Genomic DNA, 72,089 nt, shown 5'->3' with positions numbered 1-72,089 from the left:
GCGACGGCGAACTAAAACGGAGACGTCGACAGAAAATCTAAAAAGCCATGGCACTAAGGAAAACCAAGGAAAAATAATTAAAAACTAAAGACAGCGAACGAGATAAACGTAGAAAATTTTCAAAGCAAGGGGGATGAAGGAAATAAGGAAAAACTTTAAAAAATAGCGACGGCAAACTACAACGAAGACGCAGAAAGAAGCTCTAAAAAGCGATGGCACAGAAGGCAGAGAAGAAATAATGGGAAAAAAAAGACAGCAAAGGGAATAAAAGTAGGCACAGAAAGAACATTTCAAGAGCAGACAGAGACAGAAAATTCAAAAAGCGAGGGCACGAAGGAAAGACAAGAAATAATTAAAAAAGAAAGGCAGAGAAAAAAAAAGATTGCAAACCGGATGGAAGTAGACAGCAAATTTTAAAAGCAACGGTGACTAAGGAAATAGGGAAAAAGATTTAAAAATAGCAACGGCAAACTACAACAGAGACCTAGAAAGAAAACCTATACAGCGATGGCACAGAAGGCAGAGAAGAAATAGTAAAAAAGGACAGCAAAGGGAATAAAAGCAGGCATAGAAACCACTTGTCAAACACGGTAGGCATTAGGGAAATAAAGGAAAAAATTACGAAATCGGAACAGCAAAGTGAAACAGAGGTGCAGAAAGAAAATTTAAAAAGCGAGGGCACTAAGGAACGACAAGAAATAATTTTAAAAACCCAGCAAAGGGCATAAAAGTGGGCGTCGAAAGAACATTTAAAAAGCGTGGGGGATTTGGGAAAGGAAGAGAAAAATGAGGAAATAGGGACCGCGAACTCAAAGAGACGTAGAAAGAGAATTTAAAACACGACTGCGCTGAGGAAAGACGAGAAATAATTAAAAGAAGAGACAGCGAAATAAAGACAGCGAACGGGATAGACGTAGAAAATGTAAAAAGCAATGGGGATTAGGGAAAGAAACCAAAAGAATTTAAAAGCCGGGACAGCGAACTAAAAGAGATGTAGAAAGAAAATCTGAAAAGCCACGGCGCTAATAAAGACAAGAAATAACTAAAAAATAAAGACAGCGAACGGAATAAAAGCAGACGGAAAATTTTAGAAGCAAATAGGATTAGGGAAATAAGGAAGAAATTGAAGCGTAGCAACATTGACCTAAAACAGGTAGGTAGGGAAAAAATCTAAAAAGCGATGGCACTGAGGCAAACCAAGAAAAAATAACTGAAAAGACAGCAAACAGAGTAAAAGTAGACAGAAAAGTTAAAAAGCAACTAAGGGCACTAAGGAAAAACAAGAAAAAATACTTTAAAAGTAAAGAATGTGAATGAGACAGAGGTAGAACATTTAAAAAGCCAAGAGATTAATAGAGGAAAGAACTGGACGAGAGGGAAAGCAAACTGAAACTCAGACATGGACAGAAAATCTAAAAGGCAACGGCACTAAGGAAAGACAAGAAATAATTAGAAAGAAAGATATCGAAGGGAAAAAAAGTAGGCGTAGAAAACACATTTTAAAAGCGATGGGAATTGGGGGGGGGGAAGCGGAAAAAAACCCAAACCGGGAGAGCAAACTAAAACAGAGGTTGAGAGAAAAATTTAAAAGCGGCGGCACTAAGGAAAGAGAAGAAATCATTAAAGAATAAAGGCAGGGAACGGCATAAAAGTCAAACAGAAAGTGTTAAAAGCAGCGGGGATTAAAGAAATGAGGAAAAAATTTAAAAGTGGCGACGGCGAACTAAAACGGAGACGTCGACAGAAAATCTAAAAAGCCATGGCACTAAGGAAAACCAAGGAAAAATAATTAAAAACTAAAGACAGCGAACGAGATAAACGTAGAAAATTTTCAAAGCAAGGGGGATGAAGGAAATAAGGAAAAACTTTAAAAAATAGCGACGGCAAACTACAACGAAGACGCAGAAAGAAGCTCTAAAAAGCGATGGCACAGAAGGCAGAGAAGAAATAATGGGAAAAAAAAGACAGCAAAGGGAATAAAAGTAGGCACAGAAAGAACATTTCAAGAGCAGACAGAGACAGAAAATTCAAAAAGCGAGGGCACGAAGGAAAGACAAGAAATAATTAAAAAAGAAAGGCAGACAAAAAAAAGACTGCAAACGGGATGGAAGTAGACAGCAAATTTTAAAAGCAACGGTGATTAAGGAAATAGGGAAAAAGATTTAAAAATAGCAACGGCAAACTACAACAGAGACCTAGAAAGAAAACCTATACAGCGATGGCACAGAAGGCAGAGAAGAAATAGTAAAAAAGGACAGCAAAGGGAATAAAAGCAGGCATAGAAACAACTTGTCAAACACGGTAGGCATTAGGGAAATAAAGGAAAAAATTACGAAATCGGAACAGCAAAGTGAAACAGAGATGCAGAAAGAAAATTTAAAAAGCGAGGGCACTAAGGAACGACAGGAAATAATTTTAAAAACCCAGCAAAGGGCATAAAAGTGGGCGTCGAAAGAACATTTAAAAAGCGTGGGGGATTTGGGAAAGGAAGAGAAAAATGAGGAAATAGGGACCGCGAACTCAAAGAGACGTAGAAAGAGAATTTAAAACACGACTGCGCTGAGGAAAGACGAGAAATAATTAAAAGAAGAGACAGCGAAATAAAGACAGCGAACGGGATAGACGTAGAAAATGTAAAAAGCAATGGGGATTAGGGAAAGAAACCAAAAGAATTTAAAAGCCGGGACAGCGAACTAAAAGAGATGTAGAAAGAAAATCTGAAAAGCCACGGCGCTAATAAAGACAAGAAATAACTAAAAAATAAAGACAGCGAACGGAATAAAAGCAGACGGAAAATTTTAGAAGCAAATAGGATTAGGGAAATAAGGAAGAAATTGAAGCGTAGCAACATTGACCTAAAACAGGTAGGTAGGGAAAAAATCTAAAAAGCGATGGCACTGAGGCAAACCAAGAAAAAATAACTGAAAAGACAGCAAACAGAGTAAAAGTAGACAGAAAAGTTAAAAAGCAACTAAGGGCACTAAGGAAAAACAAGAAAAAATACTTTAAAAGTAAAGAATGTGAATGAGACAGAGGTAGAACATTTAAAAAGCCAAGAGATTAATAGAGGAAAGAACTGGACGAGAGGGAAAGCAAACTGAAACTCAGACATGGACAGAAAATCTAAAAGGCAACGGCACTAAGGAAAGACAAGAAATAATTAGAAAGAAAGATATCGAAGGGAAAAAAAGTAGGCGTAGAAAACACATTTTAAAAGCGATGGGAATTGGGGGGGGGAAAGCGGGAAAAAAACCCAAACCGGGAGAGCAAACTAAAACAGAGGTTGAGAGAAAAATTTAAAAGCGGCGGCACTAAGGAAAGAGAAGAAATCATTAAAGAATAAAGGCAGGGAACGGCATAAAAGTCAAACAGAAAGTGTTAAAAGCAGCGGGGATTAAAGAAATGAGGAAAAAATTTAAAAGTGGCGACGGTGAACTAAAACGGAGACGTCGACAGAAAATCTAAAAAGCCATGGCACTAAGGAAAACCAAGGAAAAATAATTAAAAACTAAAGACAGCGAACGAGATAAACGTAGAAAATTTTCAAAGCAAGGGGGATGAAGGAAATAAGGAAAAACTTTAAAAAATAGCGACGGCAAACTACAACGAAGACGCAGAAAGAAGCTCTAAAAAGCGATGGCACAGAAGGCAGAGAAGAAATAATGGGAAAAAAAAAGACAGCAAAGGGAATAAAAGTAGGCACAGAAAGAACATTTCAAGAGCAGACAGAGACAGAAAATTCAAAAAGCGAGGGCACGAAGGAAAGACAAGAAATAATTAAAAAAGAAAGGCAGAGAAAAAAAAGACTGCAAACGGGATGGAAGTAGACAGCAAATTTTAAAAGCAACGGTGATTAAGGAAATAGGGAAAAAGATTTAAAAATAGCAACGGCAAACTACAACAGAGACCTAGAAAGAAAACCTATACAGCGATGGCACAGAAGGCAGAGAAGAAATAGTAAAAAAGGACAGCAAAGGGAATAAAAGCAGGCATAGAAACAACTTGTCAAACACGGTAGGCATTAGGGAAATAAAGGAAAAAATTACGAAATCGGAACAGCAAAGTGAAACAGAGATGCAGAAAGAAAATTTAAAAAGCGAGGGCACTAAGGAACGACAGGAAATAATTTTAAAAACCCAGCAAAGGGCATAAAAGTGGGCGTCGAAAGAACATTTAAAAAGCGTGGGGGATTTGGGAAAGGAAGAGAAAAATGAGGAAATAGGGACCGCGAACTCAAAGAGACGTAGAAAGAGAATTTAAAACACGACTGCACTGAGGAAAGACGAGAAATAATTAAAAGAAGAGACAGCGAAATAAAGACAGCGAACGGGATAGACGTAGAAAATGTAAAAAGCAATGGGGATTAGGGAAAAAAACCAAAAGAATTTAAAAGCCGGGACAGCGAACTAAAAGAGATGTAGAAAGAAAATCTGAAAAGCCACGGCGCTAATAAAGACAAGAAATAACTAAAAAATAAAGACAGCGAACGGAATAAAAGCAGACGGAAAATTTTAGAAGCAAATAGGATTAGGGAAATAAGGAAGAAATTGAAGCGTAGCAACATTGACCTAAAACAGGTAGGTAGGGAAAAAATCTAAAAAGCAATGGCACTGAGGCAAACCAAGAAAAAATAACTGAAAAGACAGCAAACAGAGTAAAAGTAGACAGAAAAGTTAAAAAGCAACTAAGGGCACTAAGGAAAAACAAGAAAAAATACTTTAAAAGTAAAGAATGTGAATGAGACAGAGGTAGAACATTTAAAAAGCCAAGAGATTAATAGAGGAAAGAACTGGACGAGAGGGAAAGCAAACTGAAACTCAGACATGGACAGAAAATCTAAAAGGCAACGGCACTAAGGAAAGACAAGAAATAATTAGAAAGAAAGATATCGAAGGGAAAAAAAGTAGGCGTAGAAAACACATTTTAAAAGCGATGGGAATTGGGGGGGGGAAAGCGGAAAAAAACCCAAACCGGGAGAGCAAACTAAAACAGAGGTTGAGAGAAAAATTTAAAAGCGGCGGCACTAAGGAAAGAGAAGAAATCATTAAAGAATAAAGGCAGGGAACGGCATAAAAGTCAAACAGAAAGTGTTAAAAGCAGCGGGGATTAAAGAAATGAGGAAAAAATTTAAAAGTGGCGACGGCGAACTAAAACGGAGACGTCGACAGAAAATCTAAAAAGCCATGGCACTAAGGAAAACCAAGGAAAAATAATTAAAAACTAAAGACAGCGAACGAGATAAACGTAGAAAATTTTCAAAGCAAGGGGGATGAAGGAAATAAGGAAAAACTTTAAAAAATAGCGACGGCAAACTACAACGAAGACGCAGAAAGAAGCTCTAAAAAGCGATGGCACAGAAGGCAGAGAAGAAATAATGGGAAAAAAAAGACAGCAAAGGGAATAAAAGTAGGCACAGAAAGAACATTTCAAGAGCAGACAGAGACAGAAAATTCAAAAAGCGAGGGCACGAAGGAAAGACAAGAAATAATTAAAAAAGAAAGGCAGAGAAAAAAAAGACTGCAAACGGGATGGAAGTAGACAGCAAATTTTAAAAGCAACGGTGATTAAGGAAATAGGGAAAAAGATTTAAAAATAGCAACGGCAAACTACAACAGAGACCTAGAAAGAAAACCTATACAGCGATGGCACAGAAGGCAGAGAAGAAATAGTAAAAAAGGACAGCAAAGGGAATAAAAGCAGGCATAGAAACAACTTGTCAAACACGGTAGGCATTAGGGAAATAAAGGAAAAAATTACGAAATCGGAACAGCAAAGTGAAACAGAGATGCAGAAAGAAAATTTAAAAAGCGAGGGCACTAAGGAACGACAAGAAATAATTTTAAAAACCCAGCAAAGGGCATAAAAGTGGGCGTCGAAAGAACATTTTAAAAGCGTGGGGGATTTGGGAAAGGAAGAGAAAAATGAGGAAATAGGGACCGCGAACTCAAAGAGACGTAGAAAGAGAATTTAAAACACGACTGCGCTGAGGAAAGACGAGAAATAACTAAAAGAAGAGACAGCGAAATAAAGACAGCGAACGGGATAGACGTAGAAAATGTAAAAAGCAACGGGGATTAGGGAAAGAAACCAGAAGAATTTAAAAGCCGGGACAGCGAACTAAAAGAGATGTAGAAAGAAAATCTGAAAAGCCACGGCGCTAATAAAGACAAGAAATAACTAAAAAATAAAGACAGCGAACGGAATAAAAGCAGACGGAAAATTTTAGAAGCAAATAGGATTAGGGAAATAAGGAAGAAATTGAAGCGTAGCAACATTGACCTAAAACAGGTAGGTAGGGAAAAAATCTAAAAAGCGATGGCACTGAGGCAAACCAAGAAAAAATAACTGAAAAGACAGCAAACAGAGTAAAAGTAGACAGAAAAGTTAAAAAGCAACTAAGGGCACTAAGGAAAAACAAGAAAAAAATACTTTAAAAGTAAAGAATGTGAATGAGAGAGAGGTAGAACATTTAAAAAGCCAAGAGATTAATAGAGGAAAGAACTGGACGAGAGGGAAAGCAAACTGAAACTCAGACATGGACAGAAAATCTAAAAGGCAACGGCACTAAGGAAAGACAAGAAATAATTAGAAAGAAAGATATCGAAGGGAAAAAAAGTAGGCGTAGAAAACACATTTTAAAAGCGATGGGAATTGGGGGGGGGGGAAGGGAAAAATAAAACCAAACCGGGAGAGCAAACTAAAACAGAGGTTGAGAGAAAAATTTAAAAGCGGCGGCACTAAGGAAAGAGAAGAAATCATTAAAGAATAAAGGCAGGGAACGGCATAAAAGTCAAACAGAAAGTGTTAAAAGCAGCGGGGATTAAAGAAATGAGGAAAAAATTTAAAAGTGGCGACGGCGAACTAAAACGGAGACGTCGACAGAAAATCTAAAAAGCCATGGCACTAAGGAAAACCAAGGAAAAATAATTAAAAACTAAAGACAGCGAACGAGATAAACGTAGAAAATTTTCAAAGCAAGGGGGATGAAGGAAATAAGGAAAAACTTTAAAAAATAGCGACGGCAAACTACAACGAAGACGCAGAAAGAAGCTCTAAAAAGCGATGGCACAGAAGGCAGAGAAGAAATAATGGGAAAAAAAAAGACAGCAAAGGGAATAAAAGTAGGCACAGAAAGAACATTTCAAGAGCAGACAGAGACAGAAAATTCAAAAAGCGAGGGCACGAAGGAAAGACAAGAAATAATTAAAAAAGAAAGGCAGAGAAAAAAAAGACTGCAAACGGGATGGAAGTAGACAGCAAATTTTAAAAGCAACGGTGATTAAGGAAATAGGGAAAAAGATTTAAAAATAGCAACGGCAAACTACAACAGAGACCTAGAAAGAAAACCTATACAGCGATGGCACAGAAGGCAGAGAAGAAATAGTAAAAAAGGACAGCAAAGGGAATAAAAGCAGGCATAGAAACAACTTGTCAAACACGGTAGGCATTAGGGAAATAAAGGAAAAAATTACGAAATCGGAACAGCAAAGTGAAACAGAGATGCAGAAAGAAAATTTAAAAAGCGAGGGCACTAAGGAACGACAGGAAATAATTTTAAAAACCCAGCAAAGGGCATAAAAGTGGGCGTCGAAAGAACATTTAAAAAGCGTGGGGGATTTGGGAAAGGAAGAGAAAAATGAGGAAATAGGGACCGCGAACTCAAAGAGACGTAGAAAGAGAATTTAAAACACGACTGCGCTGAGGAAAGACGAGAAATAATTAAAAGAAGAGACAGCTAAATAAAGACAGCGAACGGGATAGACGTAGAAAATGTAAAAAGCAACGGGGATTAGGGAAAGAAACCAAAAGAATTTAAAAGCCGGGACAGCGAACTAAAAGAGATGTAGAAAGAAAATCTGAAAAGCCACGGCGCTAATAAAGACAAGAAATAACTAAAAAATAAAGACAGCGAACGGAATAAAAGCAGACGGAAAATTTTAGAAGCAAATAGGATTAGGGAAATAAGGAAGAAATTGAAGCGTAGCAACATTGACCTAAAACAGGTAGGTAGGGAAAAAATCTAAAAAGCAATGGCACTGAGGCAAACCAAGAAAAAATAACTGAAAAGACAGCAAACAGAGTAAAAGTAGACAGAAAAGTTAAAAAGCAACTAAGGGCACTAAGGAAAAACAAGAAAAAATACTTTAAAAGTAAAGAATGTGAATGAGACAGAGGTAGAACATTTAAAAAGCCAAGAGATTAATAGAGGAAAGAACTGGACGAGAGGGAAAGCAAACTGAAACTCAGACATGGACAGAAAATCTAAAAGGCAACGGCACTAAGGAAAGACAAGAAATAATTAGAAAGAAAGATATCGAAGGGAAAAAAAGTAGGCGTAGAAAACACATTTTAAAAGCGATGGGAATTGGGGGGGGGAAAGCGGAAAAAAACCCAAACCGGGAGAGCAAACTAAAACAGAGGTTGAGAGAAAAATTTAAAAGTGGCGGCACTAAGGAAAGAGAAGAAATCATTAAAGAATAAAGGCAGGGAACGGCATAAAAGTCAAACAGAAAGTGTTAAAAGCAGCGGGGATTAAAGAAATGAGGAAAAAATTTAAAAGTGGCGACGGCGAACTAAAACGGAGACGTCGACAGAAAATCTAAAAAGCCATGGCACTAAGGAAAACCAAGGAAAAATAATTAAAAACTAAAGACAGCGAACGAGATAAACGTAGAAAATTTTCAAAGCAAGGGGGATGAAGGAAATAAGGAAAAACTTTAAAAATAGCGACGGCAAACTACAACGAAGACGCAGAAAGAAGCTCTAAAAAGCGATGGCACAGAAGGCAGAGAAGAAATAATGGGAAAAAAAAAGACAGCAAAGGGAATAAAAGTAGGCACAGAAAGAACATTTCAAGAGCAGACAGAGACAGAAAATTCAAAAAGCGAGGGCACGAAGGAAAGACAAGAAATAATTAAAAAAGAAAGGCAGAGAAAAAAAAGACTGCAAACGGGATGGAAGTAGACAGCAAATTTTAAAAGCAACGGTGATTAAGGAAATAGGGAAAAAGATTTAAAAATAGCAACGGCAAACTACAACAGAGACCTAGAAAGAAAACCTATACAGCGATGGCACAGAAGGCAGAGAAGAAATAGTAAAAAAGGACAGCAAAGGGAATAAAAGCAGGCATAGAAACAACTTGTCAAACACGGTAGGCATTAGGGAAATAAAGGAAAAAATTACGAAATCGGAACAGCAAAGTGAAACAGAGATGCAGAAAGAAAATTTAAAAAGCGAGGGCACTAAGGAACGACAGGAAATAATTTTAAAAACCCAGCAAAGGGCATAAAAGTGGGCGTCGAAAGAACATTTAAAAAGCGTGGGGGATTTGGGAAAGGAAGAGAAAAATGAGGAAATAGGGACCGCGAACTCAAAGAGACGTAGAAAGAGAATTTAAAAAACTACTGCGCTGAGGAAAGACGAGAAATAATTAAAAGAAGAGACAGCGAAATAAAGACAGCGAACGGGATAGACGTAGAAAATGTAAAAAGCAATGGGGATTAGGGAAAGAAACCAAAAGAATTTAAAAGCCGGGACAGCGAACTAAAAGAGATGTAGAAAGAAAATCTGAAAAGCCACGGCGCTAATAAAGACAAGAAATAACTAAAAAATAAAGACAGCGAACGGAATAAAAGCAGACGGAAAATTTTAGAAGCAAATAGGATTAGGGAAATAAGGAAGAAATTGAAGCGTAGCAACATTGACCTAAAACAGGTAGGTAGGGAAAAAATCTAAAAAGCGATGGCACTGAGGCAAACCAAGAAAAAATAACTGAAAAGACAGCAAACAGAGTAAAAGTAGACAGAAAAGTTAAAAAGCAACTAAGGGCACTAAGGAAAAACAAGAAAAAATACTTTAAAAGTAAAGAATGTGAATGAGACAGAGGTAGAACATTTAAAAAGCCAAGAGATTAATAGAGGAAAGAACTGGACGAGAGGGAAAGCAAACTGAAACTCAGACATGGACAGAAAATCTAAAAGGCAACGGCACTAAGGAAAGACAAGAAATAATTAGAAAGAAAGATATCGAAGGGAAAAAAAGTAGGCGTAGAAAACACATTTTAAAAGCGATGGGAATTGGGGGGGGGGAAGCGGAAAAAAACCCAAACCGGGAGAGCAAACTAAAACAGAGGTTGAGAGAAAAATTTAAAAGCGGCGGCACTAAGGAAAGAGAAGAAATCATTAAAGAATAAAGGCAGGGAACGGCATAAAAGTCAAACAGAAAGTGTTAAAAGCAGCGGGGATTAAAGAAATGAGGAAAAAATTTAAAAGTGGCGACGGCGAACTAAAACGGAGACGTCGACAGAAAATCTAAAAAGCCATGGCACTAAGGAAAACCAAGGAAAAATAATTAAAAACTAAAGACAGCGAACGAGATAAACGTAGAAAATTTTCAAAGCAAGGGGGATGAAGGAAATAAGGAAAAACTTTAAAAATAGCGACGGCAAACTACAACGAAGACGCAGAAAGAAGCTCTAAAAAGCGATGGCACAGAAGGCAGAGAAGAAATAATGGGAAAAAAAAGACAGCAAAGGGAATAAAAGTAGGCACAGAAAGAACATTTCAAGAGCAGACAGAGACAGAAAATTCAAAAGCGAGGGCACGAAGGAAAGACAAGAAATAATTAAAAAAGAAAGGCAGACAAAAAAAAGACTGCAAACGGGATGGAAGTAGACAGCAAATTTTAAAAGCAACGGTGATTAAGGAAATAGGGAAAAAGATTTAAAAATAGCAACGGCAAACTACAACAGAGACCTAGAAAGAAAACCTATACAGCGATGGCACAGAAGGCAGAGAAGAAATAGTAAAAAAGGACAGCAAAGGGAATAAAAGCAGGCATAGAAACAACTTGTCAAACACGGTAGGCATTAGGGAAATAAAGGAAAAAATTACGAAATCGGAACAGCAAAGTGAAACAGAGATGCAGAAAGAAAATTTAAAAAGCGAGGGCACTAAGGAACGACAGGAAATAATTTTAAAAACCCAGCAAAGGGCATAAAAGTGGGCGTCGAAAGAACATTTAAAAAGCGCGTGGGGGATTTGGGAAAGGAAGAGAAAAATGAGGAAATAGGGACCGCGAACTCAAAGAGACGTAGAAAGAGAATTTAAAACACGACTGCGCTGAGGAAAGACGAGAAATAATTAAAAGAAGAGACAGCGAAATAAAGACAGCGAACGGGATAGACGTAGAAAACGTAAAAAGCAATGGGGATTAGGGAAAGAAACCAAAAGAATTTAAAAGCCGGGACAGCGAACTAAAAGAGATGTAGAAAGAAAATCTGAAAAGCCACGGCGCTAATAAAGACAAGAAATAACTAAAAAATAAAGACAGCGAACGGAATAAAAGCAGACGGAAAATTTTAGAAGCAAATAGGATTAGGGAAATAAGGAAGAAATTGAAGCGTAGCAACATTGACCTAAAACAGGTAGGTAGGGAAAAAATCTAAAAAGCGATGGCACTGAGGCAAACCAAGAAAAAATAACTGAAAAGACAGCAAACAGAGTAAAAGTAGACAGAAAAGTTAAAAAGCAACTAAGGGCACTAAGGAAAAACAAGAAAAAATACTTTAAAAGTAAAGAATGTGAATGAGAGAGAGGTAGAAAATTTAAAAAGCCAAGAGATTAATAGAGGAAAGAACTGGACGAGAGGGAAAGCAAACTGAAACTCAGACATGGACAGAAAATCTAAAAGGCAACGGCACTAAGGAAAGACAAGAAATAATTAGAAAGAAAGATATCGAAGGGAAAAAAAGTAGGCGTAGAAAACACATTTTAAAAGCGATGGGAATTGGGGGGGGGAAAGCGGAAAAAAACCCAAACCGGGAGAGCAAACTAAAACAGAGGTTGAGAGAAAAATTTAAAAGCGGCGGCACTAAGGAAAGAGAAGAAATCATTAAAGAATAAAGGCAGGGAACGGCATAAAAGTCAAACAGAAAGTGTTAAAAGCAGCGGGGATTAAAGAAATGAGGAAAAAATTTAAAAGTGGCGACGGCGAACTAAAACGGAGACGTCGACAGAAAATCTAAAAAGCCATGGCACTAAGGAAAACCAAGGAAAAATAATTAAAAACTAAAGACAGCGAACGAGATAAACGTAGAAAATTTTCAAAGCAAGGGGGATGAAGGAAATAAGGAAAAACTTTAAAAAATAGCGACGGCAAACTACAACGAAGACGCAGAAAGAAGCTCTAAAAAGCGATGGCACAGAAGGCAGAGAAGAAATAATGGGAAAAAAAAAGACAGCAAAGGGAATAAAAGTAGGCACAGAAAGAACATTTCAAGAGCAGACAGAGACAGAAAATTCAAAAAGCGAGGGCATGAAGGAAAGACAAGAAATAATTAAAAAAGAAAGGCAGACAAAAAAAAGACTGCAAACGGGATGGAAGTAGACAGCAAATTTTAAAAGCAACGGTGATTAAGGAAATAGGGAAAAAGATTTAAAAATAGCAACGGCAAACTACAACAGAGACCTAGAAAGAAAACCTATACAGCGATGGCACAGAAGGCAGAGAAGAAATAGTAAAAAAGGACAGCAAAGGGAATAAAAGCAGGCATAGAAACAACTTGTCAAACACGGTAGGCATTAGGGAAATAAAGGAAAAAATTACGAAATCGGAACAGCAAAGTGAAACAGAGATGCAGAAAGAAAATTTAAAAAGCGAGGGCACTAAGGAACGACAGGAAATAATTTTAAAAACCCAGCAAAGGGCATAAAAGTGGGCGTCGAAAGAACATTTAAAAAGCGTGGGGGATTTGGGAAAGGAAGAGAAAAATGAGGAAATAGGGACCGCGAACTCAAAGAGACGTAGAAAGAGAATTTAAAACACGACTGCGCTGAGGAAAGACGAGAAATAATTAAAAGAAGAGACAGCGAAATAAAGACAGCGAACGGGATAGACGTAGAAAATGTAAAAAGCAATGGGGATTAGGGAAAGAAACCAAAAGAATTTAAAAGCCGGGACAGCGAACTAAAAGAGATGTAGAAAGAAAATCTGAAAAGCCACGGCGCTAATAAAGACAAGAAATAACTAAAAAATAAAGACAGCGAACGGAATAAAAGCAGACGGAAAATTTTAGAAGCAAATAGGATTAGGGAAATAAGGAAGAAATTGAAGCGTAGCAACATTGACCTAAAACAGGTAGGTAGGGAAAAAATCTAAAAAGCAATGGCACTGAGGCAAACCAAGAAAAAATAACTGAAAAGACAGCAAACAGAGTAAAAGTAGACAGAAAAGTTAAAAAGCAACTAAGGGCACTAAGGAAAAACAAGAAAAAATACTTTAAAAGTAAAGAATGTGAATGAGACAGAGGTAGAACATTTAAAAAGCCAAGAGATTAATAGAGGAAAGAACTGGACGAGAGGGAAAGCAAACTGAAACTCAGACATGGACAGAAAATCTAAAAGGCAACGGCACTAAGGAAAGACAAGAAATAATTAGAAAGAAAGATATCGAAGGGAAAAAAAGTAGGCGTAGAAAACACATTTTAAAAGCGATGGGAATTGGGGGGGGGAAAGCGGAAAAAAACCCAAACCGGGAGAGCAAACTAAAACAGAGGTTGAGAGAAAAATTTAAAAGCGGCGGCACTAAGGAAAGAGAAGAAATCATTAAAGAATAAAGGCAGGGAACGGCATAAAAGTCAAACAGAAAGTGTTAAAAGCAGCGGGGATTAAAGAAATGAGGAAAAAATTTAAAAGTGGCGACGGCGAACTAAAACGGAGACGTCGACAGAAAATCTAAAAAGCCATGGCACTAAGGAAAACCAAGGAAAAATAATTAAAAACTAAAGACAGCGAACGAGATAAACGTAGAAAATTTTCAAAGCAAGGGGGATGAAGGAAATAAGGAAAAACTTTAAAAAATAGCGACGGCAAACTACAACGAAGACGCAGAAAGAAGCTCTAAAAAGCGATGGCACAGAAGGCAGAGAAGAAATAATGGGAAAAAAAAAGACAGCAAAGGGAATAAAAGTAGGCACAGAAAGAACATTTCAAGAGCAGACAGAGACAGAAAATTCAAAAAGCGAGGGCACGAAGGAAAGACAAGAAATAATTAAAAAAGAAAGGCAGACAAAAAAAAGACTGCAAACGGGATGGAAGTAGACAGCAAATTTTAAAAGCAACGGTGATTAAGGAAATAGGGAAAAAGATTTAAAAATAGCAACGGCAAACTACAACAGAGACCTAGAAAGAAAACCTATACAGCGATGGCACAGAAGGCAGAGAAGAAATAGTAAAAAAGGACAGCAAAGGGAATAAAAGCAGGCATAGAAACAACTTGTCAAACACGGTAGGCATTAGGGAAATAAAGGAAAAAATTACGAAATCGGAACAGCAAAGTGAAACAGAGATGCAGAAAGAAAATTTAAAAAGCGAGGGCACTAAGGAACGACAGGAAATAATTTTAAAAACCCAGCAAAGGGCATAAAAGTGGGCGTCGAAAGAACATTTAAAAAGCGTGGGGGATTTGGGAAAGGAAGAGAAAAATGAGGAAATAGGGACCGCGAACTCAAAGAGACGTAGAAAGAGAATTTAAAACACGACTGCGCTGAGGAAAGACGAGAAATAATTAAAAGAAGAGACAGCTAAATAAAGACAGCGAACGGGATAGACGTAGAAAATGTAAAAAGCAACGGGGATTAGGGAAAGAAACCAAAAGAATTTAAAAGCCGGGACAGCGAACTAAAAGAGATGTAGAAAGAAAATTTGAAAAGCCACGGCGCTAATAAAGACAAGAAATAACTAAAAAATAAAGACAGCGAACGGAATAAAAGCAGACGGAAAATTTTAGAAGCAAATAGGATTAGGGAAATAAGGAAGAAATTGAAGCGTAGCAACATTGACCTAAAACAGGTAGGTAGGGAAAAAATCTAAAAAGCAATGGCACTGAGGCAAACCAAGAAAAAATAACTGAAAAGACAGCAAACAGAGTAAAAGTAGACAGAAAAGTTAAAAAGCAACTAAGGGCACTAAGGAAAAACAAGAAAAAATACTTTAAAAGTAAAGAATGTGAATGAGACAGAGGTAGAACATTTAAAAAGCCAAGAGATTAATAGAGGAAAGAACTGGACGAGAGGGAAAGCAAACTGAAACTCAGACATGGACAGAAAATCTAAAAGGCAACGGCACTAAGGAAAGACAAGAAATAATTAGAAAGAAAGATATCGAAGGGAAAAAAAGTAGGCGTAGAAAACACATTTTAAAAGCGATGGGAATTGGGGGGGGGAAAGCGGAAAAAAACCCAAACCAGGAGAGCAAACTAAAACAGAGGTTGAGAGAAAAATTTAAAAGCGGCGGCACTAAGGAAAGAGAAGAAATCATTAAAGAATAAAGGCAGGGAACGGCATAAAAGTCAAACAGAAAGTGTTAAAAGCAGCGGGGATTAAAGAAATGAGGAAAAAATTTAAAAGTGGCGACGGCGAACTAAAACGGAGACGTCGACAGAAAATCTAAAAAGCCATGGCACTAAGGAAAACCAAGGAAAAATAATTAAAAACTAAAGACAGCGAACGAGATAAACGTAGAAAATTTTCAAAGCAAGGGGGATGAAGGAAATAAGGAAAAACTTTAAAAAATAGCGACGGCAAACTACAACGAAGACGCAGAAAGAAGCTCTAAAAAGCGATGGCACAGAAGGCAGAGAAGAAATAATGGGAAAAAAAAGACAGCAAAGGGAATAAAAGTAGGCACAGAAAGAACATTTCAAGAGCAGACAGAGACAGAAAATTCAAAAAGCGAGGGCACGAAGGAAAGACAAGAAATAATTAAAAAAGAAAGGCAGAGAAAAAAAAGACTGCAAATGGGATGGAAGTAGACAGCAAATTTTAAAAGCAACGGTGATTAAGGAAATAGGGAAAAAGATTTAAAAATAGCAACGGCAAACTACAACAGAGACCTAGAAAGAAAACCTATACAGCGATGGCACAGAAGGCAGAGAAGAAATAGTAAAAAAGGACAGCAAAGGGAATAAAAGCAGGCATAGAAACAACTTGTCAAACACGGTAGGCATTAGGGAAATAAAGGAAAAAATTACGAAATCGGAACAGCAAAGTGAAACAGAGATGCAGAAAGAAAATTTAAAAAGCGAGGGCACTAAGGAACGACAGGAAATAATTTTAAAAACCCAGCAAAGGGCATAAAAGTGGGCGTCGAAAGAACATTTAAAAAGCGTGGGGGATTTGGGAAAGGAAGAGAAAAATGAGGAAATAGGGACCGCGAACTCAAAGAGACGTAGAAAGAGAATTTAAAACACGACTGCGCTGAGGAAAGACGAGAAATAATTAAAAGAAGAGACAGCGAAATAAAGACAGCGAACGGGATAGACGTAGAAAATGTAAAAAGCAATGGGGATTAGGGAAAGAAACCAAAAGAATTTAAAAGCCGGGACAGCGAACTAAAAGAGATGTAGAAAGAAAATCTGAAAAGCCACGGCGCTAATAAAGACAAGAAATAACTAAAAAATAAAGACAGCGAACGGAATAAAAGCAGACGGAAAATTTTAGAAGCAAATAGGATTAGGGAAATAAGGAAGAAATTGAAGCGTAGCAACATTGACCTAAAACAGGTAGGTAGGGAAAAAATCTAAAAAGCGATGGCACTGAGGCAAACCAAGAAAAAATAACTGAAAAGACAGCAAACAGAGTAAAAGTAGACAGAAAAGTTAAAAAGCAACTAAGGGCACTAAGGAAAAACAAGAAAAAATACTTTAAAAGTAAAGAATGTGAATGAGACAGAGGTAGAACATTTAAAAAGCCAAGAGATTAATAGAGGAAAGAACTGGACGAGAGGGAAAGCAAACTGAAACTCAGACATGGACAGAAAATCTAAAAGGCAACGGCACTAAGGAAAGACAAGAAATAATTAGAAAGAAAGATATCGAAGGGAAAAAAAGTAGGCGTAGAAAACACATTTTAAAAGCGATGGGAATTGGGGGGGGGGAAGCGGAAAAAAACCCAAACCGGGAGAGCAAACTAAAACAGAGGTTGAGAGAAAAATTTAAAAGCGGCGGCACTAAGGAAAGAGAAGAAATCATTAAAGAATAAAGGCAGGGAACGGCATAAAAGTCAAACAGAAAGTGTTAAAAGCAGCGGGGATTAAAGAAATGAGGAAAAAATTTAAAAGTGGCGACGGCGAACTAAAACGGAGACGTCGACAGAAAATCTAAAAAGCCATGGCACTAAGGAAAACCAAGGAAAAATAATTAAAAACTAAAGACAGCGAACGAGATAAACGTAGAAAATTTTCAAAGCAAGGGGGATGAAGGAAATAAGGAAAAACTTTAAAAAATAGCGACGGCAAACTACAACGAAGACGCAGAAAGAAGCTCTAAAAAGCGATGGCACAGAAGGCAGAGAAGAAATAATGGGAAAAAAAAGACAGCAAAGGGAATAAAAGTAGGCACAGAAAGAACATTTCAAGAGCAGACAGAGACAGAAAATTCAAAAAGCGAGGGCACGAAGGAAAGACAAGAAATAATTAAAAAAGAAAGGCAGACAAAAAAAAGACTGCAAACGGGATGGAAGTAGACAGCAAATTTTAAAAGCAACGGTGATTAAGGAAATAGGGAAAAAGATTTAAAAATAGCAACGGCAAACTACAACAGAGACCTAGAAAGAAAACCTATACAGCGATGGCACAGAAGGCAGAGAAGAAATAGTAAAAAAGGACAGCAAAGGGAATAAAAGCAGGCATAGAAACAACTTGTCAAACACGGTAGGCATTAGGGAAATAAAGGAAAAAATTACGAAATCGGAACAGCAAAGTGAAACAGAGATGCAGAAAGAAAATTTAAAAAGCGAGGGCACTAAGGAACGACAGGAAATAATTTTAAAAACCCAGCAAAGGGCATAAAAGTGGGCGTCGAAAGAACATTTAAAAAGCGTGGGGGATTTGGGAAAGGAAGAGAAAAATGAGGAAATAGGGACCGCGAACTCAAAGAGACGTAGAAAGAGAATTTAAAACACGACTGCGCTGAGGAAAGACGAGAAATAATTAAAAGAAGAGACAGCGAAATAAAGACAGCGAACGGGATAGACGTAGAAAACGTAAAAAGCAATGGGGATTAGGGAAAGAAACCAAAAGAATTTAAAAGCCGGGACAGCGAACTAAAAGAGATGTAGAAAGAAAATCTGAAAAGCCACGGCGCTAATAAAGACAAGAAATAACTAAAAAATAAAGACAGCGAACGGAATAAAAGCAGACGGAAAATTTTAGAAGCAAATAGGATTAGGGAAATAAGGAAGAAATTGAAGCGTAGCAACATTGACCTAAAACAGGTAGGTAGGGAAAAAATCTAAAAAGCGATGGCACTGAGGCAAACCAAGAAAAAATAACTGAAAAGACAGCAAACAGAGTAAAAGTAGACAGAAAAGTTAAAAAGCAACTAAGGGCACTAAGGAAAAACAAGAAAAAATACTTTAAAAGTAAAGAATGTGAATGAGACAGAGGTAGAACATTTAAAAAGCCAAGAGATTAATAGAGGAAAGAACTGGACGAGAGGGAAAGCAAACTGAAACTCAGACATGGACAGAAAATCTAAAAGGCAACGGCACTAAGGAAAGACAAGAAATAATTAGAAAGAAAGATATCGAAGGGAAAAAAAGTAGGCGTAGAAAACACATTTTAAAAGCGATGGGAATTGGGGGGGGGAAAGGGGAAAAAAAAAAACCAAACCGGGAGAGCAAACTAAAACAGAGGTTGAGAGAAAAATTTAAAAGCGGCGGCACTAAGGAAAGAGAAGAAATCATTAAAGAATAAAGGCAGGGAACGGCATAAAAGTCAAACAGAAAGTGTTAAAAGCAGCGGGGATTAAAGAAATGAGGAAAAAATTTAAAAGTGGCGACGGCGAACTAAAACGGAGACGTCGACAGAAAATCTAAAAAGCCATGGCACTAAGGAAAACCAAGGAAAAATAATTAAAAACTAAAGACAGCGAACGAGATAAACGTAGAAAATTTTCAAAGCAAGGGGGATGAAGGAAATAAGGAAAAACTTTAAAAAATAGCGACGGCAAACTACAACGAAGACGCAGAAAGAAGCTCTAAAAAGCGATGGCACAGAAGGCAGAGAAGAAATAATGGGAAAAAAAAGACAGCAAAGGGAATAAAAGTAGGCACAGAAAGAACATTTCAAGAGCAGACAGAGACAGAAAATTCAAAAAGCGAGGGCACGAAGGAAAGACAAGAAATAATTAAAAAAGAAAGGCAGAGAAAAAAAAGACTGCAAACGGGATGGAAGTAGACAGCAAATTTTAAAAGCAACGGTGATTAAGGAAATAGGGAAAAAGATTTAAAAATAGCAACGGCAAACTACAACAGAGACCTAGAAAGAAAACCTATACAGCGATGGCACAGAAGGCAGAGAAGAAATAGTAAAAAAGGACAGCAAAGGGAATAAAAGCAGGCATAGAAACAACTTGTCAAACACGGTAGGCATTAGGGAAATAAAGGAAAAAATTACGAAATCGGAACAGCAAAGTGAAACAGAGATGCAGAAAGAAAATTTAAAAAGCGAGGGCACTAAGGAACGACAGGAAATAATTTTAAAAACCCAGCAAAGGGCATAAAAGTGGGCGTCGAAAGAACATTTAAAAAGCGTGGGGGATTTGGGAAAGGAAGAGAAAAATGAGGAAATAGGGACCGCGAACTCAAAGAGACGTAGAAAGAGAATTTAAAACACGACTGCGCTGAGGAAAGACGAGAAATAATTAAAAGAAGAGACAGCTAAATAAAGACAGCGAACGGGATAGACGTAGAAAATGTAAAAAGCAACGGGGATTAGGGAAAGAAACCAGAAGAATTTAAAAGCCGGGACAGCGAACTAAAAGAGATGTAGAAAGAAAATCTGAAAAGCCACGGCGCTAATAAAGACAAGAAATAACTAAAAAATAAAGACAGCGAACGGAATAAAAGCAGACGGAAAATTTTAGAAGCAAATAGGATTAGGGAAATAAGGAAGAAATTGAAGCGTAGCAACATTGACCTAAAACAGGTAGGTAGGGAAAAAATCTAAAAAGCGATGGCACTGAGGCAAACCAAGAAAAAATAACTGAAAAGACAGCAAACAGAGTAAAAGTAGACCGAAAAGTTAAAAAGCAACTAAGGGCACTAAGGAAAAACAAGAAAAAATACTTTAAAAATAAAGAATGTGAATGAGATAGAGGTAGAACATTTAAAAAGCCAAGAGATTAATAGAGGAAAGAACTGGACGAGAGGGAAAGCAAACTGAAACTCAGACATGGACAGAAAATCTAAAAGGCAACGGCACTAAGGAAAGACAAGAAATAATTAGAAAGAAAGATATCGAAGGGAAAAAAAGTAGGCGTAGAAAACACATTTTAAAAGCGATGGGAATTGGGGGGGGGGAAAGGGGAAAAAAAAAAACCAAACAGGGACAGCAAACTAAAACAGAGGTTGAGAGAAAAATTTAAAAGCGGCGGCACTAAGGAAAGAGAAGAAATCATTAAAGAATAAAGGCAGGGAACGGCATAAAAGTCAAACAGAAAGTGTTAAAAGCAGCGGGGATTAAAGAAATGAGGAAAAAATTTAAAAGTGGCGACGGCGAACTAAAACGGAGACGTCGACAGAAAATCTAAAAAGCCATGGCACTAAGGAAAACCAAGGAAAAATAATTAAAAACTAAAGACAGCGAACGAGATAAACGTAGAAAATTTTCAAAGCAAGGGGGATGAAGGAAATAAGGAAAAACTTTAAAAAATAGCGACGGCAAACTACAACGAAGACGCAGAAAGAAGCTCTAAAAAGCGATGGCACAGAAGGCAGAGAAGAAATAATGGAAAAAAAAAGACAGCAAAGGGAATAAAAGTAGGCACAGAAAGAACATTTCAAGAGCAGACAGAGACAGAAAATTCAAAAAGCGAGGGCACGAAGGAAAGACAAGAAATAATTAAAAAAGAAAGGCAGAGAAAAAAAAGACTGCAAACGGGATGGAAGTAGACAGCAAATTTTAAAAGCAACGGTGATTAAGGAAATAGGGAAAAAGATTTAAAAATAGCAACGGCAAACTACAACAGAGACCTAGAAAGAAAACCTATACAGCGATGGCACAGAAGGCAGAGAAGAAATAGTAAAAAAGGACAGCAAAGGGAATAAAAGCAGGCATAGAAACAACTTGTCAAACACGGTAGGCATTAGGGAAATAAAGGAAAAAATTACGAAATCGGAACAGCAAAGTGAAACAGAGATGCAGAAAGAAAATTTAAAAAGCGAGGGCACTAAGGAACGACAGGAAATAATTTTAAAAACCCAGCAAAGGGCATAAAAGTGGGCGTCGAAAGAACATTTAAAAAGCGTGGGGGATTTGGGAAAGGAAGAGAAAAATGAGGAAATAGGGACCGCGAACTCAAAGAGACGTAGAAAGAGAATTTAAAACACGACTGCGCTGAGGAAAGACGAGAAATAATTAAAAGAAGAGACAGCTAAATAAAGACAGCGAACGGGATAGACGTAGAAAATGTAAAAAGCAATGGGGATTAGGGAAAGAAACCAAAAGAATTTAAAAGCCGGGACAGCGAACTAAAAGAGATGTAGAAAGAAAATTTGAAAAGCCACGGCGCTAATAAAGACAAGAAATAACTAAAAAATAAAGACAGCGAACGGAATAAAAGCAGACGGAAAATTTTAGAAGCAAATAGGATTAGGGAAATAAGGAAGAAATTGAAGCGTAGCAACATTGACCTAAAACAGGTAGGTAGGGAAAAAATCTAAAAAGCGATGGCACTGAGGCAAACCAAGAAAAAATAACTGAAAAGACAGCAAACAGAGTAAAAGTAGACAGAAAAGTTAAAAAGCAACTAAGGGCACTAAGGAAAAACAAGAAAAAATACTTTAAAAGTAAAGAATGTGAATGAGACAGAGGTAGAACATTTAAAAAGCCAAGAGATTAATAGAGGAAAGAACTGGACGAGAGGGAAAGCAAACTGAAACTCAGACATGGACAGAAAATCTAAAAGGCAACGGCACTAAGGAAAGACAAGAAATAATTAGAAAGAAAGATATCGAAGGGAAAAAAAGTAGGCGTAGAAAACACATTTTAAAAGCGATGGGAATTGGGGGGGGGAAAGCGGAAAAAAACCCAAACCGGGAGAGCAAACTAAAACAGAGGTTGAGAGAAAAATTTAAAAGCGGCGGCACTAAGGAAAGAGAAGAAATCATTAAAGAATAAAGGCAGGGAACGGCATAAAAGTCAAACAGAAAGTGTTAAAAGCAGCGGGGATTAAAGAAATGAGGAAAAAATTTAAAAGTGGCGACGGCGAACTAAAACGGAGACGTCGACAGAAAATCTAAAAAGCCATGGCACTAAGGAAAACCAAGGAAAAATAATTAAAAACTAAAGACAGCGAACGAGATAAACGTAGAAAATTTTCAAAGCAAGGGGGATGAAGGAAATAAGGAAAAACTTTAAAAAATAGCGACGGCAAACTACAACGAAGACGCAGAAAGAAGCTCTAAAAAGCGATGGCACAGAAGGCAGAGAAGAAATAATGGGAAAAAAAAGACAGCAAAGGGAATAAAAGTAGGCACAGAAAGAACATTTCAAGAGCAGACAGAGACAGAAAATTCAAAAAGCGAGGGCACGAAGGAAAGACAAGAAATAATTAAAAAAGAAAGGCAGAGAAAAAAAAGACTGCAAACGGGATGGAAGTAGACAGCAAATTTTAAAAGCAACGGTGATTAAGGAAATAGGGAAAAAGATTTAAAAATAGCAACGGCAAACTACAACAGAGACCTAGAAAGAAAACCTATACAGCGATGGCACAGAAGGCAGAGAAGAAATAGTAAAAAAGGACAGCAAAGGGAATAAAAGCAGGCATAGAAACAACTTGTCAAACACGGTAGGCATTAGGGAAATAAAGGAAAAAATTACGAAATCGGAACAGCAAAGTGAAACAGAGATGCAGAAAGAAAATTTAAAAAGCGAGGGCACTAAGGAACGACAGGAAATAATTTTAAAAACCCAGCAAAGGGCATAAAAGTGGGCGTCGAAAGAACATTTAAAAAGCGTGGGGGATTTGGGAAAGGAAGAGAAAAATGAGGAAATAGGGACCGCGAACTCAAAGAGACGTAGAAAGAGAATTTAAAACACGACTGCGCTGAGGAAAGACGAGAAATAATTAAAAGAAGAGACAGCGAAATAAAGACAGCGAACGGGATAGACGTAGAAAATGTAAAAAGCAATGGGGATTAGGGAAAGAAACCAAAAGAATTTAAAAGCCGGGACAGCGAACTAAAAGAGATGTAGAAAGAAAATCTGAAAAGCCACGGCGCTAATAAAGACAAGAAATAACTAAAAAATAAAGACAGCGAACGGAATAAAAGCAGACGGAAAATTTTAGAAGCAAATAGGATTAGGGAAATAAGGAAGAAATTGAAGCGTAGCAACATTGACCTAAAACAGGTAGGTAGGGAAAAAATCTAAAAAGCGATGGCACTGAGGCAAACCAAGAAAAAATAACTGAAAAGACAGCAAACAGAGTAAAAGTAGACAGAAAAGTTAAAAAGCAACTAAGGGCACTAAGGAAAAACAAGAAAAAATACTTTAAAAGTAAAGAATGTGAATGAGACAGAGGTAGAACATTTAAAAAGCCAAGAGATTAATAGAGGAAAGAACTGGACGAGAGGGAAAGCAAACTGAAACTCAGACATGGACAGAAAATCTAAAAGGCAACGGCACTAAGGAAAGACAAGAAATAATTAGAAAGAAAGATATCGAAGGGAAAAAAAGTAGGCGTAGAAAACACATTTTAAAAGCGATGGGAATTGGGGGGGGGAAAGCGGAAAAAAACCCAAACCGGGAGAGCAAACTAAAACAGAGGTTGAGAGAAAAATTTAAAAGCGGCGGCACTAAGGAAAGAGAAGAAATCATTAAAGAATAAAGGCAGGGAACGGCATAAAAGTCAAACAGAAAGTGTTAAAAGCAGCGGGGATTAAAGAAATGAGGAAAAAATTTAAAAGTGGCGACGGCGAACTAAAACGGAGACGTCGACAGAAAATCTAAAAAGCCATGGCACTAAGGAAAACCAAGGAAAAATAATTAAAAACTAAAGACAGCGAACGAGATAAACGTAGAAAATTTTCAAAGCAAGGGGGATGAAGGAAATAAGGAAAAACTTTAAAAAATAGCGACGGCAAACTACAACGAAGACGCAGAAAGAAGCTCTAAAAAGCGATGGCACAGAAGGCAGAGAAGAAATAATGGGAAAAAAAAGACAGCAAAGGGAATAAAAGTAGGCACAGAAAGAACATTTCAAGAGCAGACAGAGACAGAAAATTCAAAAAGCGAGGGCACGAAGGAAAGACAAGAAATAATTAAAAAAGAAAGGCAGAGAAAAAAAAGACTGCAAACGGGATGGAAGTAGACAGCAAATTTTAAAAGCAACGGTGATTAAGGAAATAGGGAAAAAGATTTAAAAATAGCAACGGCAAACTACAACAGAGACCTAGAAAGAAAACCTATACAGCGATGGCACAGAAGGCAGAGAAGAAATAGTAAAAAAGGACAGCAAAGGGAATAAAAGCAGGCATAGAAACAACTTGTCAAACACGGTAGGCATTAGGGAAATAAAGGAAAAAATTACGAAATCGGAACAGCAAAGTGAAACAGAGATGCAGAAAGAAAATTTAAAAAGCGAGGGCACTAAGGAACGACAAGAAATAATTTTAAAAACCCAGCAAAGGGCATAAAAGTGGGCGTCGAAAGAACATTTAAAAAGCGTGGGGGATTTGGGAAAGGAAGAGAAAAATGAGGAAATAGGGACCGCGAACTCAAAGAGACGTAGAAAGAGAATTTAAAACACGACTGCGCTGAGGAAAGACGAGAAATAATTAAAAGAAGAGACAGCGAAATAAAGACAGCGAACGGGATAGACGTAGAAAATGTAAAAAGCAATGGGGATTAGGGAAAGAAACCAGAAGAATTTAAAAGCCGGGACAGCGAACTAAAAGAGATGTAGAAAGAAAATCTGAAAAGCCACGGCGCTAATAAAGACAAGAAATAACTAAAAAATAAAGACAGCGAACGGAATAAAAGCAGACGGAAAATTTTAGAAGCAAATAGGATTAGGGAAATAAGGAAGAAATTGAAGCGTAGCAACATTGACCTAAAACAGGTAGGTAGGGAAAAAATCTAAAAAGCGATGGCACTGAGGCAAACCAAGAAAAAATAACTGAAAAGACAGCAAACAGAGTAAAAGTAGACAGAAAAGTTAAAAAGCAACTAAGGGCACTAAGGAAAAACAAGAAAAAAATACTTTAAAAGTAAAGAATGTGAATGAGACAGAGGTAGGACATTTAAAAAGCCAAGAGATTAATAGAGGAAAGAACTGGACGAGAGGGAAAGCAAACTGAAACTCAGACATGGACAGAAAATCTAAAAGGCAACGGCACTAAGGAAAGACAAGAAATAATTAGAAAGAAAGATATCGAAGGGAAAAAAAGTAGGCGTAGAAAACACATTTTAAAAGCGATGGGAATTGGGGGGGGGAAAGCGGAAAAAAACCCAAACCGGGAGAGCAAACTAAAACAGAGGTTGAGAGAAAAATTTAAAAGCGGCGGCACTAAGGAAAGAGAAGAAATCATTAAAGAATAAAGGCAGGGAACGGCATAAAAGTCAAACAGAAAGTGTTAAAAGCAGCGGGGATTAAAGAAATGAGGAAAAAATTTAAAAGTGGCGACGGCGAACTAAAACGGAGACGTCGACAGAAAATCTAAAAAGCCATGGCACTAAGGAAAACCAAGGAAAAATAATTAAAAACTAAAGACAGCGAACGAGATAAACGTAGAAAATTTTCAAAGCAAGGGGGATGAAGGAAATAAGGAAAAACTTTAAAAAATAGCGACGGCAAACTACAACGAAGACGCAGAAAGAAGCTCTAAAAAGCGATGGCACAGAAGGCAGAGAAGAAATAATGGGAAAAAAAAGACAGCAAAGGGAATAAAAGTAGGCACAGAAAGAACATTTCAAGAGCAGACAGAGACAGAAAATTCAAAAAGCGAGGGCACGAAGGAAAGACAAGAAATAATTAAAAAAGAAAGGCAGAGAAAAAAAAGACTGCAAACGGGATGGAAGTAGACAGCAAATTTTAAAAGCAACGGTGATTAAGGAAATAGGGAAAAAGATTTAAAAATAGCAACGGCAAACTACAACAGAGACCTAGAAAGAAAACCTATACAGCGATGGCACAGAAGGCAGAGAAGAAATAGTAAAAAAGGACAGCAAAGGGAATAAAAGCAGGCATAGAAACAACTTGTCAAACACGGTAGGCATTAGGGAAATAAAGGAAAAAATTACGAAATCGGAACAGCAAAGTGAAACAGAGATGCAGAAAGAAAATTTAAAAAGCGAGGGCACTAAGGAACGACAGGAAATAATTTTAAAAACCCAGCAAAGGGCATAAAAGTGGGCGTCGAAAGAACATTTAAAAAGCGTGGGGGATTTGGGAAAGGAAGAGAAAAATGAGGAAATAGGGACCGCGAACTCAAAGAGACGTAGAAAGAGAATTTAAAACACGACTGCGCTGAGGAAAGACGAGAAATAATTAAAAGAAGAGACAGCGAAATAAAGACAGCGAACGGGATAGACGTAGAAAATGTAAAAAGCAATGGGGATTAGGGAAAGAAACCAAAAGAATTTAAAAGCCGGGACAGCGAACTAAAAGAGATGTAGAAAGAAAATCTGAAAAGCCACGGCGCTAATAAAGACAAGAAATAACTAAAAAATAAAGACAGCGAACGGAATAAAAGCAGACGGAAAATTTTAGAAGCAAATAGGATTAGGGAAATAAGGAAGAAATTGAAGCGTAGCAACATTGACCTAAAACAGGTAGGTAGGGAAAAAATCTAAAAAGCGATGGCACTGAGGCAAACCAAGAAAAAATAACTGAAAAGACAGCAAACAGAGTAAAAGTAGACAGAAAAGTTAAAAAGCAACTAAGGGCACTAAGGAAAAACAAGAAAAAATACTTTAAAAGTAAAGAATGTGAATGAGACAGAGGTAGAACATTTAAAAAGCCAAGAGATTAATAGAGGAAAGAACTGGACGAGAGGGAAAGCAAACTGAAACTCAGACATGGACAGAAAATCTAAAAGGCAACGGCACTAAGGAAAGACAAGAAATAATTAGAAAGAAAGATATCGAAGGGAAAAAAAGTAGGCGTAGAAAACACATTTTAAAAGCGATGGGAATTGGGGGGGGGGGAAGCGGAAAAAAACCCAAACCGGGAGAGCAAACTAAAACAGAGGTTGAGAGAAAAATTTAAAAGCGGCGGCACTAAGGAAAGAGAAGAAATCATTAAAGAATAAAGGCAGGGAACGGCATAAAAGTCAAACAGAAAGTGTTAAAAGCAGCGGGGATTAAAGAAATGAGGAAAAAATTTAAAAGTGGCGACGGCGAACTAAAACGGAGACGTCGACAGAAAATCTAAAAAGCCATGGCACTAAGGAAAACCAAGGAAAAATAATTAAAAACTAAAGACAGCGAACGAGATAAACGTAGAAAATTTTCAAAGCAAGGGGGATGAAGGAAATAAGGAAAAACTTTAAAAAATAGCGACGGCAAACTACAACGAAGACGCAGAAAGAAGCTCTAAAAAGCGATGGCACAGAAGGCAGAGAAGAAATAATGGGAAAAAAAAGACAGCAAAGGGAATAAAAGTAGGCACAGAAAGAACATTTCAAGAGCAGACAGAGACAGAAAATTCAAAAAGCGAGGGCACGAAGGAAAGACAAGAAATAATTAAAAAAGAAAGGCAGACAAAAAAAAGACTGCAAACGGGATGGAAGTAGACAGCAAATTTTAAAAGCAACGGTGATTAAGGAAATAGGGAAAAAGATTTAAAAATAGCAACGGCAAACTACAACAGAGACCTAGAAAGAAAACCTATACAGCGATGGCACAGAAGGCAGAGAAGAAATAGTAAAAAAGGACAGCAAAGGGAATAAAAGCAGGCATAGAAACAACTTGTCAAACACGGTAGGCATTAGGGAAATAAAGGAAAAAATTACGAAATCGGAACAGCAAAGTGAAACAGAGATGCAGAAAGAAAATTTAAAAAGCGAGGGCACTAAGGAACGACAGGAAATAATTTTAAAAACCCAGCAAAGGGCATAAAAGTGGGCGTCGAAAGAACATTTTAAAAGCGTGGGGGATTTGGGAAAGGAAGAGAAAAATGAGGAAATAGGGACCGCGAACTCAAAGAGACGTAGAAAGAGAATTTAAAACACGACTGCGCTGAGGAAAGACGAGAAATAATTAAAAGAAGAGACAGCGAAATAAAGACAGCGAACGGGATAGACGTAGAAAACGTAAAAAGCAATGGGGATTAGGGAAAGAAACCAAAAGAATTTAAAAGCCGGGACAGCGAACTAAAAGAGATGTAGAAAGAAAATCTGAAAAGCCACGGCGCTAATAAAGACAAGAAATAACTAAAAAATAAAGACAGCGAACGGAATAAAAGCAGACGGAAAATTTTAGAAGCAAATAGGATTAGGGAAATAAGGAAGAAATTGAAGCGTAGCAACATTGACCTAAAACAGGTAGGTAGGGAAAAAATCTAAAAAGCGATGGCACTGAGGCAAACCAAGAAAAAATAACTGAAAAGACAGCAAACAGAGTAAAAGTAGACAGAAAAGTTAAAAAGCAACTAAGGGCACTAAGGAAAAACAAGAAAAAATACTTTAAAAGTAAAGAATGTGAATGAGACAGAGGTAGAACATTTAAAAAGCCAAGAGATTAATAGAGGAAAGAACTGGACGAGAGGGAAAGCAAACTGAAACTCAGACATGGACAGAAAATCTAAAAGGCAACGGCACTAAGGAAAGACAAGAAATAATTAGAAAGAAAGATATCGAAGGGAAAAAAAGTAGGCGTAGAAAACACATTTTAAAAGCGATGGGAATTGGGGGGGGGAAAGGGGAAAAAAAAAAACCAAACCGGGAGAGCAAACTAAAACAGAGGTTGAGAGAAAAATTTAAAAGCGGCGGCACTAAGGAAAGAGAAGAAATCATTAAAGAATAAAGGCAGGGAACGGCATAAAAGTCAAACAGAAAGTGTTAAAAGCAGCGGGGATTAAAGAAATGAGGAAAAAATTTAAAAGTGGCGACGGCGAACTAAAACGGAGACGTCGACAGAAAATCTAAAAAGCCATGGCACTAAGGAAAACCAAGGAAAAATAATTAAAAACTAAAGACAGCGAACGAGATAAACGTAGAAAATTTTCAAAGCAAGGGGGATGAAGGAAATAAGGAAAAACTTTAAAAAATAGCGACGGCAAACTACAACGAAGACGCAGAAAGAAGCTCTAAAAAGCGATGGCACAGAAGGCAGAGAAGAAATAATGGGAAAAAAAAGACAGCAAAGGGAATAAAAGTAGGCACAGAAAGAACATTTCAAGAGCAGACAGAGACAGAAAATTCAAAAAGCGAGGGCACGAAGGAAAGACAAGAAATAATTAAAAAAGAAAGGCAGAGAAAAAAAAGACTGCAAACGGGATGGAAGTAGACAGCAAATTTTAAAAGCAACGGTGATTAAGGAAATAGGGAAAAAGATTTAAAAATAGCAACGGCAAACTACAACAGAGACCTAGAAAGAAAACCTATACAGCGATGGCACAGAAGGCAGAGAAGAAATAGTAAAAAAGGACAGCAAAGGGAATAAAAGCAGGCATAGAAACAACTTGTCAAACACGGTAGGCATTAGGGAAATAAAGGAAAAAATTACGAAATCGGAACAGCAAAGTGAAACAGAGATGCAGAAAGAAAATTTAAAAAGCGAGGGCACTAAGGAACGACAGGAAATAATTTTAAAAACCCAGCAAAGGGCATAAAAGTGGGCGTCGAAAGAACATTTAAAAAGCGTGGGGGATTTGGGAAAGGAAGAGAAAAATGAGGAAATAGGGACCGCGAACTCAAAGAGACGTAGAAAGAGAATTTAAAACACGACTGCGCTGAGGAAAGACGAGAAATAATTAAAAGAAGAGACAGCTAAATAAAGACAGCGAACGGGATAGACGTAGAAAATGTAAAAAGCAACGGGGATTAGGGAAAGAAACCAGAAGAATTTAAAAGCCGGGACAGCGAACTAAAAGAGATGTAGAAAGAAAATCTGAAAAGCCACGGCGCTAATAAAGACAAGAAATAACTAAAAAATAAAGACAGCGAACGGAATAAAAGCAGACGGAAAATTTTAGAAGCAAATAGGATTAGGGAAATAAGGAAGAAATTGAAGCGTAGCAACATTGACCTAAAACAGGTAGGTAGGGAAAAAATCTAAAAAGCGATGGCACTGAGGCAAACCAAGAAAAAATAACTGAAAAGACAGCAAACAGAGTAAAAGTAGACCGAAAAGTTAAAAAGCAACTAAGGGCACTAAGGAAAAACAAGAAAAAATACTTTAAAAATAAAGAATGTGAATGAGATAGAGGTAGAACATTTAAAAAGCCAAGAGATTAATAGAGGAAAGAACTGGACGAGAGGGAAAGCAAACTGAAACTCAGACATGGACAGAAAATCTAAAAGGCAACGGCACTAAGGAAAGACAAGAAATAATTAGAAAGAAAGATATCGAAGGGAAAAAAAGTAGGCGTAGAAAACACATTTTAAAAGCGATGGGAATTGGGGGGGGGGAAAGGGGAAAAAAAAAAACCAAACAGGGACAGCAAACTAAAACAGAGGTTGAGAGAAAAATTTAAAAGCGGCGGCACTAAGGAAAGAGAAGAAATCATTAAAGAATAAAGGCAGGGAACGGCATAAAAGTCAAACAGAAAGTGTTAAAAGCAGCGGGGATTAAAGAAATGAGGAAAAAATTTAAAAGTGGCGACGGCGAACTAAAACGGAGACGTCGACAGAAAATCTAAAAAGCCATGGCACTAAGGAAAACCAAGGAAAAATAATTAAAAACTAAAGACAGCGAACGAGATAAACGTAGAAAATTTTCAAAGCAAGGGGGATGAAGGAAATAAGGAAAAACTTTAAAAAATAGCGACGGCAATCTACAACGAAGACGCAGAAAGAAGCTCTAAAAAGCGATGGCACAGAAGGCAGAGAAGAAATAATGGAAAAAAAAAGACAGCAAAGGGAATAAAAGTAGGCACAGAAAGAACATTTCAAGAGCAGACAGAGACAGAAAATTCAAAAAGCGAGGGCACGAAGGAAAGACAAGAAATAATTAAAAAAGAAAGGCAGAGAAAAAAAAGACTGCAAACGGGATGGAAGTAGACAGCAAATTTTAAAAGCAACGGTGATTAAGGAAATAGGGAAAAAGATTTAAAAATAGCAACGGCAAACTACAACAGAGACCTAGAAAGAAAACCTATACAGCGATGGCACAGAAGGCAGAGAAGAAATAGTAAAAAAGGACAGCAAAGGGAATAAAAGCAGGCATAGAAACAACTTGTCAAACACGGTAGGCATTAGGGAAATAAAGGAAAAAATTACGAAATCGGAACAGCAAAGTGAAACAGAGATGCAGAAAGAAAATTTAAAAAGCGAGGGCACTAAGGAACGACAGGAAATAATTTTAAAAACCCAGCAAAGGGCATAAAAGTGGGCGTCGAAAGAACATTTAAAAAGCGTGGGGGATTTGGGAAAGGAAGAGAAAAATGAGGAAATAGGGACCGCGAACTCAAAGAGACGTAGAAAGAGAATTTAAAACACGACTGCGCTGAGGAAAGACGAGAAATAATTAAAAGAAGAGACAGCGAAATAAAGACAGCGAACGGGATAGACGTAGAAAATGTAAAAAGCAATGGGGATTAGGGAAAGAAACCAAAAGAATTTAAAAGCCGGGACAGCGAACTAAAAGAGATGTAGAAAGAAAATCTGAAAAGCCACGGCGCTAATAAAGACAAGAAATAACTAAAAAATAAAGACAGCGAACGGAATAAAAGCAGACGGAAAATTTTAGAAGCAAATAGGATTAGGGAAATAAGGAAGAAATTGAAGCGTAGCAACATTGACCTAAAACAGGTAGGTAGGGAAAAAATCTAAAAAGCGATGGCACTGAGGCAAACCAAGAAAAAATAACTGAAAAGACAGCAAACAGAGTAAAAGTAGACAGAAAAGTTAAAAAGCAACTAAGGGCACTAAGGAAAAACAAGAAAAAATACTTTAAAAGTAAAGAATGTGAATGAGACAGAGGTAGAACATTTAAAAAGCCAAGAGATTAATAGAGGAAAGAACTGGACGAGAGGGAAAGCAAACTGAAACTCAGACATGGACAGAAAATCTAAAAGGCAACGGCACTAAGGAAAGACAAGAAATAATTAGAAAGAAAGATATCGAAGGGAAAAAAAGTAGGCGTAGAAAACACATTTTAAAAGCGATGGGAATTGGGGGGGGGAAAGCGGAAAAAAACCCAAACCGGGAGAGCAAACTAAAACAGAGGTTGAGAGAAAAATTTAAAAGCGGCGGCACTAAGGAAAGAGAAGAAATCATTAAAGAATAAAGGCAGGGAACGGCATAAAAGTCAAACAGAAAGTGTTAAAAGCAGCGGGGATTAAAGAAATGAGGAAAAAATTTAAAAGTGGCGACGGCGAACTAAAACGGAGACGTCGACAGAAAATCTAAAAAGCCATGGCACTAAGGAAAACCAAGGAAAAATAATTAAAAACTAAAGACAGCGAACGAGATAAACGTAGAAAATTTTCAAAGCAAGGGGGATGAAGGAAATAAGGAAAAACTTTAAAAAATAGCGACGGCAAACTACAACGAAGACGCAGAAAGAAGCTCTAAAAAGCGATGGCACAGAAGGCAGAGAAGAAATAATGGGAAAAAAAAGACAGCAAAGGGAATAAAAGTAGGCACAGAAAGAACATTTCAAGAGCAGACAGAGACAGAAAATTCAAAAAGCGAGGGCACGAAGGAAAGACAAGAAATAATTAAAAAAGAAAGGCAGAGAAAAAAAAGACTGCAAACGGGATGGAAGTAGACAGCAAATTTTAAAAGCAACGGTGATTAAGGAAATAGGGAAAAAGATTTAAAAATAGCAACGGCAAACTACAACAGAGACCTAGAAAGAAAACCTATACAGCGATGGCACAGAAGGCAGAGAAGAAATAGTAAAAAAGGACAGCAAAGGGAATAAAAGCAGGCATAGAAACAACTTGTCAAACACGGTAGGCATTAGGGAAATAAAGGAAAAAATTACGAAATCGGAACAGCAAAGTGAAACAGAGATGCAGAAAGAAAATTTAAAAAGCGAGGGCACTAAGGAACGACAAGAAATAATTTTAAAAACCCAGCAAAGGGCATAAAAGTGGGCGTCGAAAGAACATTTTAAAAGCGTGGGGGATTTGGGAAAGGAAGAGAAAAATGAGGAAATAGGGACCGCGAACTCAAAGAGACGTAGAAAGAGAATTTAAAACACGACTGCGCTGAGGAAAGACGAGAAATAATTAAAAGAAGAGACAGCGAAATAAAGACAGCGAACGGGATAGACGTAGAAAATGTAAAAAGCAATGGGGATTAGGGAAAGAAACCAGAAGAATTTAAAAGCCGGGACAGCGAACTAAAAGAGATGTAGAAAGAAAATCTGAAAAGCCACGGCGCTAATAAAGACAAGAAATAACTAAAAAATAAAGACAGCGAACGGAATAAAAGCAGACGGAAAATTTTAGAAGCAAATAGGATTAGGGAAATAAGGAAGAAATTGAAGCGTAGCAACATTGACCTAAAACAGGTAGGTAGGGAAAAAATCTAAAAAGCGATGGCACTGAGGCAAACCAAGAAAAAATAACTGAAAAGACAGCAAACAGAGTAAAAGTAGACAGAAAAGTTAAAAAGCAACTAAGGGCACTAAGGAAAAACAAGAAAAAAATACTTTAAAAGTAAAGAATGTGAATGAGAGAGAGGTAGAAAATTTAAAAAGCCAAGAGATTAATAGAGGAAAGAACTGGACGAGAGGGAAAGCAAACTGAAACTCAGACATGGACAGAAAATCTAAAAGGCAACGGCACTAAGGAAAGACAAGAAATAATTAGAAAGAAAGATATCGAAGGGAAAAAAAGTAGGCGTAGAAAACACATTTTAAAAGCGATGGGAATTGGGGGGGGGGAAGGGAAAAATAAAACCAAACCGGGAGAGCAAACTAAAACAGAGGTTGAGAGAAAAATTTAAAAGCGGCGGCACTAAGGAAAGAGAAGAAATCATTAAAGAATAAAGGCAGGGAACGGCATAAAAGTCAAACAGAAAGTGTTAAAAGCAGCGGGGATTAAAGAAATGAGGAAAAAATTTAAAAGTGGCGACGGCGAACTAAAACGGAGACGTCGACAGAAAATCTAAAAAGCCATGGCACTAAGGAAAACCAAGGAAAAATAATTAAAAACTAAAGACAGCGAACGAGATAAACGTAGAAAATTTTCAAAGCAAGGGGGATGAAGGAAATAAGGAAAAACTTTAAAAAATAGCGACGGCAAACTACAACGAAGACGCAGAAAGAAGCTCTAAAAAGCGATGGCACAGAAGGCAGAGAAGAAATAATGGAAAAAGAAGACAGCAAAGGGAATAAAAGTAGGCACAGAAAGAACATTTCAAGAGCAGACAGAGACAGAAAATTCAAAAAGCGAGGGCACGAAGGAAAGACAAGAAATAATTAAAAAAGAAAGGCAGACAAAAAAAAGACTGCAAACGGGATGGAAGTAGACAGCAAATTTTAAAAGCAACGGTGATTAAGGAAATAGGGAAAAAGATTTAAAAATAGCAACGGCAAACTACAACAGAGACCTAGAAAGAAAACCTATACAGCGATGGCACAGAAGGCAGAGAAGAAATAGTAAAAAAGGACAGCAAAGGGAATAAAAGCAGGCATAGAAACAAGTTGTCAAACGCGGTAGGCGTAAAGGGAAAAAAAATATGCTTGCTGGCAGGGCAGGGTGAGGAGCAGAGCAGCCCTTGACGCTGGGCAAGCGCTGCTCAGCTGTAACTAACACATCTCCCTGTGCTATCAATGCTGTCTTCAGCACAACCCCAAAACATAGCCCCGTACCAGCTACTGTGAAGAAAACTAACTCTATCCCATCCAAAACCAGCACACACAGAAATAAAATTTAACAAGTTGTGCTACAGGGAACACAGCAAAAAAAAAAAAAAATTAAAAAGGGGGACAGAAAACTAGATAAACAGAGGCATAGAAAGAAAGTTTAAAAAGTGATGGGGTACCGGAGAGACGGGAACACAATGAAAAACAGGCACAGCAAACATAATAAATGTTGATATAGAAAGAAAATGTAATAAGCGATGGCGTTAAGAAAGACAAGAAAAAAACTTAAAAATAAGGATAGGGTAAAAAAAAAAAATTAGAGACTCACATGGAAAGAAAATTTTTTTGAAGTGACGTGGAACACGACAGACAGGAATAAATTCAAACATGTGGATAGGGAGCTTGATAAAGGTAGACATAGAATGGAAACTGAAAAAGCAATGGGGTTCCGGACAGACAGGAAAAAAATTAAAACTAAAAAGACAGTGAATTGGTTAAAGTAGGCACAGAAAGAAAATTTTAAAAGCCACTGGGTAAAGGACAACCAGGGGGAAAAAAAAAAAAAATTGAAACAAAAAATTGGGTCAAAGTTGACATGGCAAGAAAGTTTCAAAAGCAAAGGCAATAAAGACAGACCAGAAAAAAAATTGTAAAATAGGGGTAGGGTGATGAGAGGGAGACACAGGAAGAAAATTATAAAAGCAAAGGCATTAAGGAAAGACAAGAACAAGTTACAAAATAGAAAAGGGAGAAATACACAGAGAGACATAGAAAACTTCAAAAGCAATGGGGTACACGACAGACAGGAAACAAATAAAAAAGACAGACAGTGAATTGGTTAAAGTAGACATGGAAAGAAAATTTCAAAAGCGACGAGGTACAGGATAAACAGGACGACGTAAAAAATAGGGAGAGCAAAGTGGATAAACTTTGACATAGAAAGAAAACTTAGAATGCGACGGCTTTAAGGAAAGACAAGAATAAATAGAAAATAAGAACACGGGAAAAAAAGAGACATGCATAAAAGTAAATTTGAAAAGCAACGGGATACATGACACAGGAAAGGATTAAAAAATATGGATGGGGAGCTTGACAAAAGTAGACATAGAAAGAAAATTGAAGCAGCAACAGAGTACAGGACAGACAGGAGAGAATTAGAAAATAAAGATGGTGGTCTGGACAAAAGTGGCCACAGAAACAAAACTTAAAATTGACAGAGTATAGTATAGATGGCAAAAAATTAAAAGAGAAGGACAGGAAACTAAATAAATGGAGACCTAGAAAGAAAATATTTAAAGCAACCAGGTACGGGACCAAGAGGGAGGAATTAAAAAATAGGGACAGGGAATCAGATAGAGGGAGGCAGAAAGAAATTTTAAAAAAGTGACGGGCTACAAGAAACACAGGAAATATAAGAACAGGGGGCAGAAGAGAAGGAAGTGTTGAAAGAAGATTTTAAAAGTGACAGGGTATATGGAAAAATGGGAGGAATTAAAATTTAGGGAAAGGGAACCCGATAAAGGCAATTGTTGAAAGAGAAATTAATGGAGGCACCAGAGGATGATAAGAGCACTCTGAGGCACTAACAAACCCGAGGAAGGGTTTCCGAGGGAACGAGAGAGGATCAAAGTCCGTGACGGAGCTAAAACAGGGCTGCAGTACACAAAGGTGGTCTCGGGAGGCATGGTGACTGGGAGTGTTACCGTAAGTCGGCAAGATACAAACTTTCTAAGACTCAATTTGAAGTGTAGAAAGCAGGCACTTCTTTATTGCAGCACTGGACGCACAGGGGATCGCTCCACCTAGTGTGCGTGCTTACTTTCTCCACTGTAGTAATTATACACAATCAAAATAGACATATTCACTGTATTTCCAAGAAATGATTATCATATTCATATGATTTCCAGAAACTCATTAACATACGTAAATACTCATAACACATGCGCCTTCAGGTACACAGGTGGTCGTCTGAGGTCCTCTGGTAGTCTTCCTCATGGTGTCCGCTAGTTGAATCCGATGTTTGCGCATGCTCAGCTCAGTTGCAAAGGCCCATTCTTGGAATCTTGTAAAGTTTTTCTCAGTTTACTGACCAGGCCTACAACCTACCACCCTCTTGACAAGCGAATCCTGCTCCTTCACAATGCCACATTGTTCAACAGTTAGTTTATAATTAAACCAGATATATAAATCATACCTAGTTACCGTTACACAAAATACATGGTTTTATTTTCCTTAATTGCTCTCTTACACAATTCTATCAATATCTACACTTAAATGAATCATTTATCATGTCTATTAATATCTACTGATTGGCATCCTTGATTCTTTAATCAAGATGGGAAGGGTGAAAGGATTTCCAAGCAGCATCACTGGTGCATAACAGGTTCCTATAATTACAGAACTCAACAAAACTTTCTCTATTCAATTCTTCATTGTTTCATCCTTGACCCGAAACAGAGACTACTTGGTAAGGGTCCTATGGTTGCAAGTTTCAGAACAAACAACATTCTAACATTCTACTTCTATCCTAACTAAATTTAGTGATTTTACAACAGGAGCAGAGAGGTCATGAAAGGCTCGGAGACATAAGAGAGATTAAAAGGGAGGCAGAGTGCTACCACAATGCTGTGGAGCACAAGGAAGGTCTCGGGAGGCATCCTAGATGGCAGAGAGAAGAAAAAGAATGCTCTCTTTTGAGAGCAGAATTCTTAGGAGAGGTGCGATTGCAACAGAACGGGTCCAAAGGGGGCTTAGAGAGCTAAAAGCGTGCTGCAGAGAACATCAGGAGGCATCGTGACAGTAGCAGAGGGGTTCTGAGAGGGACAGACAAAAGAAGGCTTGAGGACATGATGAAGAAGTCCAGAGGGGATTTGAACAGACTACAGATATCCTCAGGGGACCAGGGACTGAACAGAGATATCCTAGCAAGCACAGAAGACAACATGAGTGTTCTGGAGATGAAAGACGGCATCGGGAAAGGTTCCCAGGGAGCGAGAAGGGCACCAAGTGTGCTACAGAGCCAAAAGAGAGCTGTGGGGCACGAGGCTGTGCTCGGGAGACACGATGACGGCAGGAGAAGGGTGCCGAGAGTGAAAGAGAAAGTGACTCTGGGACCCAATGCCAAACTCGGGAAGGTGTCCCAGCAACGTACAGATGTGCTCAGGGGATGAGCGACGGAATGGAGACAACCTAGATGGCGTTGAATAAGGTAAAAGAGCCGTGGGGCACAGAGACAGCCTGAGGAAGGGTTCTGTCTGAATAGGAGAGCTACAAAGAGGGCTGCAGAGCTCCAGGGGTGCCGTGGGGCACGAGGACAGTCTCGGGAGGCGTCGCGACAGGAACGAGAGGGCTGGGGGCGCGGCTGAGCATGGACAGAGAGACAAGCAAAGGATTGCTGACACAATGAGGTACTCCAGAGGGGATCTGAACAGACATACTCAGGGGACCAGGGACCAAACGGAGGCATCGGACATGGCAGAGGGGAAGGTGAGAAAGTGCTCTGGGGCAAAATGAAAGCCTGAGGAGGAGTTGTCTCTGGATAAGAAAGACACAACGCCTGCTGCAGAACTGAAGGATGGCCATGGAGTGCAAGGACGCTCACAGGAAGCATTGGGACAGAGATAGAGGGGTGCTGAGGTGGCCAGAGAGAAGGCTCGAGGGCACAAAGGGACTCGGGAGGGGATTTGAACAGAGTACAGATGTTGTGAGGGAGACACTGACCCATTGGAGGCCGTCGAGATGGAGGAGAGGACAAAAACACTACTCTGAGGAAGAAGGATAACCTGAGATGTTCTAACAAACCAAGGGGGTACGAATTACACTCCAGAAATAAAAGCGTGCCGAGGAGACCGTCTAAAGCCTCGGGATGAACTGAGAGAAGAGAAAAAAAATAAGACACAAAGAAGATTTAAAAGGCGACAAGGTATGTGACAAACAAAAACGAATGAAAAGCCAGGGATGTACAGTTTGTTAAAGGTAGACATAGAAAGAAAATTTTAAAAGCAAAATGGGACAAGGCAGAGGAGAAAAAAATGTAAAAATAGGGACAGAAAGCTAGATAAAAGTAGGCATAGAAAAAAAATTGAAAAATGAAGGCATTAAAGGAGGAAAAAGTTAAAAAATAGGGACAACAAACTAAATAAACAGCGACATAGAAAGAAAATCGAAAAATTGAGAGAGTACCCAAAAGACAAGAGAGAATTTAAAAATAGGGACAGGAACTGTATGAAAGCAAACGTAGAAAAAAATTTAAAAAGCAAAAAGATTGAGGAAATAAAGGAAAAGACTAAATCATGGTGACATATAGACATAGAGAGAAAATACAAAAAGCGAGGGCACGAAGGAAAGACAAGAAATGATTAAAAAAGAAAGGCAGACAAAAAAAAGACTGCGAATGGGATGAAAGTAGACAGCGTATTTTAAAAGCAACAGTGATTAAGGAAATAGGGAAAAAGATTTTAAAATAGCGACGGCAAACTACAACAGAGGCCTAGAAAGAAAACCTATACAGCGATGGCACAGAAGGCAGAGAAGAAATAGTAAAAAAGGACAGCAAAGGGAATAAAAGCAGGCATAGAAACAACTTGTCAAACGCGGTAGGCATTAGGGAAATAAAGGAAAATATTACAAAATCGGAACAGCACACTAAAACAGACGTAGAAAGAAAATTTAAAAAGCGACAGCACTAAGGAAAGACTAAGGAATTAAAATTTAGGGAAAGGGAACCCAATAAAGGGAATTGTTGAAAGAGAAATTAAATCGCGATGGGGTACACGAAATACAGGGAAGAATTAAAAAAAAAAATTCAAGAAAAGGAGCCAGGTAGAGGGAGACGTAGAAGGAATTTTAAAAAGCAACTGAGTACAAGAAACATAGACAAGAATAAAAACATAGGGACAGGGAGATGGATGGAGGGCAAAGCAGACAGAATATTTTAACAGTGATCGGGTACAAGAAACACAGGAGTGTTAAAAAACCAGGGACTGGGAGGTGGATAGAAGGAAACATAGAAAGAAAATTTAAAAAGCGATGGGGACCAGGAGAGTGAAAGAAATTAAAAAATAGGGACAGGGTGTTGGAGAGAGGTAAACATAGAAAGATAACTTAAAATGCAACGGGGTACAAGGAACACAGGAAAGCATTAAAAAGTACGACGAGGGAGCTGCCGAGAGGAAAACAGAGAACAAAAAATCGATAGGTGAAGTGGTACAGGGCAGAGTTGGCAGAAGAGTGACAAGTTTTGGGGAGGCAGACCGGCAGGTGGGCTGGCAGAGAGGGAGACAGAAGCAGGGACAGGCAGGGAGGCAGGCAGAGATCCGGGGAAGGGCGGCAGAGGTGGGCCGGGACGCACACGAGGGAACATGTGACTCACCACAGCTCCTGGCACTGGCAGGAGACCTTCACCACCCCAAGGCTTTTCAGTCTGCCTCAGCAGCAGGCGCCTCGATGCTCCTCCGCTCTGAGGCTTCCCAGTGGCTCACACATGCAGCCAATGGAGGCGCCGAGCTCCCAGCACTGTGTGCTGGTGGTGCCTTCTGTCAGGGACGGCTCGGTGAGAGCCTTCATTGCTGCAGGGACTGGCCATGCCTGGCCAGAGGCACCTGCCTGCGGGGCCCCCTCAGATTCCCTCCTCAGCCAGCTCCCCTTTGGCAGCTCCCTCAGGAAGGCATGCCCTGGTGGCAGCCCCCTTTACAGCTAGAGCCCCTTCACACAGCAGGGCCAGCCCCACCCTCAGCCTCACTGGCCACACCTGGGACTGCCCCAGCTCCAGGCCCAGCTGGAGCCCATTGGCAACAGGGGCCCCTGCCAAAGCCCCCAGCACATCCCCCCCTCCCTGCACCTGTCCACAGCCACGAGCTCTGCACCCAGGGGCTGCAAACACATCGAGGGGCACAGAGGAGGCAGGAAAAGTGTATTCATTAAAGCACATCATAGGGAATCCCGGCAGTGAGCTGGCTCCAAGGCTCAGCGCCCCAAGGCAGCAGGACAGAGGGAAACAAGGGAAGCGGAAAGCGGAAGGAAGGTAGAGAAGAGGTGTGGGACAGGGAGCCAGAAAATGGGATGCTGGGAACAAAAAAAGAGGGACAGGGAGCCGCACGAGGGTGGAGAGAGAGAGAAATGGAGGGCAACGAGGAGGAGGAGGATGGAGAGATGGAGCACGAGAACCAGAGGAACAGGGAGATGGAGCCATAAACAAGAAGGGGGCGGAGCAGGGGTGAGAGATGGAAGGGTCCGAGCAGGACCACAGGACAGCAGAGAGGGACAGAGAGGAGGAGACACCCACAGGCAGGAGACAGAGAGGCGGAGGAGGGGGATTTTTCCACGGTAGGGAACTGGATAAGCCAAGGGATTAAGAGAGGAAAAAAATCAAAGAAGAGAGACAGTGATCAAAATAAACAGAGGCATACGAAGAAAATGTCTTAAGTGAAGCGCAGGCTGCAGGACAGACAGGAAAGAATTAACAAATCAACACATTGGATACAATAAAATTAGATATCGAAAAAACTAAAAAGCCACCTCTATTAGGAAAGACGAGAAAAAACTAAAAAATAAAGAAAGAGGGAGAGACACATACAAAGTACATTGAAAAAGCAACGGGGTACACAACATACTGAAAACTGCTGAAAAATACGGATAGGAAGCTTGACACAGAAAGACAATTATTTCAAAAGCAACTAGGTAGAGGACTAGCAGGAAACAATTGGGGGGAAAAAAAAAAAAGACAGCAAACTAGATAAAAGTAGATAAAAGAAGCAAAACTTTCAAAGCCAAGGGACTAAGAGAGAAAAGCATTAAAAAAATAGCAATTGCAAACTAAACAAAGAGAGACCAAAATTGTAAAGAGCAACTGCACTAAGGAAAGACAAGAAACAATTAAAGAATAAAGACAGTGAATGGGATAAAGGTAGACAGAAAATTTTAAAAGCAACAGGGTTTAGGGAAATAGAGAAAAGAATTAAAAATAGGGACAGCAAACTAAGATGGTGACGTACGACGAAAATTTAAAAAGCGACGGCACTAATCAAAGGCAAGCAACAATTAAAACAGTAGACGGGATGAAAGTAGACTGAAAATCTTAAAAGCAATGGGGACTGAAGAAATGACGAAAAAATTTTAAAAAAGGGACGGTGAACTAAACCGGAGGTGTAGAAAGAAAATCTAAAAAGCAACGGCACTGAGGAAAGTAAAGAAATAATGAGAAATGAAGATAACGAAGGGAATAAAAGGAGGCCTAGAACTAACATTAAAAAAGCGAGGGGGATTAGGGAAATAAAGGCAAAAAATAAAAGATAGGGACAGTAAACTAAGAGAGATGTAGAAAAAAACTTTAAAAAGCAAGGGCACTAGGGAAAGAGAAGAAAAAATTAACAGAAAACGCAGCAAAATAAAGACAGCAAACATGATAAAAGTAGAAAATTTAAAAGCGACGGGGATTAAGGAAATAAATGGAAAAAAATTTAAAAACAGGAACAGCAAACTGAAACAGATGTAGCAAGAAAATTTATAAAGGGCCGGCACACAGGAAAGCTAAGTAACAATTAAAAAATAAAGATGGCAAACAGGATAAAATTAGACAGAAAATTGTCAAAGCAACAGGGATTAAGGAAATAAGGGAAAAATTAAAACACAGCAACATTGAACTAAAATGGAGAAGTAGAAAGCAATTTTAAAAGCCTACAGCACAAAGGACAGACAAGACAATTAAAAATAAAGACATCGAAGGGAAAAAAAGTAGGCGTAGAAAACACATTTTAAAAGCGATGGGAATTAGGGGGGGAAAGGGAAAAAATCAAACAGCGACAGGAAACTAAAACAGGTTGAAAGAAAAATTTAAAAGCGACAGCACTAAGGAAAGAGAAGAAATCATTAAAGAATAAAGACGACGAAATAAAGACAGTAAACAGGATAGAAGTAGATAAAAGTAGATAAAAGCAGCGGGGATTAAAGAAATGAGGAAAAAATTTAAAAGTGGCAACGGCGAACTAAAACGGAGACGTCGAAAGAAAATCTAAAAAGCCATGGCACTAAGGAAAACCAAGGAAAAATAATTAAAAACTAAAGACAGCGAACGAGATAAACGTAGAAAATTTTCAAAGCAAGGGGGATTAAGGAAATAAGGAAAAACTGTAAAAATAGCGACAGCCAACTAAAACGAAGACGCAGAAAGAATATCTAAAAAGCAATGGCACAGAAGAAATAATGGAAAAAAAAGACAGCAAAGGGAATAAAAGTAGGCACAAAAAGAGCATTTAAAAAGTGAGGGGGATTAGGGCAATAAATGAAGTATTAAAAAAAGAGTAACAGTTGACTAAAACAGGTAGAAAAAAAAATGTAAAAGCGACGGCATTAAGGAAAGACAGGAAATAGTTTTAAAAATGGAAGACAGTGAAATAAGGACCGCAGATGGGATAAGAGTAGACAGAAATTTTTAAAAGCAATGGTGATCAAGGAAATAAAGTAATAATAAAGACAGTGAATAGGTTAAAGTAGTATTAGAAAGAAAATGTAAAAAGCGTCAGGCTACACAGTAGCCGGGAAAGAATTAATAAACAGTGATACCCAGCTTGATAAAAGTAGACATAGAAGGACAATTTTAAAAGTGATTGGGTACAGGACAGACAGGAAAAATTAAGAAAATAGTGACAGTGAACTGAGAAATAGAAAGGAAACTTAGAAGCGATGGGGCACAGGACATAGAGGAACAAATTAAAAAATAAAGACAGTGGACTAGATGAAAATAGACATAGAAAGAAAATTTTTAAAGTGACCGGGTACATGGGAGACTTTTTAAATATTTAAAATATTTTAAAATATAAAAAAATATGTAGGTGTTTTAAAAATAACAATAGGCAGCTTCATAAAAGTAGACACAGCATCGTGGTTTCACCCTGGCTGGCAACTAAGCACCATACAGCTGGGATGGGGGGAGAACTGGAAGGGTAAACATGAGACAGACACTCCTGGGTTGATACAAAAACAGTGTAACAATTAAAAAAAAAATAATTAAAAAAACCCCAAGCAACAGAGAGGAAAATAAAACCCAAGAAGAACAAGTGATGCAAATTATAATTGCTCACCACCAACCGACCGATGCCCAGCCAGTCCCAAGCAGGGGCCCCCCACCCACCTCCACCCCCAGTTTTGTTGCTCGGTGGGATCCTTCATTGCTGCAGGGACTGGACATTCATTGCTGGAGCCACCTGCCTGCAGGACCCCCTCGGATTCCCTCCTCAGCCAGTTTTCCTACATCAGCTCCCTCAGGTATGCATGCCTGGGCAGACCCTTCCCCAGCTAAAGGGAAGAATTGAAAAATGGGGACAGTAAGCCGGATAGAGGGAGACATAGAAGTAAAAGTTAAAAAGCGACAGGGTACAGGACAGGTAGGAAAACATTAAGAAGTAAAGACAGGGAGACAGGTACAGGGATACATAGAAAGGGACACTAGAAAGCAGTGAGGTAGAGGAAACACAGGGAAGAATTTTAAAACAGGGACAGGGAAGAAGATAGAAATAGAAAGAATATTCAAAAGGTGTCAGGGTACAATTCACACAGGCAAGAATTAAAAAATAAGACCAGGGAGCTGGAGAGAGAAATACATATAAAGAAAATTGTAAAACCAATGGGTAAAGGAAAGAAATAAGAAATAGGAAAAAGGAGCCCAATAGAGGGAGGCATAGAAAGGAAGTTTGAAAAGTGATGGGGTGCAGACCAGAGGGAGGTATATATAAAATAGGGTCAGGGAGACATAGAAATGAAATTTAAAAAGTAATGGGGTACAAGGCAGTGCAGAAAAACTGAAAAATAGGGAGAGAGACGGTTAAAGAGAGACATAGAAAAAATTTAAGAGGCAGTGGGGTACTGGGCAGAGTTAGCAGAACAACAACAAGGTTTTGGGAGCCATACAGGTAGGTGAGTGAGCAGAGATGGAGACAGAGAAAGGGAGGCAGGCAGACATTTGGAGAAGGGTGGCAGAGATGGGCCAGCACTCAGAGGATAGGATGCATGACTCACAGCATTTGCTTGTGCTGGCAGGAGACCTTCACCACCCTGAAGCTTCTCTCTCCGCCTCTGCCCCTTCCTCCTCCACAGTACCACCTGCCCGACCTTCACCCACTCAGCAGCTCACAGCAGATGCCTTGATGGTCCTCACCACATGGCAGCTCATACACGTAGCTGATGGAGGCACCAGGCTCCCAGCACCACATGCTGGGGTCAGCTTTGTCAGGGACAGCTTGGAGGGATCCTTCATTGCTGCAGGGACTGGCCATGCCTGGCCAGAGGCACCTGTCTGCAGAGCCCCCTTAGATTCCCTCCTCAGCCAGTTCCCCTTTGTCAGCTCCCTCAGGCAGGTGTGCTCAGGCAGCCCCATTTACAGCTGAAGTCCCTTTACACAGCAGGGCCAGCCCTATCCTCAGCCTCACTGGCCACACCTGGGGCTGCCCCAGCTGGAGCCCATCAGGAATAGGGGCCATTAACAAAGCCCCGCAGAACATCACCCCCTCTCCTGCACCTGTCCACAGCCACAAGCTCTGTACCCAGGGGCTGCAAACACATCCAGGGGCACAGAGGAGGCAGGAAAAGTTTAATCATCAATGCGTGTAAGAAATCCCAGCAGTGAGTTGACTACAAGGCTCAGTGCCCAAAGGCAGCAAGACAGAGAGAAAAAAAGGCAAGAGAAAAGCAGGAGGAAGGACAGAGGGACATAGAGAAGAGGTGTGGAACAGGGAGACAGAAAATAGGATACTGGGAACAAGAGAGGGACGGGGAGCAGTACAACAGTGTAGAGAGAGGAGAAACTGAGCAAAAAAAAAAAAAAAAGGAGGAATAAGCAAGAGAGACAGGGAGCAGGAGACAGAGGCAGAAGGGACCAGCAGGGCAACAAGATAGAGACAAGACAAGGGATGGGGGAAAACTCTAAAGTGATGGGGGAAAGAAACATAGGCAAGAAATTAGAAACAGGGAGCAAGATATAGATGTATGTAGAAAGAAAATTTCAAAGCACGACAGGGTACAAGAAACATAGTCAAGAACTAAAAAAAAAAATAGAGACGGGGCATAGAAAGAGGGAGATGTAGAAAGAAAAATGTAAGAAGTGATGGAGTACAGGACAGAGCGGGAATAATTCAGAATGAGAGACAGGGAGATGGATAGACAGAGACATAGAAAGAAAATTTTGAAAGCAACACGATACAAGAATTGTAGACAAGAATTAAATAGGTACACGGAGCTGCATAGAGGGAGACATAAAAAGAAAATTTGAAAAGCGATAGGGTCAAGAAACACAGGCAATAAGTTAAAATTAGGTCAGGGTGACATAAAGAGGGAAAGGTATCAAGAAAATTTAAAAGCCTACTGGGTTCAAGAAACATATGCAAGAATTAAAAAAATAGGGATGGAGAGATAGAAAGAAAGTTTCAGAAGTGATGGGGTTCAAGAAACATAGGCAAGAATTAAAGAATAGGGCCAGGGAGGCTGATAAAAGGAAACTGTGGGGGGCTGACTTTGGCTGGCCACCGGATGCCCACCAATCCGCTCTATCACTCCCTCTCCTCAACAAGACAGGGGGACAAAATATAACAAAAAAGCTTGTAGGTCAAGATAAGGACAAAGAGATCACTCGCCAATCACTGTCACAAGCAAAACAGACTTGACTTTGGGAAATTAATTTATTGTCAATCAAAATCATAACAGGATAATGAGAAATAAGAATAAATCTGAAAAACACCTTCCCCCTGTGCCTCTCTTGTTTCCTGGGCTCATCTTCACTCCTGACTTCTCTTCCTCCTCCCCGCAAGAAACAGCGGGGAACAGGAAGCAGGGCTATCAGTCAGTTCATCAGATCTTGTCTCTGTTGCTCCTTCTTGCTCATGCTCCTCTTCTCCTCCAGTATGGGGTCCCTCCCACAGGGCCATGGGGCCACAGGTCCTGCCAGAAAACCTGCTCCAGCACGGGCTCCTCTCCACTGGGTCACAGGTTCATTCAGGCACATGCACCTGCTCCGGCATGGGGTCCTCCATGTACTGCAGGTCCATGTCTGCTCCACCGTGGACCTCCATGGGCTGCATGGAGACAACCTGCATCACCATGCTCTTCACCATGGGCTGCAGTGGAAGTTCTGCTCCGGCACCTGGAGCACCTCCTCCCCTTCCTTCTTCATTGACCTTGGCGTGCCTAGCATGTCTCAGAGCGAGAGGCTGAAGGCCCTTGAGCACCCCATCCCTCTAGCCTTGGCGTGTTGTCCCACAGCTTGTCACAAGCAAGCCTGACATTATGCCCTTCAAGTCTAGTTTAAAGCTCTGTCAACGAGCCCTGCTAGCCCATGAGCAAAGACCCTCTTTCCCTGTTGACAAAGGTGAATCCCATCCGACGCAAGCAGGCCTGGTGCCGTGTCGACCGTGCTGTTTTTGAAGGTGCTCTGATGGACTGCAAAATGAGAACAAAGGCCTGGGAGCAGGATAGAGGGAATAACAGGACAGCGAACTGGACAGGGAGACACTGTGAGGAACGATGGGATAGGCAGCGGTATGGAGATATACAGGCAAAAAGTTAGGGAGAGGACAGAGGACAGAGAATAAGAGAAAAGAGACAGGGAGCAGGGCAGAGATGGAGAAAGAAACATTAGAGACATAGGGAGAAGGAGAGTGACAGGACTAAGGCAGAGAGATGGAGAAACAAAAAAAAAACCAACCCACAAAAAACCCAACAGCAATGGGTAGCAGGCCAGAGGAACAAGGAAAGACAGGAAGATGGACAGAGGGATATAGAAAACAGGTGAGGGACCGGGAGCAGGACACTGGGATAGAGAGCCAACGAGAGCAACAGAGAGAATGGCAGAGAAATGGAACGAGAGAAAAAACAGGGACAGCGAGCAGGACAGAGAGGTGAAGCAATAAAGAAGAGGACCAGGCAGCAGCCCAAAGGGTCAGAGAGTAAGAGATGAACAGGAAGGAGGACAGGGACAGTGAGATGCAGAATGAGAAAAAAAACAGTGACAGTGAGCAAGACAAAGGCAGGGGGGAGAGAGAGAGAAAGAAAAGGAAACAGGGCAAACGATAGGAGGGCAGGGACATGGAACGGCACATACGGGCGCAGAGACAAAAAGAATGCCAGGCAGCAAGCCAGAGAAATTCTGGGGAAAAAGAGAGAAAGACAGAGATCAGGACACAGAGATGGAAAAGCAAACAACAGCGCTGGGCTGCAGGACAGAGACAGAGGATGATAAAAAAAAAAAAGAGGGAGAGGGAGCAGGACAAAAGCGCAGAGAGAAATATAAAAGGGAGCAGCAGAACAAGAGAGAGGAAGAAGGAGCAGGACAGAAGAATGGAGAGAAGAGGTACAGGGAATTGGGGGGGGGATATCATCACAGCAGCATGGGAAAGAGAGGGACCAGGACACAGAAGAAGGGTGACGGGGCCCCAAGGGCCTGGGACTCACCACAGCTCTCACTCGAGACTGTGACAGTTTCAGACGCTTCTTTCTCCTTCCCTCCTCCTGTTATAGAGCATCTTGAAACACAAGGTCAAAAATAGGTTAAAAGAATGGAAAGAATGTAAACAACATACTTTGTAATGAATGCACCTGGTATTTAGACATCCTAAAGATAAAAACCTCTCTCCACTAACTAAAAACAAGGATTAACACAAGGATGAATTCTAGGAAAATAGAATAGAGTGCCAAAATAGTGTCCTGAGGCTGACCTGCTTCATTATAACATGAAAACCACACCTCCTAGCTAGAAGACGCCTCCAACCCAAATAAGCCCCCTACTTTCTGGGCATGCGTAGTGAATTAAAAGAGAACTGTATCTTTAAGCTGAAGTGAGAAAGGTACTGACCACTAGTTAGTTAAGGGGTGCGACCAGTAGGTGTAACAAACTTTGTTAAGTGTTTTAAATACTTGTCATTACTTCAACCCGGTGTGCATGCTAGGAGGAGAAATCCCCCATGCACCCAGCACTGCAATAAACCAATGTCGGCTTTCTAAACTATCATTTGGTTTGGAGAGTTTTCTTGTCTACGATTTTCGGCAGCAGAAATTTGGCAACCCAGAAGGGACAAGTTCTCTGGAGTCTCGACAGACCGCAGGAATCGTGAGGACTCCAATGCGCCAGGAGTATTTTCAGGGAGGCCCTCCGATTCCCTGGTCAGGTGAGTTTCTACGATGGCTACCTGGGAGATTAATGACATTGGTTATAAGTATTGGTAGTGGCTGCTTACAAGGAAGTCGTATCTGAACTAAGTGCACGTTGTTGAACTATTGGTAGTGGAAGTGCACTATTGTGTAACCTGTACGCTGCCACGGGGACACCCGGAGTCCGGATTTTGGTTTGGGTACGCGTACGTGGTAACTTTTTATAATCCTGGGAAATATTTACCTTGTGTAAGGTGGCATTGGGAAAGTTGCGCAACAAAGAATATTTCACCCTATATAAGGCGCTAACGGGTAGCACATTAGGGATAATTTTGTTCCCACACTCTGGTCTGGTTTCTGGTGTATTGAGCGTACGCAATATTAAAAATTAGTGTGGAAACACTGGTTTGATTTTCAGTACCAAAATGGGTTTAACTGCTTCTCAGGAAACACCCACTTGTTCCCCTGTAGGATGCATCCTGAAATTTTGGAATAAATTTGGGGGGGGGGGGGGGGGGGGGTGTCCCACGACTAAGGATAAATTGAAAAGATATTGTAATCAATGGTGGCCACAATTTCAATTACAAGATGGCAAAGAATGTCCTGAAAATGGATCTTTAACCTAAAATACTATTCTGCAACTGATGTTGTTTTGTAGAACTGATAAATGGGATGAGATTCCATATGTAGATTTGGGGTTTTTTGCTTTAAGTAATGGTTGGGAAAACAAAGAAATGCGGTTTAGTGGATTTTAAATATCAGAATGGGATATAATTAGTGGAATTCTTAAGTGCCCTTGGGTTGTATATTAAAATATTGGAGCAAGTTTGGGGGTGACCCCCTCACTCAGAAGAAGCTGGTAGACTATTGCAATTATTGGTGGCCCTTGTATACTCTGGATGATCAGGAGAAATAGCCTAAGAACAGAAGTATAAACTACAATACTGTGTTGCAATTAACATTGTTTTGTAGACACAAAGGAAAATAGGATGACATGCCGTACATGAATTTGTTCTTTGCGTTACGGGATAATTATGATACACGTAATGAGCGTGGTTTGATTGCAAGTGAATGAAAGTGGCATATTAGCACTAGAGGCAGAAAATAAGAAAGCACCTAAGCATTCTTGTTCAGCACGTAGCATCAGCAGGCGATGCAACAAATATAAAGAGAAATGGGAAGAAGAGGAGGATGTTGAGATTTTGGTTGGACCGCGAAGGGATAACGGAGCAAGGAGAAATGAGCAGGATATGGCAGAGCAGGTTGAAAGGGGGGCGAGCCAAAGGAAAAGGGAACAAAGAAATAGCGATTCAGATAATTTGGATGAGGAAGGAGGATTCCCAGTGGAGCACAAAGGGCCAGAATACCATTGGAGAAAGATCAGTGTGCTTTCTGCAAGCACAAAGGACACTGGAAAAGGGAGTGTCCACAGTTAAGTCGGCAGGGCCTTAAGGAAATGCCGAGGCAGGCTGATAACATGATGACGTTAGATTAAGGTTGAGGGGGGACTGGGGGAAGAATCGGAACCCTCCTCAACAGAACCCCTGGTTATAGTAAAGTTGGGGAATGAGAAAGTAAAATTTTTTAGTAGATACGGGGGCTACTTATTCAGTGTTGAATACATGCAAGAATAACTTGAGTAGTCAAAGCACGTCAATTGTTGGTGCCACAGGGCGGATAGAAAATGGGCCGGTTTTCCAGCCTTTGAGGTTTGGAATTGGGAAAAGGGTGCTAACCCATCAATTCCTCTATATTCCAGATTGCCCTATGATGTTGCCAATAGGACAAGATATAATAAGTGAAAGCACAAATTACTTTTTAAAAAAGAAAAATCCAAATCCATATTCCTGAAAATAAAGCTTTGGATGCCCATGTTTTTATGTTACAGAAGGAAGCCGAGTTATAGGAGATACCAGAAGAAGCTGAAAAGGCTGTTAACACCTCTACTATGGGCTTCAGGAACACCAGGACAATCCAAGAGGCAGAATCGGTAATCATCCAGTTGAAACCAGATGCCAGACCGGTGAGCTGGAAACAATATCCAATTAAATTAGAGGCAAGAAAAGGATAAATTTGGGGGTATTAAAAGAATGCCAATCAGAATACAACACCCCGATCTTAACAAATAAAAAATGGCATTCGGAAGAGGATAACACAAGTGCTCAGAATATGAATGACTGTCCACAGCCAGTAAGCGCTCCGCCTGTCCCTTTTCGCCCCGACACCACAAGGAGAGCAAGGCCGGGCAGAGACAACCCACGCAAGCCTGAGGCGGGTGTAGTCAACAGCATCCCCGAGGGAGGAATGGACAACCATGTCCTCAGCACAGCCTCTGAAAGAGGGAAAGAACAAGTAGCAACCATTATTACTGTAGCTCCCCTCCAGACAGATTACCTGAAAAGGGGTTGTGGTGAGGTGGGTGTTGGTCTCTTCTCCCATGTAACTAGCGAACGAGAAGAAATGGCATCAGGGGAGATTTAGACTGGATATTAGGAAAAATTTCTTTAATGAGAGAGTGGTCAAACATTGGAAAAGGCTGCTCAGGGAGATGGTTGAGTCACCATCCCTGGATATATTAAAAAAAAAAAGTAGACATGGCAACCTTAATGATTCTGTGACTCCTAGAGATGCTGACCCTTCCCAGCACAGCTGCTAACGGCACCTGCGTTAAGGGAGAATCAAGCACATTCGAGGGCCACCTTGCCACCATTGTAACAGGGCTTGGGGGGGGCCTGGGGCTACAGGACAGGCTTCAGGGGAAGTGCTGGTGCCGGGCGTGATACCAGTACCAATTCAGGCAGTCCGGCAGTTAGAGCTATTGCTCAATAGATGTAACCAAAACAGAAGGGAAATCTTTGTAACTTAGAAATAGTTAGAATAGTTGTAAGATAGGGAGCTCGAGAGTAATCTCACTTTAGACAGCTTGGCCTTAGAAGAACAGATGCACAGAACCATAAAAATAAGCAAGCTGCAAGATGAGTACAAAACCAGCCTTGAAAGACATGGTATACATGACTCCAGGACTAAGCTCGCACAGAAATAGAGATCAGTTGGCGAACACAGTAAAGAAGAGTATGAGCCTTCATCTGAAGACCCCCGACACACACCCGGATGCACCAACAAGCATGCACGAAGGACACGAGCATACGTTAGTAAGTTCTCAAAAATAAGATGAATACGTATAACAATACCAGGAAACCAAACGCATACGTATGTAATAGGCCAATATAAGCTACAAACTAACACTATTCAGGTATGCATGCTAGATAGAATTATCCCCTGTGCATCCAGCGCCACAATAAAGACGACCTGCTTTCTAACATACAAAGAAGTGTCAGGGAGTTCTTTTAGGACCGACTTTTCTGATAACAGGGGCAGCTGCACAAGGTGCAGCTACGGGGCAGGGGGAGGTCTGGCGAGTTGGGGGGGCAGCTGGTGGCTGCGCCTGGGCCGGTGTCCGCCTCCTTCCCCTCTTCCCTTCTGCCAGCTCTCGGCTGGCTCCCGGGGGCCGCCCGGACCCGGCCCGCCTCCAGCTGAGCGGCAGCCTGCCGCAGCGGGCGGTTCGCAGCCTCCCGCCCCGCCACCCCCGGGCGCCGGCGGGCAGTAGATACCCCGGCACACGCCCAAGGCCTCGCTCCTCACCGTTGGCCTCGGCCCTCGCCCACCGCCGGGAGGCAGCGGCGGCGGCACTGCTGCACGCCTGCCTGGCACCGGCGCCGCGCCCAGCACCCGCCGACAGCGCGCACGTCGGGCGGCAGCGGCGTTTCCTTACCGGGGGGCAGCACCCGCGGCTCCCCGCCTGCAGTACCCGCTTGTGTACGCCAGACGGCAGCAGTGAGCATGGGCGAGCGCCCCACCGCGCATGCGCAAAGTCGGACTGAGCAGGACCGACTTGCGGTCGCCAGGCAACAGCAACGCACGGGGCTCTGCACCAGCGCGCATGCGCGGCGCGCGGGCCCGGACGCCGGACGACACCCCACCGCGCATGCGCTACCGCGGCACCTCTTATCGAGAAGCAGGCAGAGCTTGAAACCTGCCGAAAACCACACGAAACCGACAACAAAAACGACACCTTGCGCCGCGCAGCGGGGGCCGCGGCGGTAGCAAGGACTACGCCTCCCTGCACGCGCCCGAGAGCAATGCGGCTGCCCGGCAACCGAGTCCGCAAAAACTACACCTCCCGGCATGCACTGGCAAGCACAGCATGGCCGCCCGGCAGCCCCCTGCCAGAAGACTACGCCTCCCAGCGTGCTCCGCGAAGCAACCCCGCCGACACGCAGCTCCCGGCATGCCGCCGGAGGCAGCCCGCCATGCTCTCTGACCCTGCGGGGACACCGTACCCACCCTCCGCCGCACCCGGAAGCCCCACCGTGGCGCGAGCGCAGCCCTGCGCTCGCCAGCGCTGCTCCGGGCAGTCCCCGCCGCCGCCTCCGACAAGGCGCGGCCCCCCGCCAGGCTCCGGACAGCCGCCGCCGCCTCCGACCCGGCCCGCCGCATCCCCGCCGCCGCTGCCCCATGCATCCGACACGGCCCCTGCCGACCCCGCACCTTCTTCGGGGCTTTCCCCAGGACCCGCCGGTCCACTGCGCAGCCCCGCCACCAGACCCAGTGCCCCTCCCTCCGCAGGGGCTCCCTGGCCCCCAGCGAACCCCCCGCACCCGACCCCAGCACTCGGCAGAGGCGCCCCCCCCACCCACGGGGCCACCACCGCCTGGGACGTTCGCTGTCCAAAAGGGACGCCCTGCCCCGCTCACCTTTTCTCCCGCGCTGCAGCCGCAGCCTAGCCACGCTCAGCGACCGCTCCGCTCCTCCTGCGGCTCACACCGACCCTGCCACGGCCACCCGGGGCAGGGCAGCACTGGCAGCAGCCCCTCCCCAGCAGCCCCTTTACAGGGAGGGGCCATCACCAGCAGCCTCACTGGCCCCACCTGGGGCACCAGTAGCCTCACTGGCCCCACCTGGGGCACCAGCAGCCCCAGTCCCCAGCTGGAAGGAGCCCAGCAGGAACAGGGGCCATGGCCCCACCCTCACAGCATGTCACCTCGTCCCCGGGGCTCTGTCGCAGGCCCTCAGCCAGTGCAAAGGGAGTGCAAAGGCGGCCGGGAGTGCAAAGGAGATGGCGAGTGTTTATCCGGTCACACACATACCCAGTCCCGGGAGCCAGTCTGCTCCAGGCCCCCACCACTCCCCCTGCCCGGGGACACCTCGGCAGTCGTTTTGGGAGCCACACTCATCACCCGGCAGGGAAGAGACCGTCAGTCGGTCTACCGGCTCCTGGGCAGAGGTGAAGGCCGCCGAAGAGGAGGAGCGGGGTGCGGGACGCTAGAAGCCGGGGGAGGGTGGCGTGAGAAAAGCGGCAGCCGGCTGGGCAGCGGGGGTGTAGCGAGAAAGCGTGAGGCAGGGACTGGGTCAGCGACAGAAAGACAGGGAGCCCAACAGAGATGGAGAAAGAAGCGGCAGGCAGACAGGAAGAGAGGCAGCAGAAAGAGGGAGAGGGAGTGGGACAGGGACCGACAAAGAAGGACGGGGAGCAGGACGGAGATGCAGAAAAAAAACCCGGGACGGGCAGCATGACAGAGAGGGAGGAAAAAAGAAGAGGGACAGGGAGCTGGACAGAGAGAGAGAGAAAAAGAACAAAAAAGCAACAAAGAACAGGGCAGGGAGGGAGGAATGAAACAACAGGGACAGGGAGCCAGGACAACGAACGATGGGGCGGGGGTGCACAGGGACACATAGCTACACACCATCTCCAGGGCTGTTTCACACTCACGTTTTCTCTATCGCAGCTTCTGCGCAGCATTTTTTAGCCCTTCTTAAATAGGTCATCCCAGAGGGGCTACCGGCGTCGCTGATGCAACTCGAGGCCGTTTCCTCTCGTCCTACCGCTTGTCGCTTGGGAGAAGAGACCACCACCCACCTCACCACAACCCCCTTTTCAGGCAGTTGTAGAGAGCGATAAGGTCTCCCCTCAGCCTCCTCTTCTCCAGACTGAACAACCCCAGCTCCCTCAGCCGCTCCTCGTGAGGCTCGTGCTCCAGACCCCTCACCAGCTTCACGGCCCTTCTCTGGGCACGCTCCAGCACCTCAATGTCCTTCTTGTAGTGAGGGGCCCAAAACGGAACACAGCATTCGAGGTGCGGCCTCACCAGGGCCGAGTACAGGGGCACGATCGCTTCCCTCTTGCCCTTTAGTTTGACCAGCAGGCCTCGACTCACCCACGCCTGTCTCTCGCCTTCCTTTCCCGATTGCTTACCCCTGGGGATCGAGAGCTCTCGCACTCTTTGGAAAGCGTCCTTAAAGATCCGCCAGCCCTGTTCCGCTCCCTCGTCCCCGTGGGCAGTTGCCCAGAGGATCCTATTGACTAACTGCTTGAACAGCTGGAAGTTTGCTTTCCTACAGTGCAGGGTCCTGACTTCAGTCCTCGCCTGTCCCACATCCCTCAGGACCGAGAACTTCACCAGTGCACGATCGCTGCAGCCCAGGCTGCCTCCCACCGTGACATCGCTGACTAGCTCGTTTGCGCTGGTGACCGTCATGCCCAGCCTCGCGCGTCCCCTCTGGTAGGGCCATCTATTACCCGGCTTAAGAAGTTGTCCTCCGCGCGCTCCAGGAGTCTCCTGCACTGCCTACAGCTCGCCGTGTAACTCTTCCAGCAGATGTCGGGGTGGCTGAAGTCCCCCGGCGGGGCGAGAGCCCGCGAGCGCGACGCCTCCTCCCGCAGCCGGAGCGAGAAGGGCTCCCCTTGATCCGGCGGCCTGTAGGAAACACCAGCGATGAGGCTCCCTTTGTCCCCTCAGTCTCTCATTCTTACCCCTAAGCTTTCACCCTGCTCGTGGCTCTTAGTCAGAGACAGCTCTTCACAGTCGATCCATTTCTTGACGCGGAGGGCAACCCCTCCGCCCCTCCTTCCTCGCCTGCCCCTTCTGAACAGCCGGCGGCCATCGACAGCCGCGCTCCAGTCACGGGATTCGTCCCGCCAAGTTTCAGTAACGGCCACGAGGTCGTAGCTTTCTAGCGGCGCGGTGGCTGGCGGCTCCTCCCGTTTGCCGCCCGTGCTGCGCGCATTGGGGTAGAGGCACTTCAGCTGGGCTGTCGGCCGCGTCGCCTTCTCGGAGGAACGCCCCTTAACTCCCTTCAGGTACTCCACCCGTGTTTCCCTGTTGGCTCCTACTACCCGAGGAGCCCCCGGCTCACCTCTGTAAGACTTCAAGCGCGCTCCAGTGTACCCGGCACGTCCCAGAGCAACCGGCTGAGGGCCCTCACTAGCAGCCCCTCCCTCTAGCCTTGGCGCGTGGTCCCACAGCTTGTCCCGAGCAAGCCTGACATTAAATCCCTCCCCCCGCCTCAAGTCTAGTTTGAAGGTAGGTCTGCCAACGAGCCAACGAGCCTCTTCCCACTCTGAGAAAGGCGAATCCCACCCGACGCCAGCAGACCTGCTGCCGCGGAGAGCGTGCCGTTATTGAAGGTGGTCTGACGGACCGCAGAATAAGAACAAAGGCCCTAGTGTGTCCGTCTCTATGGTCTTGGAGGACTTCCGGATCCTAGAGTGTCTGTCTCTATGGTATTAAAGGGCTTCCGGGTCCTAGAAGGTCCATCTCTCAGGTACTGGAGGCTGCCTGGATCCTAGAGAGTCTGTCTCTATGGTCTTTGACGACTTCCGGATCCTAGACTGTCCGTCTCTATGGTTCTGGTGCAGATCCTAGAGTGTCCATCTCGATGGTATTAAAGGCCTTTTGGGTCCTAGAATGTCCGTCTCTATGGTCCTGGAGGACTTCCGGATCCTAGAGTGCCCGTCTCTATGGCACTGGAGGACTTTCGGATTTTACAGAGTCCATCTCTATGGTATTGGAGTACTTCGGGGTCTAGAGTGTCCATCTCTATGGTACTGGAGGCCTTCCGGGTCCTAGAGAGTTCATCTCTATGGCTCTGGAGGACTTCCGGATCCTAGAGTGACCGTCTCGATGGTATTAGAGTCCTTTCGGGTCCTATAATGTCCGTCTCTATGGTGCTAGAGGCCGTGCGGATCCTAGAGTGTCTGACTCTGTGGTATCGGAGGACTTCCGGATCCTAGAGAGTCCGTCTCTATGGTACTGGAGGACTTCCGGATCCTACAGAGTCCGTCTCAGTGATCTTGGAGGACTTCCAGATCCTACAGTGTCCGGCTCGATGGTATTAGAGGGCTTCTGGGTCCTAGAATGGCCGTCTCTATGGTACTGGAAAACTTCCGGGTCCTAGAGAGTTCCTCTCTATGGCCTTGGAGGACTTCCGGGTCCAGAGTGTTCCTCTCTATGGTACTAGAGGACTTCGGATCCTAGAGAGTCCAGCTCTATGGTCTTGGAGGGCTTCCGGATCCTAGAGTGTTCATCTCTATGGTACTAGAGGCCGTGCGGATCCTAGAGTGTCCAACTCTGTGGTATTGGAGGACTTCCGTATCCTAGAGTGTCCGTCTCTATGGCCCTGGAGGCCTTCTGTATCCTAGAGTGTCCATCTCTATGGTACTGGAGGACTTCGCCATCATAGAGTTTTCGGGATTGTTGGGGGTTGCAGTAGCTGTTATGGCAGTTTTTAAAATTTTGTTTGCTTGTTTGTTTCTGTGTTGTGCTTCCTTTTTCAGTTTTTTTAGTGTTTTAATTTGTTAGGTGTAGTTATTTGTTTAGGAATATTTGGTGATTTGTTTAGGGAGCATGTTTATGTAATTTTTGATTCTGATTGGACAGTGGTGTGTTTTTCTTTTGGGTTAGCAGTGGGGTGAGTAAGGTGTAGTTTAGGTTCTCATGAAATGGGAGTACAGGGAGAGAGGTGTAGTGGCAGGGGTGGGGTTCTAGAACAAATTGAAAAAAAAAAATTCTCCCAGGGAGCAAACCATTTTCTACTGCTGCACTAGAGTTCTTATTTTTTTAAGTTTTGTTTCTTTTATTTTTGTTATGCCCAGGCAATATGCTATTTTCTACTGCTGGTTTAAGATCCCTAATCCTAACCCTAACCACTAAGCTTCAGCAGTTTCAGTAATAAATTTATTAATCTGAATATTGCTTCTAACAACACTATCCACATGTTAAATGCACAGCCTGGTATTTTTTTGTAAACAAAGCACCTAGCAGCAGGCTGTGACACTGTGGAAGTTGCAGAACCACACCTGCTTTCGAGCATGTTCCGCTAAGCTCTCGCCAGCACCTGCGCCAGAGCTCTGAAATAGTGCAGTACAACTATGCAGCCTCCCCCACTGTCCCTCTTTTCACTGCTCCTGCATCTGCTCCAGCACGTTTATGAGTATAGGCTTTGAGAGCAAATTAAAAGCAAGTACAGAATAAAACACGTAAATAAATAAGCCTAAGTGCAAAAGTGCAGCTATGCCTCCTCTTTTTTTGCTTTTGAAAGGAATTTGTGCATCCTCCTGTTGGAGCAAATCTGCCGGAGCAGGGGGTACCAGTGCTCCCCCAGTGGAGCACTTCAAGACAGCCACCAGCTCTGCCCCACACTGTCCACTGAGGTATTGAAAAGTAATGCGGCTGGACAACACCTTGAGCTACCCCAAGAGTCCACATGGAAGCACCTGAGTCAAATACACAACCACCTCGTGAGAGCAAGAGTTGCAACTGCTGTGGCAAAAGCAAAAAAAGGTGTAGCATAATCTTATGAGTAAAATGAAAAAAGGATATTGAAACTGCTATGAGTACAACACAGAGTTTGAAAAAACATTTTATTGAGGATCCAGAAGGTCAAATAAGGGGGAAAAGGGAAGTCAGAGATGCATTTTCCTTTCTGTCCAGCAACAGCTTCTCCGGATGCTACAGTCCAGCTGCATTCTCAGATATAGAGGTGCTGCAATAAAAACATACATTTGAGACACAAAACACACCACAATCTAATCTAAAAGATAGCAAACAGCCTAAAAGAAACAGTTCTGCAGAAGAAACAACGTCCATCACACCAGCATATGCCGTAGCCAGAGCTGCATATACGGTACAGAAAATTAGATGCTAAACAAGCTCTCAAAAGGAACTCCCTGCATTGCAGTGTGTCTGACAACAACCCCCACCATCCCACAACACCCCTCCTACTTCAGCTTGTCTCACCCAAGCGACGCACAGCAGAGTCCCAGCCGGTGCTGGAGCTGGCCTCAGAGGCGGGCACCCTGGGCAAATGGAGCTGGGCATGCAAGGCAGCGGCCAAAGAGGCTGCACCCCTGCTTACAGGGGGCTCGAGCCGCTGCCTGGACTGCAAAGCGCCCGGGACTCCAGGGCACTGGCCGGGCCCTGACTTACAGGGCAGCCCTGGTCCCAAAGGCCCACGGAGGCTCCTTCTCTCCAGATTCAGGGGCACCCTGACCCGCACCCCGCTAACGGGGCGGTCACCCCACACAGGCTGCCAACTGAGCACAAAGGCTCCCAGACCCAGACCCCGATTACAGGTGGGTCGACACCCAGGGAGCCAGAGAGCTCGGCCTTCCCCTGCAGCAACAGGAACGAGACTCAACAGCCAGGCAGTGGAGCTTCACGGCCAAAGGCCGGGGGGCCGGGGCCCCAGCCCCGAGAACGGGGGGGGCACACGCCCGGCCCCACGCATCCTGGCCCCACGCCTCTGAAAGGCTGGGGCCAGGGGCACCCGCCTGCTTACAGGGGGTCCCTCCAAGCACGGGGGGCACGCGCAGCCCTGCTTACAGGGCGGTCCCCCTCGGCTCGGCACGCACTCCCAACAAGCCCCACGGAGCCCGTGGCTCCGACCCGCGCCCGAGTTACGGGCTGGCCATCCTGGCTGCAGCACAACACCACATCTTCAGGAGCCCAGGGAGCGACCTCGACCCCAACCGCGGGGAGGTCGCCCCAGCCAAAAGCAGCGCCAAAGGCGGGACTGCGCTTCCTCAACCTGCACACTCTAAAGGGCGAGGGAGGGCTCGTTCCTGTTGGCTGGCTAAAGGAGCCTCCCCGGCCCTGCTTACAGGGAGGTCGGGCTGCTCCTGGGGACAGAGGGCTCCACAGCTCGTGACACACGCCCCGACTCCAGGGGGTCACGCTGGCAGGTCGCCAGCAGGACAGGCAGCCACGCAGGCAGAGACCCAGGCCCTGACTACAGGCAGGTCGCGTTGCCCACGCTACGACTAAGCGGCTTCGCTCCGTCCTTTGAAAGAAGGGGCAAGCCCGCACTCTCCCTCCGCTCGCGGGCTCAGAGGGGACTCCCCGTAGCTGCACAGAGCCCGTCTTTCCCTCCTGGGAAGTTTAAGCTAAGCTGCAGCGACTTTAACAGGGGCCTAAAGGACAAGCTCACTCACACCAACAAGGACAAGGACACACAGACAGAACTTCCCAGAAGGGAGCGCGAGCTCTGTGCAGCCAATGGCTGGGGAGCCATCCCTACCGCCGAGCAGGAGAGGAGAGCCTCAGACCTGCCCCCCGGGCTGCTGCGTGGAGGCCAGAGGGGCCTCAACACGCCAAGGGGCTTCACGGGTGGCCAAGGGGCAAACGCTGTGACACGCCCCGACTCCAGGGGGTCACGCGGGCCAGGCCGCCAGCAGGCAGAAAGCCACGGGGCCAGAGGAGGGGGACAGGGAAAGGGCCCTCCCCTGCTTACAGGGTGGGCTTGGGGTCCAGAGAGCTCCATTTCCCCCTCGGGTGCGGAGACGGTGGCTCTCACCCTCCCTCCTTACAGGGTTGCCACTCTCTCCGGGCAGCCAAAGGAGCAAGGTGGCAAAAGGCCAACAACACACCAAAAGCAAAGACCGAGCCCTGGTTACAGGGCGGTCGCCCAGCGCAACGCCAGCCAAGGGCACCCCAAAGGTGCCCGCGAGGCTCTTACGTGACCGCGCCCTGCTGACAGGGAGGTCCCTTTGCCCAGAGCGCCTTTCTCGTGCCCCCTCTTCAGCCCGACGCCGCTCCTCTTCTCGCTCACTCTTGCCTCGCCGTTCCACACGACGCCTCTTCTTTCTTCTCCGCCAGCTGCTGCCAAGGAAGGAGGACACAGTTAGGCCTGAGAAGCGCCAACTCCTCCGCCCAAAGGACACGGGGTCCCCTACCCCTGGAGGGAGCTCCTCAAGGCACAAACCCAGCCGCCACCCACCCCCCCGCCCGCCCACAGAGCCCCCACCTCCACAACACCCCTCCTACTTCAGCTTGTCTCACCCAAGCGACGCACAGCAGAGAGTCCCAGCCGGTGCTGGAGCTGGCCTCAGAGGCGGGCACCCTGGGCAAATGGAGCTGGGCATGCAAGGCAGCGGCCAAAGAGGCTGCACCCCTGCTTACAGGGGGCTCGAGCCGCTGCCTGGACTGCAAAGCGCCCGGGACTCCAGGGCACTGGCCGGGCCCTGACTTACAGGGCAGCCCTGGTCCCAAAGGCCCACGGAGGCTCCTTCTCTCCAGATTCAGGGGCACCCTGACCCGCACCCCGCTAACGGGGCGGTCACCCCACACAGGCTGCCAGCTGAGCACAAAGGCTCCCAGACCCAGACCCCGATTACAGGTGGGTCGACACCCAGGGAGCCAGAGAGCTCGGCCTTCCCCCACAGCAACAGGAACGAGACTCAACAGCCAGGCAGTGGAGCTTCACGGCCAAAGGCCGGGGGGGCCGGGGCCCCAGCCCCGAGAACGGGGGGGCACACGCCCGGCCCCACGCATCCTGGCCCCACGCCTCTGAAAGGCTGGGGCCAGGGGCACCCGCCTGCTTACAGGGGGTCCCTCCAAGCACGGGGGGCACGCGCAGCCCTGCTTACAGGGCGGTCCCCCTCTGCTCGGCACGCACTCCCAACAAGCCCCACGGAGCCCGAGGCTCCGACCCGCGCCCGAGTTACGGGCTGGCCATCCTGGCTGCAGCACACCACCACATCTTCAGGAGCCCAGGGAGCGACCTCGACCCCAACCGCGGGGAGGTCGCCCCAGCCAAAAGCAGCGCCAAAGGCGGGACTGCGCCCTCCGGCACAGCGCTTCCTCAACCTGCACCCTCTAAAGGGCGAGGGAGGGCTCGTTCCTGTAGGCTGGCTAAAGGAGCCTCCCCGGCCCTGCTTACAGGGAGGTCGGGCTGCTCCTGGGGACAGAGGGCTCCACAGCTCGTGACACACGCCCCGACTCCAGGGGGTCACGCTGGCAGGTCGCCAGCAGGACAGGCAGCCACGCAGGCAGAGACCCAGGCCCTGACTACAGGCGGGTCGCGTTGCCCGCGCTACGACTAAGCGGCTTCGCTCCATCCTTCGAAAGAAGGGGCAAGCCCGCACTCTCCCTCCGCTCGCGGGCTCAGAGGGGACTCCCCGTAGCTGCACAGAGCCCGTCTTTCCCTCCTGGGAAGTTTAAGCTAAGCTGCAGCGACTTTAACAGGGGCCTAAAGGACAAGCTCACTCACACCAACAAGGACAAGGACACACAGACAGAACTTCCCAGAAGGGAGCGCGAGCTCTGTGCAGCCAATGGCTGGGGAGCCATCCCTACCGCCGAGCAGGAGAGGAGAGCCTCAGACCTGCCCCCCGGGCTGCTGCGTGGAGGCCAGAGGGGCCTCAACACGCCAAGGGGCTTCATGGGTGGCCAAGGGGCAAACGCTGTGACATGCCCCGACTCCAGGGGGTCACGGGGGCCAGGCCGCCAGCAGGCAGAAAGCCGCAGGGCCAGAGGAGGGGGACAGGGAAAGGGCCCTCCTCTGCTTACAGGGTGGGCTTGGGGTCCAGAGAGCTCCATTTCCCCCTCGGGTGCGGAGACAGTGGCTCTCACCCTCCTTACAGGGTTGCCACTCTCTCCGGGCAGCCAAAGGAGCAAGGTGGCAAAAGGCCAACAACACACCAAAAGCAAAGACCGAGCCCTGGTTACAGGGCGGTCGCCCAGCGCAACGCCAGCCAAGGGCACCCCAAAGGTGCCCGCGAGGCTCTTACGTGACCGCGCCCTGCTGACAGGGAGGTCCCTTTGCCCAGAGCGCCTTTCTCGTGCCCCCTCTTCAGCCCGACGCCGCTCCTCTTCTCGCTCACTCTTGCCTCGCCGTTCCACATGACGCCTCTTCTTTCTTCTCCACCAGCTGTTGCCAAGGAAGGAGGACACAGTTAGGCCTGAGAAGCGCCAACTCCTCCGCCCAAAGGACACGGGGTCCCCTACCCCTGGAGGGAGCTCCTCAAGGCACAAACCCAGCCGCCACCCACCCCCCCGCCCGCCCACAGAGCCCCCACCTCCACAACACCCCTCCTACTTCAGCTTGTCTCACCCAAGCGACGCACAGCAGAGTCCCAGCCGGTGCTGGAGCTGGCCTCAGAGGCGGGCACCCTGGGCAAATGGAGCTGGGCATGCAAGGCAGCGGCCAAAGAGGCTGCACCCCTGCTTACAGGGGGCTCGAGCCGCTGCCTGGACTGCAAAGCGCCCGGGACTCCAGGGCACTGGCCGGGCCCTGACTTACAGGGCAGCCCTGGTCCCAAAAGCCCACGGAGGCTCCTTCTCTCCGGATTCAGGGGCACCCTGACCCGCACCCCGCTAACGGGGCGGTCACCCCACACAGGCTGCCAACTGAGCACAAAGGCTCCCAGACCCAGACCCCGATTACAGGTGGGTCGACACCCAGGGAGCCAGAGAGCTCGGCCTTCCCCCGCAGCAACAGGAACGAGACTCAACAGCCAGGCAGTGGAGCTTCACGGCCAAAGGCCGGGGGGCCGGGGCCCCAGCCCCGAGAACAGGGGGGGCACACGCCCGGCCCCACACCTCTGAAAGGCTGGGGCCAGGGGCACCCGCCTGCTTACAGGGGGTCCCTCCAAGCACGGGGGGCACGCGCAGCCCTGCTTACAGGGCGGTCCCCCTCGGCTCGGCACGCACTCCCAACAAGCCCCACGGAGCCCGAGGCTCCGACCCGCGCCCGAGTTACGGGCTGGCCATCCTGGCTGCAGCACACCACCACATCTTCAGGAGCCCAGGGAGCGACCTCGACCCCAACCGCGGGGAGGTCGCCCCAGCCAAAAGCAGCGCCAAAGGCGGGACTGCGCCCTCCGGCACAGCGCTTCCTCAACCTGCACCCTCTAAAGGGCGAGGGAGGGCTCGTTCCTGTTGGCTGGCTAAAGGAGCCTCCCCGGCCCTGCTTACAGGGAGGTCGGGCTGCTCCTGGGGACAGAGGGCTCCACAGCTCGTGACACACGCCCCGACTCCAGGGGGTCATGCTGGCAGGTCGCCAGCAGGACAGGCAGCCACGCAGGCAGAGACCCAGGCCCTGACTACAGGCGGGTCGCGTTGCCCGCGCTACGACTAAGCGGCTTCGCTCCGTCCTTCGAAAAAAGGGGCAAGCCCGCACTCTCCCTCCGCTCGCGGGCTCAGAGGGGACTCCCCGTAGCTGCACAGAGCCCTTCTTTCCCTCCTGGGAAGTTTAAGCTAAGCTGCAGCGACTTTAACAGGGGCCTAAAGGACAAGCTCACTCACACCAACAAGGACAAGGACACACAGACAGGACTTCCCAGAAGGGAGCGCAAGCTCTGTGCAGCCAATGGCTGGGGAGCCATCCCTACCGCCGAGCAGGAGAGGAGAGCCTCAGACCTGCCCCCTGGGCTGCTGCGTGGAGGCCAGAGGGGCCTCAACACGCTAAGGGGCTTCACGGGTGGCCAAGGGGCTTCACGGGTGGCCAAGGGGCAAACGCTGTGACACTCCCCGACTCCAGGGGGTCACGCGGGCCAGGCCGCCAGCAGGCAGAAAGCCGCGGGGCCAGAGGAGGGGGACAGGGAAAGGGCCCTCCCCTGCTTACAGGGTGGGCTTGGGGTCCAGAGAGCTCCATTTCCCCCTCGGGTGCGGAGACGGTGGCTCTCACCCTCCTTACAGGGTTGCCACTCTCTCCGGGCAGCCAAAGGAGCAAGGTGGCAAAAGGCCAACAACACCAAAAGCAAAGACCGAGCCCTGGTTACAGGGCGGTCGCCCAGCGCAACGTCAGCCAAGGGCACCCCAAAGGTGCCCGCGAGGCTCTTACGTGACCGCGCCCTGCTGACAGGGAGGTCCCTTTGCCCAGAGCGCCTTTCTCGTGCCCCCTCTTCAGCCCGACGCCGCTCCTCTTCTCGCTCACTCTTGCCTCGCCGTTCCACACGACGCCTCTTCTTTCTTCTCCGCCAGCTGCTGCCAAGGAAGGAGGACACAGTTAGGCCTGAGAAGCGCCATCTCCTACCTTCTAAGCCTGTTCTCGCTCTCTCCACCCCTCCTGCCCATTCACTGCAAGTAATCCTTTTGCTGAACTCACCATTAAGTACCAGTTGATCCTTTATCTCCTTTCCTCCAGGAAGATTATGTCCATGCACTTCTGTTAAAACTGGGCTTCAGAACTCTAAATAATAGAAAATACCATTGCTAAGTTGTTATTTTGAATCAAGTCCTATGCGGATGCCTTTTTTTTTTATGAAAATCCCTCTCCATGACCCTCTTTTCAGCTGTCCTGCACCTTAGAGCCTAAACAACTACACAAATCATGTAGCTTGACCTCCTAACATCTTCATCCTTCCTCCTACTTTTAGCATCTTGCAACACCATAGCTTCTCCTACAAAAATGCTGCCAGTATCTTCCCTAAGGTACCTTATATACTGCCCTCAAACATGCTCACCCCATCCTAACCATCCTCAATTTTACTCTGATAAATGATGGAGGTCTCTCCTGGTGCCTTCCCTATCATCTCAGTTACCTCAAACTTGCCCCTCAAAAATACTGTTTCTGTTCCTCTTAAGAAACCTAAGGCTTTCCATTGATAATGCTTACTCCGTCCATTTTGAGGTGCCTCAGATTTTCCTTAAAAAACTGTCTGGTGGTTCCCCTCTAAATTACCTCAACTATTCCCTCCCCAATGCCACCTGTCCCCTCTACATTACCTCAGGTTTTCCTACAAAAACACTTGTTTTGTCCCCTTTAAATTACCCCAGCTATTCAGCTTGAAATATCACCTCTATACCCTCTAAGTTATCCCAGAATTTCTGTCGAAAATGCAGCCTCTGTCTTCTCTGAGTTACAGCACTTTCCCTCAGAAATGCTCATTTTTCCCCCTCTAAATCACCCCAGATTCATCCCTCAAAAAAAGGTCATTTTGTTTCATCTAAATTACCTCAGGTTTTCTGTCAAAAATGTCACCTCTGTCCCCTCTAACTTACCTCAGCTTTTCCTGCCAGTAAGTTCATCCTGTCCCCTACAGATTATCACATTTTACCCTCAAGATGTCCCCTCTCTGACCCTTTTAAGTTACTTCAGCTTCCCCCACCCCCATAAAGCTCACTGTCCCCTCTAAATTACCTCAGCTTTTCCCTCAGAAATTGCACTGAAACACCGTGCTGTCCCCTGAGGCAGCTGCCCAGCACTCCCTCCCTGTGCAACAGCCCAAAGCCTGCCCCACGGCCACTCCAAGACCCATTACCAAACCCTCCACAGCGCACCGCAGGCGCGCATTTCAGCCCGTGTGGCTGCCGTCCCTCTCGCTGAACGGCGGAGCAGTGAGGCAGCGCGGTTTCAAACCCGGCGCCGTCGGCGCCTGACGAGCCCAAGGCGGCGCGAAAGCGACACGCCCCGCCCCGCCGCTGAGGGAGGGCAGGCACAGGCGCGGCTGAGGGCGAGAGGCGCCCCCCCTGTGGCGCGCGGGAGCGATGCACCCGCGTAGCCCACGGCGGCACAGCAGCAACCCGCCGCCCCCCCTTGGCGACCCTCAGGACACTCACAGCCCCCTCAGCGACACACGGGGCACCCCCCGCCCCTTTGTCACCCTCAGGACACTCACAGTCCCCTCAGCGACACGCGGGGCACCCCCCGCCCCTCTGCGACCCTCAGGACACTCACAGCCCCCTCAGCGACACACGGGGCACCCCCCGCCCCTTTATCACCCTCAGGACACTCACAGCCCCCTCAGCGACACGCGGGGCACCCCCCGCCCCTTTGTCACCCTCAGGACACTCAAAGCCCCCTCAGCGACACGCGGGGCACCCCCCGCCCCCCTTTGTGACCCTCAGGACAATCACAGCCCCCTCAGCGACACGCGGGGCACCTCCCGCCCCTTTGTCACCCTCAGGACACTCACAGCCCCCTCAGCGACACGCGGGGCACCCCCCGCCCCTTTGTCACCCTCAGGACACTCACAGCCCCCTCAGCGACACGCGGGGCACCTCCCGCCCCTTTGTCACCCTCAGGACACTCACAGCCCCCTCAGCGACACGCGGGGCACCTCCCGCCCCTTTGTCACCCTCAGGACACTCACAGCCCCCTCAGCGACACGCGGGGCACCCCCCGCCCCTTTGTCACCCTCAGGACACTCACAGCCCCCTCAGCGACACGCGGGGCACCCCCCGCCCCTTTGTCACCCTCAGGACACTCACAGCCCCCTCAGCGACACGCGGGGCACCTCCCGCCCCTTTGTCACCCTCAGGACACTCACAGCCCCCTCAGCGACACGCGGGGCACCCCCCGCCCCTTTGTCACCCTCAGGACACTCACAGCCCCCTCAGCGACACGCGGGGCACCCCCCGCCCCTTTGTCACCCTCAGGACACTCACAGCCCCCTCAGCGACACGCGGGGCACCCCCTGCCCCTTTGTCACCCTCAGGACACTCACAGCCCCCTCAGCGACACGCGGGGCACCCCCTGCCCCTTGGCGACCCTCAGGACACTCACAGCCCCCTCAGCGACACACGGGGCACCTCCCGCCCCTTTGTCACCCTCAGGACACTCACAGCCCCCTCAGCGACACGCGGGGCACCCCCCGCCCCTTTGTCACCCTCAGGACACTCACAGCCCCCTCAGCGACACGCGGGGCACCCCCCGCCCCTTTGTCACCCTCAGGACACTCACAGCCCCCTCAGCGACACGCGGGGCACCCCCCGCCCCCCTTTGTGACCCTCAGGACACTCACAGCCCCCTCAGCGACACGCGGGGCACCCCCCGCCCCTTTGTCACCCTCAGGACACTCACAGCCCCCTCAGCGACACGCGGGGCACCTCCCGCCCCTTTGTCACCCTCAGGACACTCACAGCCCCCTCAGCGACACGCGGGGCACCTCCCGCCCCTTTGTCACCCTCAGGACACTCACAGCCCCCTCAGCGACACGCGGGCACCCCATCGGCTCTCCCGCCCAGACCGCTCGCAGCCCACCACCGCTTCTCACCTGAGGCCGGCCCCGCCCACCGGCTCTGCCCCCTCCTCCCCGCACACCCCGCCTGTCCCCCACCGCCCCCCCTGCGTGAGCTCTTCCCGCACCTGCATCCTGGCCCCAGCACCTCTCATCGCCTTTCCACCTGCCCTGCCTAGCTAGACCCCGGCCGAGTCCTCTGGCTTGCTCCAGCCAGCCCCCGGCAGTCCACAGGCTACTCCAGAGCTTGGCTTGACACAAGAGACCCTCTCATTTCCTTTTTTTTTTTTTTTAAACTCCAAATAAGCATTATGTGCTCTGATGTGATTTCCCCCCAGTTTTCAACCACATGCGCCTACTTAAGATGATTTTTACATAAATACATCCATTTTGATCTTTGCCACATTTGTGCTGCTGTTTTCCCATAACAAACGCTTTGGCAGTATCATTCCTCTGCCAGTAAGAATTCCAAAGGGAGTAAGTATGCTGTCTTTGCACTGGAATGCGTGGTCAGACGGAGCTATGAAAGTTAAGGAAATAAGGCTGGTTTCCTATGCATTTTTAAGCACGTATTTTCTAGAACTCTCTCATCTTTCCACCTGCACAGAGGTTCTCATGGTGAGCAGGGAAACGTACATTTTCCTTTAAACAAGGTCCTGGGTCAGACCGCAACCCTGTGGATAATTCCCCAGGGATCCTACCTGACTGGGCAACTACTGTAGTCATTTTAAGGGGTGGGGAAAACTGCCAGCGACAAACACAAGCACCAGGGCTAAGTGGTCTCTGCCTATAAAACTTACTCAGGACTCTCCAACGCCAGAGGGCTAGCTGCTGGCCATACCCTTCAGCTTGCTCAGGTAGGTACAGAAGGGAGAACTTAGAGCATTGAGCCAGCGTACTTTGAATACCAGGGTGACATTTGAGTCCCCCTACTCCATCATAAAATCGTTTCGGTTGGAAAAGACCGTTAAGATCATCACATCCAACCGTTAACCTAACACTGCTAAGTCCACCACTTAAACCATGTCCCTAAGCACCTCATCCACACGTCTTTGAAATATCTCCAGGGATAGTGACTCAACCACCTCCCTGGGCAGCCCATTCCCATGTGTGACAACCCTTTCAGTGAAGAAGTTTTCCCTAATATCCAATCTGAACCTCCCCTGATGCAACTTGAGGCCATTTCTTTTTGTCCTAGCACTTGTCACTTGGGAGAAGAGACCAGCACCCACCCCTCTACAGCCCCCTTTCAGGTAGTTGTAGAGAGCAATAAGGTCTCCCCTCAGCCTCCTCTTCTCCAGGCTAAACAACCCCAGCTCCCTCAGCTGCTCCTCCTAAGAGTTGTGCTCTAGACCTCAAGGCACAGCCTCACCAGTGCCAAGTACAAAGGTACCATCACTTCCCTAGGCCTGCTGGCCACACTGTTTCTGATACAAGCCAGGATGCCATGCATTGCATGGGGCTGTTGCAACCTTGGCACAGCAGCTTTGATGATCAGGCTGACCGCAATAAGCAACGGGCAGGCCAGGATTATATTGTAGCCTCATGGGTGAGGTGGTGAGCTATCTAGGGATCTCGGCTCCAGGGGACCTGACACTTCAGTTTCCAATACTCCCTCAAGAAGAACCCCTGAGCAAGGCAAAGCAGGACCCCACAGCCGATTCATGAATTATCTTCTCTAGAGAGTCTTAGCACTCTCATGAGCTAAAGAGCTGATGTCTAGTGGAACTGGAAGCTCACATCCAGACCCTGGGTGTCTGCTACCAGCTTGGAGTTACTGTGCCAACATGAAATTCTTAATCAGTGTAAGTTCACTCTGCTGAGTCAGGTGTGTTCCAGTGTATTATTTCGTCTGACAGAGGAAGATTTGTCCCAGCAGGTTTATGCCAGATGGGCTATCATCTCTGCTCCTGCAGCTGACACAGCCAGCACAAACAGCTCTGCATGTGCCAGCAAAGGGGACAAAACCTGTTTGTGCACTGGTATAGGTAACACCTTCATTGCTAGGTGATCCACCAACATGTGGATCCAGTACTAACCAATGCAAAACAGCAGTCTGCTACAGCTATACTCTAAAAAGGTACTAGAAATTTTGTTGGAAGGGAACAGTCTCAAGGCAGGGGACAGCTTTATAGCAGACAATAATGCAGATGCCAGCAGCAACACACAATGCCAGGTCTGGCAGAGCAGCCTTCTCTCTCCAGTTTTTTTTCCCCCTAGGATTTTCATGGCATTATTTTGTGCCCAGTGAGCTCCGTAAGAAGTGCCTATGCCTGCAGCCATTGACAAGGCCTTTGGCCAGGCAGGCAGGCTGCCTGGAAAGCTCCAGGCCTGTGCCCTGGGGGAGGCATGGGCAGAGCCCAGAGCTCTGGGGAAGCCTGGGACCAGCCTCCTGCCCGGTGCTCGGAGCCCCTTATGGCCCCAGTGCTGCTTAGGAAGGGGAAGGGGCAGCACAGGCCGTGCAGCCCCAACGCCCAGCAGAGAGCACCCGGGAAGGCGGGCAGCTCAGCCCCCACATGCCGACTCAAGCCTCCAGGGTCAAACCACTTCGGAAAAGTTACATGAGTGTTTATCCCAGAGTAAGCACACTGGTAATTGACCTAAGTAAAGCCAAAGCAAGCTACTAACACAGGCTTTACCACCCAAAGCACCTCCCCCCACCCCCAGGTTAGACTCTGCATCACCCAGGACCATTTATATTGCCTGACAAATCTGGTCTGGAGAGCAGGCCACGAGCATAGCCCACAAACTCAGAGCAGCTGACCCCTAATCTTCCCAAGCAAGGGGGAGATTTATCATCATGGTCTGTTGCTATGTTAAATTACAGGGCAGACCAGCATCCCTTCAGCAATGCCCTAGCCTCCCCCAAGGCCCCTGAAGACCTCCCAAAGGAGATAGGACCCTGCAAAGAGGCCTCAAAGCCATTCTTGAACAGTGATCCTCTACCACGTTTTTAAAGCGCCCACATTTTGGCAGGCATCAAGCCATCCATTTTTCAACAGCAGGCACCACATCACCCAGGCTAAGCTAAGCCTGAAGCACCACCCCTTTGTACCCCTTCCATGAGCTACCTGACTTTCCTGCTCAGGCACAGCTCCCACTGGCATTACAACACTTACAGGACCACCCAGCCTCACTGGCCCTCCCTCGGCATTTTAGTTGTTAACTCAGAGCTAGAAAAAATTTGACAAATACCCTACTCTCCCCAGGTAACCACTTAAGTAAAACGTAAGCTCCTTCATGAAGCCCACAACCCCAAAAAATATTTTAGGAACTCTGTTTCCAAAAACACTTAGACCCAACCTCCAGCCAAATACCTGTATCAGCCCATTTTTCTCTGAAGCTTTAATCCTGAACACATTGAGGACCCTTCCAGCACCTCTCAGCTCCCTCACACCAAACCACAGCACAAGCAGAAACCTTCACCTACTGTTGGGAAGCTACTTATAGGGAGCCCAGCTGCATTCCTGGGGTGCCAGAGGCAGAAGCCCTCATTGGCAGCATCTGAGGCACAATTAATAGCACACAGGTGCAGCCCAGCCTGATTTCTTGAGCAAATCCATTAATCCTTGCATTTATATAATTCTGGAGTTGAATTCTGAACAAAATATTTTAGGCCCTTCAACATGCAAAAATACTGTCACTGTAGAGTATATGGCCAGGAAATTATTGCTATTTTTCAGTGGTCTCCTCGGTTTCTTTTAGAAAACAGCTTATCAAGAAGCCCCCCTTCTCCACCCTTCCTGTGCAATGGCAGGAAAAAAATGTGGGCAAAAAGATTTATGCTATCTCCTCCTAGCTCTGCTTCTCAAGCCTGCATCCTTCCTCTCCCTGCAACTGGATTTGTACTTTTCTTTGCCTTGAAATTCCTGGATACAAAGCACTGGCCAGTCTGAGTATCACAATATTCTCCTAGCTTGCTAAACTGAGCCCTCTGAGACATTCAAAGTCCTGAA

Source organism: Gavia stellata, chromosome 13 (genome assembly GCF_030936135.1).
Source record: "Gavia stellata isolate bGavSte3 chromosome 13, bGavSte3.hap2, whole genome shotgun sequence".
Classification (NCBI taxonomy): domain Eukaryota; kingdom Metazoa; phylum Chordata; class Aves; order Gaviiformes; family Gaviidae; genus Gavia; species Gavia stellata.
Note: the sequence above shows the minus strand (reverse complement) of the source record.